The 71,675-nt window shown below is 48.4% G+C and overlaps 1 protein-coding gene across 1 annotated transcript; it reads right to left on the bottom strand.

Moving 5' to 3' along the window:
• Positions 1-40,019: 40,019 nt before the first annotated feature.
• FAM50B (family with sequence similarity 50 member B) lies at positions 40,020-57,978 on the bottom strand. Its single transcript, XM_037519191.2, has 2 exons — positions 57,868-57,978; positions 40,020-41,155 (listed from the first exon to the last, which is right to left on the bottom strand). Exon 2 carries the CDS (start codon positions 41,070-41,072, stop codon positions 40,059-40,061), a length of 1,014 nt encoding a protein of 337 aa, XP_037375088.1. The 5' UTR covers positions 41,073-41,155; positions 57,868-57,978; the 3' UTR covers positions 40,020-40,058.
• Between the last annotated feature and the right edge of the window lie 13,697 nt (positions 57,979-71,675).

Genomic DNA, 71,675 nt, shown 5'->3' with positions numbered 1-71,675 from the left:
AGCAGAGCAGGTAGAAGGACCGAAGTACACTGCTGAGGGGAGCAGCGGGCGGCAGGAGAGGTCTGCGCGCCATGTGGGACCCTCCTCTGGTGGCCGGGGAGCAGCCGGGGATCGAAGCGGCACTGCAGAGGCTGCGGGCAGCTTCGCAACCCAGTGCTCAACCGCTGCGCCACCGGGGAGGCCCAGCTCTAATCCTTCTTGTGGGATCCTGGAGACCCACCATTTCCACAAGGACCCCGGGTGATTTTTACTTAGGTGCTGCGGGAACCAGACATTTGAGAAACGCTACCCTCAAGTCGGGTAACCCCAGTGGCTCCATTTCCCCAACACCCAGCCCAGCCACCTGGTCCAGCCACCCGGTCCGCTGCCCTCTGTGCTCCCCATCAGGGCTGCAAGACTGAGGGCCGCGGGCAGGGCTCACACGCATTCCTCACAGTTCCAGTTCCGGGCACTGGAAGATGGAGATCAAGGTGTCTTCTGGTTTCTTCCGAGGCCTGTCTGTTGGGCTGGTAGCCATGTCCTCCCTTCTGTCCTAATTTCTCTCTCTTCTGAGGACGCCAGTCACACTTCTCACTGTGACCTCATTTCACCTGATCCCCCCGTGAAAGCCCTGTCTCCAAGTGCACTCACATTCTGAGGTCTTGGGGCTTAGGACTTCTGCACACGAATTTGAAGTGACACAGTTCAGCCCCTAGCACCCTTTGGAGATGGTTCAGGTAGAAGTCACTCCAGCTGGCGTCCGGTATGCTGTGACCTGGCCTTCTGGAAATGGTGGCTTAGGGGACTCTCACCTGCTCCCTTAGGAAAGCAAGACAGACATGTTATCTGTTAAAGACATCGGAGAGCCAAGAAGGCTCTGAGGAGTCAGGGAAGAGACTCAGCAAGGCGAGCCTGTTCGGGGGCCTCTGTTGAATCTGCAGAGGGACCCCGGGTTGCTGGGGGCAGTCACAACCTGTTTCTCGGCCTTGCTAAGACTGTTCACCGAGATGGGCGCTTCCGATTTGAGTACTTCTCTCTGCATGTTCTGCCTCAAAAGAAAAAAAAAAGGTTTAAAAAAGACTTTGTCAGTTGACAGACTAGGGCTTGAGGCCCAGCCCTGCTGCTTAGTAATGTGCTCTCAAGAAAGTCCTTTTATTTCTTTCAAAGCCAGACCATCCTTCAGGTGTGCAAGACAGGTGTCAGGGTATTTCCTAGGTCATCCTGAGATGCAAATGAGAAACTGCCAGGTGCCCGGAAGCTTGTAGGTGCTCAGTAAACAGCAGCAGTGACACAGGGCTGCTCCCTGGGACCCTGCTGTGTGCCAGGCACCTCACTGGACTCTCTGTGCCTCAGCCTCTGTGCTCTGCGCCGTCTCATCTATGTGGGCACAGGCTGAGCACGGGGAGAGTCTTGCTCTAGTAGGTACAGCTCGTGAACAGCAGAGCTGGGATTCAGACTCAGGCCTCATCCCAAACCAGGGCTGGCCCAGGGCCCTGTGTCTGCGGCCCTGCTGATGTACTCTCACATTGAGAGTAGCACTCTACTTCCAGACTCTGTCCTCTGTTTTTTATGAAGTGGATACAATTTCAATATTAACTCTTAGAACTCAGCTGCTTTGCAGTATGTCCAGTTTGCCCAGACTAAACTTTCTCGTCCCCTTTATCTCTATGCAAAAGGGAGGCGCTTAAACTTTTCTCATCTCAGCATGAGAACGAGAAACGCGGTAAGGCACCTGCACCCCTATGTTTATAGCAGCACTGTTTACAATAGCTAAGCTCTGGAAACCCAAATGCCCAAAAAAGATGACTGGATCAAGAAGATGTGGTACATATATACCATGGAATATTACTCAGCATTCAAAAAAGATAAACACATGCGGGCCTCCCCGGTGGCGCAGCGGTTGAGCGCTGGGTTGCGAAGCTGCCCGCAGCTCTGCAGCGCCGGTTCGATCCCCGGCTGCTCCCTGGACGCGAAGGGTACATGGCGAGCAGACTCTCCTGCCGCCCGCTGCTCCCCTCAGCATGTACTTCGGTCCTTCTGCTGCTCTGCTCCCCACTCTGGCTCTGGTGAACTCTCTCACCCTCCCGCGCTTCTGACTGTACCCAGTGTTGATAAATAATAAATAAATATTTAAAAAAAAAAAAAAAAAAAAAAAAAAAGATAAACACATGCAATTTGCAGCAACATGGATGGCGCTGGAAGGGATCATGCTCAGCGAAATAAGCCAGAAAGAAAAAGAAAAATACCGGATGGTCTCACTCATAGCAGGATCTAGAAAACCTAAATAAGGGACCAGGAAAAAGAATAACTATAAGAAAAAATATCAAAATCAACAAACAACTATGAACCAGAGACACTCTATGGGGGGTGGGGGGCGGGGAGAGGAGGGCTTGGGGTAAAAATAAGGGGGTTGCAATTGTATGGGGAATATAAAAATAAAATTTATTTAAAAATAAATAAATTAATTTAAAAAATTCTAAGTAAAAACATTAAGATAAATCATATTTTATAAATTACTGCATATGTTAGGGATGTGTGTATTTTCCTAATGGGAGTCATCATTAAATATCTCAAATGAAAAAAAAAAAAAGACAGAGTTTGTTCCAGGGAAGCTGAAATACATCTTTGCAAGCTCAGCTACAAGGCAAATGTTCACTAATAGGGGAAAAGGGAGGAGGAGGAAGGGGAGGAAGAAGAGGAAGAAGGGGGGAGGGGAGAGGAGGGGGGGAGGGTAGAGGGGAGGAAGGGGAGTTTCTGCCTCTGGGGCAGGATGGAGACTGCAGTGAGGCTGGGAATGCATCCTCGAGCGGAGTCTGGGAAGCGGTTTCTGGAATGCACAGCCGATTTCAGCAGGCCTGGGAGCCCTGGGAGCCCCATTCTGCCTCAGCGTGACTTTGCACCCCTGGGGGCCCTGGAGGTGAAGGACGCAAGGTCACCTGCGCTGAGAAGCCGGCGAGCCAGCCTGCCCTGGAGTTGGGTGATGCCCGAGTGAGGCGCCTTTGCCTCGTCCTGCTGTCTTTAGACACCTCTGTGTTTCTTCCTTTGCTTTTGTTTTTCCGTGAGTTGCCTGGTAAACATTACTGGAAAATTCCAAACTTGCCTTAGATGAGCTAAGAGGAAAAGCCATGTGTCCACACCCAGGCCAGGCTGGCCAGGGAGGGCAGAAGGCCCAGAGGACAGGCTTCGACACCCTGGCCACAGCGGCCCTCACCAGCTCCCCTGTAGGCAGGCTCTCAAAGCCAGCAGCTGTTCCTGTCCTTTAGGGGGCCCTCCTGCTGGTTAGCAGTGCTAAAGCAAAGGGGGTGGCATCGAAAGTGGGGGGTGCATGGGGAAAAGACCTGCCACTCCCATCCTCCCAGCTGGGAATCCCACCCCTGGGGACAGAGGTGGGTGGCCCTCGGCCGCAGCGCCTGTGGGCATCTCCACAAGGTGGCGCTCACCTCTCATCCCCTGCTCGGGTCATGGCCTGGGTCCTCCTGGCTGAATTGCTGCGGAAGAGTTAGGGGAGATGACTTCCTGTGTCCAAAATCTGGCTTCACCCCCCACCCCCCAAGCACCTGTTCAGTGATGCTGAGACACCCACAGGCTGTTTTACCTCCCTGGGAACCTGGGACATTGCCACGGTCCCTTCCATCCTGGAATCTGGCTGCGCAGTTAGGGGTTGGAGACCACAGCGACTGGTTTGAGTAGCCAACTTCATTGGACATTGTGGTCTCTGCCGGGGAGACCGTTGTCATCACTCCAGGGCTTTAAGGTGACCACTCCCACTGCCCGGCTCTTCTGCTCAGGGTGTCAATTTATAAGAGAAAGATTCCTGATCTCTGTACGTCCTGAGAGGAAGATTTTCAGATGCAAACTCAACAAACCAATATAAATAAGAGGAATACTTTTACACTCTTTTATTTTTTTTAAAGATTTATTTATTTATGCATACAAGAACTGGGGTACAGGCCAGAGGTGCCAGGGGGTGAGAAGATTCACCAGAGACAGAGTGGGGAGCAGAACAGGCAGATCTGCTGAAATACACTGCTGAGGGGAGCAGCAGGTGAGTCAGGAGAGGTCTGCCGGGCCATGTGGGTCACCTCCCTGGCCGGGGATTGAACTCATGCTCCAGTGGCTGCGGATAGCTTCACAGTGCTGTGCTTAACTCCTTGTGCCACCAGGGAGGCCCTTATACTCTTTTTTACATGTGACTTTGCCGCTGTGACAATAATATCACAATACCATAGTACCTCAAAAACAGCGTGTACCTCCTGTTTATATATTACATGTCAAATTTATCCAATAAATCTTTGTTTCCCCTTATTGAAGTTGACAACACTGAATATGATTTGGAGCAATAGGTTTGTACCCCTCAGATATATGTTGCCACTCCACCTCACCATCAAAGCACCCATAGTCCTGTAACCTAGACCACTGCCCCTACCCTCTGTTCCTCCCTAACCTCCCTCCCTCTTGAGCTGTCACATTTTTAGGGTTTGTTTTGGTTCAGTTTTGTCAATTCCTTTTTTTTTCCTTTCTATATTCCTAATATGAGTGAAATCATCTGGTATTTGTCTTTCTCTTTCTGACTTGTTTCACTGAGCATCATCCCAATGTTGTTGCCAGTGGCAAGAGTTCATCTTTTTTATAGCTGAGTAGTATTCCACTGCTTCTGCACACTTTTAAACTTTTGTACCTTCCCTTTGGGCACAAGGTTGCACTTATTGAATCGTTCTATTATCAGAGAGAAAGTGCTTCATCCAGTTTCTTCCTTTCACCTAATTTCTCAACTCCCTCCCCCCACCCCAAGAGAATGTTGTCCAGGCTTTTCGTTGATCAGTGAGACAAATTCCGAAGATGCTAATCCTGCCTCCTGGACAGATTTACAGAATCTTCAGGTTAACCCCGGTTTCCACTGGTTTTGAGAACCTGTGCAGTGAACCAGCCTTTCTCATGTGGTGCCACTTAGCAGCACTGGGGATGTTGTCATGTGAGATACAACTGTCTTATTTCATAGGAAGGCTGCAGGGGAACAATTTCCAATATGAAACCCTTTCAAACGATGTGCATGCAGGACATCTACAAATGGCTCAAAAAATAATAACAAGCTGTCATGTTTCTGCACTGCCTTACAGAGTGTGCCCTCACACCCCACTATCCTGGAGTGCCCTGGAAAGCACCAGATTACTGTGCCGACATGGACAGGAGGAAATAGAGATTCAGGATGGTCACCTGCTTTGTCCCAGGTCACAAGACAGGTGAGCTCAGGAGTGGGACTGAAACCAACACCCCCACAGGCTGGCCCTGTCCTGGATGGGGCTTGGCAAGGGGCTTTCTTTGCCCATATCATTTTATTCTCTTTGCAATTGGCTGCACGATGGGGTTGCTTCTATGCGCTTTACTGATGAGGTGTCAAGCCTTGGAGAGTTTAGCTGTGATCTGGCTGCAGGTCACAGGCTCAGCAGGGACAGTCCTTAAGCTTGGGCTGACCCCTGTGTCGCCTCTCTTGTGAGAATGAGTTTGTCATCGGTGGACGCCCTGGTCTTTTCAATGGACGAAGCTGTGATACTCACCAAAGTGTCCTGTTACTCATAGTAACAGCTGGTGACTATGTTAATGTTGGCTAATGAACACACTGGCAGTGTCCCTTCCTGCCTTATCCATATCCACCATCCAGCTTGCAAAGCTTAGTTTTTAACAATGAATGGGGCAGTATGTAATTAGTTTTTATTGTGGACTTTTTATTAATCACTGGTCCTATTAACAAAAGTAATATTTAAATAGCATTTATAAATGTAATCTTTTGACTCCGTAGTTGCCTGATTTTTTTTTAAAAAAGATTTATTTATTCATGCATACAAGAACTGGGGTACAGGCCAGAGGTGCAAGGGGTGAGGATTCACCAGAGGCAGCGTGGGGAGCAGAACAGGCAGACTGACTGAAACACACTGCTGAGAGGTGCAGTGAGAGAAACAGTAGAGGTCTGCTGTGCCATGTGGGTTGCTCCCTGGCGGGACAGCTTCACAGTGCTGTGCCCAACCTCTTGCGCCATGAGGGAGTCCCCTTAGTTGCCTGATTAACAAAGAAATCTTCCCCCATGCTTAATTGTTCCTGCAAAGATGACAAACAAAATTTGGATCTATGATGAATTTTACATTCTCTTAAAAGTCAGCATAATATCACAATTGAAACCAACCATTTAACTGTATATTTCAAATTAGAACTACAAGTTTGATCTGACACTCCAGCACACAAAATCCTCTTAAACATTTTCAAATAAGGAAAATACCAAACGTCCACAAATTATTTTTTATTTTTATTTTATTTTTTATTTTTTTTAAAGATTTATTTATTTATACAAGCACTGGTACAGTCAGAAGAATGGGAGGGTGAGAGAATTCACCAGAGCCTGTGCAGGGAACAGAACAGGCAGACCAACAAAGTACACTGCTGAGGGGAGCAGCGGGCGGCAGGAGAGGTCTGCGCGCCATGTGGGACCCTCGCCCGGCGGCCAGGGATTGAACTGGTGCTGCAGAGGCTGCGGGCAGCTTCGCAACCCAGCACTCAACTGCTGTGCCACCGGGGAGGCCCCACAAATTATTTTTAAAATCCAACATTTTTTCAAAAATAAGTTTGTGTTACTTTCATCACTTTTACAATTATTTTCGTGTCTTTCCAGTATTAAAAGTCATGTGTCCACAGTCATATCATAGCAAATAAACTTGGGATTGAATCGCTGAGTGAATCTGGGGGACTCTTTGCTGGCTAAGGTTGCACTGGCTAGCTGAGGTTGCACCGGCTAGCTGAGGTGCACCGGGCACAGGGAAGTTAGGTAGGATGTGGGGCTACAGGTGGAGGCGCAGGACGTGTTCCCGATTGCCGGGTTGAGCCTGGCTCCACACTTGCCATGCCAACATCTGCCCATTGGTTGGTTCGAGTCCTGCCCCCAACACTTGGTCCTGTGTCACCCCTTCAGGTGTCTGTAGCACATGACTGGACTGCACAAGGCTGTTCTGGCTTAATTTTTCTCAAAATTCCTCTCCTGTAATACAGATTGGCTGCAGTCATGACTTAGTTATTTAAAAGATGTTCAGTTGTGTCCCTTCTCTCCAAGGCTGTGTTGGACCCTGGCCAGAGTTTTAAAGTCAGGCTAGTGGTGAGACCTGGACTAAGATGGGTGACAGTGACTGTGAGAATCTGAAAGGCCTATGGCGAGTCAGGGTGCAGGACTTGGAGACTGGATAGTGGTGAAAGAGGAGAGCTGTGAAGTAGTGAGGTGCAGACCCCAGATCTGAGATGAATCCCTTCACTACAGCTGGGGCCAGGGACGCAGAGAGCATGGGTCCAGGGGTCTGAAATGAAACCCAAGTGCAGGAGTCAGTCAAGGATGGATGGGCTGAGCTGCTCTGAGGCCAGCCTCTTTGGTGCTGGGCAGACAAGCACCAGCGCAGTGAACAGTGAACGTCAAAAACAGTGAACGGAAGTGAAGGTCCGAGAATGAGAAGGAGCCTGGACACCAGCTCACAGCCGGGGTGGGGTGGGGAAGGGGGCCTGAAGAGACATCCAAGCAGGTGTGGAACTGCCGAGATGCTGTGTGTGTGTGTGTGAAAGTGTGTGAGTGTGTAGCTGTGAGTGTGTAGCTGTGTGTATGAGAGTTTATGAGTGTGTGTTGTATGAGTGTGAGCGTATGAGTGTGAGTGTATGAGCGCATAAAGCTGTGTGTATGAATGAGTGTGTATATGCGTGTGAAGGGTGAATGCATCTGTGGGGCAGGCTCTGGGTCAGGCACAGCCTGCTGAATGTACCAGGGCCCGTCCCCCTCCTTTGCCTTCGGGATTCGCAAGTGGAAACTATAAGCAGCTCTTGACATCTGAAGCCACTTCCTCAGAGAGATGTGCTAACGCTGTGCATCGTGAAACTGGAACTTCTTTCACTCTGAAGCAGTTGGAAATCGCTGCACATAAATCTTCAGGAGCAGTTGTTAGAATTCTCCATGTTTATGGAGCTTTGTCTCACCTGAAAGTACATTCATATAAAAAATACAGATGTGCAGTATAAGCTGTATTTTTTTTTAAAGCAAGAAATCACTTGAATTGTTTTGCAATTTTAGACCAAGTCCCTGAGGAAAACCAGTGCAAGTCCAGTTTCTTCTGTACCACACACAGGCCTGCGGCCCTTCAACAGGACACCATGGCTTCCATCGAGGGGCCGGTTGTCCACTTATCATCTCTCCTTGGCTCTGCCGAGGAAGGTGGGGAAGTGGTGCTGAGGTTGCTCAGTCGGGCCGAGGTTGCTGAGTCTGCTCTTGGTTGTGTTGTTTGCTCATCTGCTGGGCCCAGCACATGAGTGGGCCCTGAATGTTCTGCCCTGGCTTCTGAACACAGGAAGACCCCCAAATCACTCCCATTCTGTGTGTGGAAGAGCCTGGCTGTCCACACAGAGAGTTACAGTCTCTACACAGGTGGGTTTGGAACAACAAGTAATTTGACTCTGGTAACCCTTTATCATTGCTAACTTGATGGCTTCTTGAGTAGTTACGACTTCTCTTGCCACGTTACCAGGCTGTACAGAAGGCAGTAGGGGGAGGGAAGCTCTGTGCCTGCTGCTTGCGAAACTCAAAGCCACAGCAGGAATGAGGCAGCCATCTGAGCCAGCATCTTGTCTGGAAATAATTACGCCTCTTGAGCAAAGCTGTGGAGACCCGCAGTGCACGGAACACAATCCGTACCCGACCAGGGGAACGAATCTCCCTTGCATTTGGAGACAGCTGTTTCTGAGTCTCCCAGGGTGTAAAGAGCAGGTTTTACCCATGACCCACCACGTCAATTAGAACCAGGAATCAAGGTTCTTGACCCTATTAAATAACAATAGATTTATGAGTAGGGAAGCATCCCCCCAAACTGAAGAATTATCTTTTATGGTGCAGTTTGAGAGTATAATTCTCATGGTATTAAAATCATGACAGATTATTCTAGTATAAGGAGCATGCACGCAAAAAAAAAAAAGCAGGCTCTGCAGACCCCATTCATTGGGAAATGGAAACACAAGCGAGGCATGAGGTTCCCCATTTGGCCTGAACCCCGTTCTTTCCCAAGTCAGACCACAACAAACTCTGATTTTAATGTGTGCAGGGTTTGAGATATGGGGAGTGCGGGGTCAGGCGGTGTGTCCTGATTCCATCATCTGACTCTTCTCTCTCTCTCTTTCTCTGTCAAAGGCACCAGATGGGGTTCACACTCCTGGTCACTGGGCTGAGCCCCCCCAAGTACTTTAGGGAACAAGACCCCAGGTGCACATTTAATTTTGAACTGCACAGAAACTAGCCCCTGATGACACTGCAGGTCCTCGAAGTGATGGGGGAAAGTTTTAGTTCTACCTGATTCTGCTCCTGCCAATCACTTGCATGTGAGAAGGCAAATCTGTAAGGAGCTGGGGCTGGGGGTGACCGAAGGGGAGGGGGAGGGCAGGAAGTTGGTGTCCGCTGGGCACAGTCAGTTTTGTAAGATGCAGAGCTCTGGAGTCTGCACCGCAGTGTGATACTTAGTGTCCCCGAGCTATGCATTTTTATGTGTTTTTACCATGATTTAAAAAGAAGCTAGGGGTGAAGGTCTCAGCACTGTCACTCCTATGGCCTGAGTTCAATCCCTGGCCATGGAGCTGACCTGCATGGTGCAGCAGACCTCTCCTGCCTTCCCTTCTACTCCCCTCAGCAGTGTGTTTCAGTCAGTCTGCGTGTTCTGTTTCCCACTCTGTCTCTGGTGAATCCTCTCACCCCCCGCACCTCTGGTCTACACCCCAGTTCTCTGCAGTTAAAAACAAACAAACAAAAAAATACTGAGAAAAAAGCTTGAGGTGGGGGGGGTCTGGGGGAGTCTGATTCAAGCAGCTAGAGCTCTAATTTGGCCGTGTCCCCTGACCCCACGTGTTCTTATCATCACCCCGAGCGTGGGCAGGACTCGTGACTGATGTTGCACCACTGCTTATGTGGGAAGGATCTGGCAAGTGTGATTAAGGTCTCCAATCAGTGGACGTTGAGTTCATTAACAGGGCCTGGCCTAGCCAGTGAGTCCTTTACAGGAGGCCATCCCGCCTGAGAGCTTCGAAGCAACGGCTCTTGTCAGCCAAGAAGAGGGCCACGTGGGGGCCCACTAGGGGGGCCTCCAGGAGCCCCAGGGCCGCGTTGCTGCAACCACAGGTCGTGAACTCCACCTCCAGTGCGTGAGCTGGGAAGGGTGCCCTGGGGACCCGGTGCCTGGACTCCCCACCCTCGGGTTCAGCAGCTCCTGGGTCTGTGCTGCTGTCAGAGGCTGAGTCTGTGCTACTCTGGTGGCTGCGGTTGGAGACGAGATCGGCCTCACCCTGTGCAGCCCTTTTTCTCTCTTAGAAACCTTTATAATCCAATGACCTCTTGATTTATTACTGAAATAATTACTGATACAAAACTAAATACATCCTGATGTGTAAGTGAGTAATTCTTCTGCCTGATAGAGTCACTTCCTTAAGTGGGGGGCGAGGACGAGATTGCTGGGTGTGGAGCCTCCTCAGGCCTCCCCCTCAGCGAGAGGGAAGCCCTGTCTGGGAACGGAGGTGCAGAAGACCTTGTTTTATTATTTTTTTTGAAGATTTATTTATTTATGCATATGAGAACTGGGGTACAGGCCAGAGGTGTGGGGGGTGAGAGGATTCGCTAGAGACAGAGTGGGGAGCAGAACAGGCAAACAGACTGAAACACACTGCTGAGGGGAGCAGCAGGCAAGACAGGAGAGGTCTGCTGTGCCATGTGGGTAGCTCCCTGGGTAGGGATCAAACTTGTGCTGCAGTAGCTGTGATTGATTCATTATGCTGACACTTAACCTCTTGCACCACCAGGGAGGCCCCTGACCTTAGTTTTTTTTTTTTTTTTTTTAAATTAAATAAATACAAGATGGAGAGAACCCAGAGGGAGTGCCCCAGTGGAATCAGGGCGTGTATTCTCCAGCATGGCCGAGCAGTGGGTTAAGTAAATTTACTCTCATCATCCCACTCCCTCTTCCAAGTGTGGGCCCGCGGGGATAGTGTGAGTTTCCTCGTGTGGCAGGCACGTGGTTTTGATTTCATGTGTACCTCAGGACACGGCTGCTGCCAGGGGTGAGCTGTGCGTGGGAGCCTGGGCTGAGAATCTCAGAGCTGGAAGGGCAAGGCCATGGCAAGAGGGTGGGGGTGATGTCTGTGACCACGAGCAAGTCTCTTGGCTTCTCATTTCTGCACCCGAGGGGTCAGCTGGAGCCTCAGTTCTGGACTTGTGAGGATGGTGGGGGGTGAGCTATGAATAGGCAGCTCTTATCAGCACTTCCAGCCTGGGGACTGTCCCAGATCCAGACTTCCAAGGGCCGTCATCTCTGAGGTGCCCACAATTGTTTGGAGCGTTGAGAGTTTCCTTGTTTTTAGAAGGTGCCTGGTGGAGTATTGACGGGTGATGTAGTGTGACCTCAGAAAGACTCTGTCTCTCCACCCATCCATCCTCCCATTCACTCCTTCTCCCTCCCACCCATCCGTCCATCCATCCATCCATCCAAGCATCCATCCATCATCCATCTACAAAAGAGAAAAAGGAGAGGATGAAGAGAAGAGAGGAGAAAAATAGTGACATTAACAATTGTTAGCCACGGGCCTCCCTGGTGGTGCAAGGGGTTAAGCACCGCACTATGAAGCAATCCACATTCTCTGCAGCACGAGTTCGATCCCTGGCCAGCCAGGAAGAAACCCACAGGGCGCAGCAGACCTCTCCTGTCGCGCCTGCTGCTCCCCTCAGCAGTGTGTTTCAGTCAGTCTGCCTGTTCTGTTCCCCACGCTGTTTCTGGTGGATCCTTTCACCACCAACCCCCCGCCCCCCCCCCACTCATCTCTGGCTTGTGCCCCAGCTCTCGTATGCATAAATAAATAAATCTTTAAAACAAACAAACAAACAAACAAAAAGCAATTGTTAGCCACTTATTTACACAGTTGACAACAATATTAACAATTGGACATTCAGGTGAAGGGGAAAAGTGAAGTCTTTGTACTGTTCTAACAACTTATCTGTCCACTGGGAACTACTTGAAAATAAAATTCAGAAGAATGGATAGTCATCCCTTCTTTAAGCCAGCATTTTTGAAAGAACCAAGTGAAATCATGTCAGATTTCTACTGAAGATGATTCAATACAAAATGATGTCATCACCTCAATGACGTATCTATGTGTTTATGACCCGCCTTCCTAAACAGGACTGGATGCTCTGTGGAGACAGGACCTTGTTCTCTTATTTCCTGCTGTGTACCCCCCCATCCCCCTGCCCGTGCCTAGACCACAATAAATATCTGTCAAATAAGTATGTGAATCACAGATATTAGGTCAATTTTACACTTACCATCACTGTGGTATCATGGCATGTATGTTAATAAAGAGAAATTTAAAGCATTTTTCTCTTAGAAACCTTTGTAATCTAATAATCTGTTGATTTATTCCTGGAATAATTATTGATACATAACTAAGTATATCCTGACACATAAGTACATTCCTCTGCCTGGTACAATGTGGTCACTTCCTTAAGTAGAAGTGAGAGACCTGCCTTCTAAAGAGAGCAGATAAAGCCTGAGGAGTAAATATGCGTGTTTTGTTCTAGAAGCACATTCAGAAGAACTGAGCATGATGTGGGGGGCAGAACTTCCCCCCCAGCCCCCATCTGTCTGTCTCAGAGTAAAATGTAGTTATAAAGACACTTTCTCAGCAGATAGAATTTTCTCATTGTGTAATAGTACCAGAGTTGGTGCAAAGTCACAGCAGGGCGAGTGAAGAAAAAATGAAGAAACATTTGTTGGTTTCGGAGCCAAATCAGTGTGAGTGATTTTCCAGTTTGTCACTCCAACTGCTGAAACAAAACATTTGGGGAAAAGGAATTTGCCCCATTGCTGAGCTGGGAACAGTGTGGGCAGAATGGGAACCTGGCTCTTTAGAAAGTCCAGCTTTAGCCCCCTAAGGGCCTAAGACGTAGTCTGAACCCCGCAGAGCGTGTGTCTGATACAGGCACAAATACCTTTATAGGTCTCTTTTACTCCATCAATAAATGTATACCCTATAGAAATAGCTCTTTTTTCCCCTTTTCATCTTTAAATTACTGTTATAAATGTTCACCACCCACCTTTTCCCTCCCTTCTAACCAGGGGAGGCCCTTCCTCACTACTCTCCACTCCTGCCTTTCACTCCCAAAACGGTTTTAATCTAGAAATATGGATTCAAGATAACCTTAGGGAGAAACTGAGAAAGGATTTAGCAGTATAAGGAGGATAAAATCTGGAGAGCACGCTCCAACTCCTGTGTCCCAAGATTGAATAGAGTCATCGATTCAAGAAGAGACACTCCTAGAGATGAACATTCTAACATGTCAATGAATAACATGATTGAAATATCTTTATCTTGGTATATGGTTTATATGGTTATTTTTTCTTTTCCTTTTCCTTCTTACCTGCCTCTAAATTGTATCTTCCTCCTAAATTTCATCTGCTCCTCTAGGTCAGGAGCAGCCCACAGGTATGTCTTATTTACTGCAGAGTCATTGCTAGATATACCATGATATCAAAATCATAGGCCTGTTCTCAGTATTCTACTCCTCAGAAGTCATGTCTTGTTAAAAGCCCAATTCATACAACCAGATGCCCAAAACTAAGGAAATGGCTTAGTCAATTACAGTGCCTCGATATTGCAGGAGATTATGCCACTGTTAAAGTGATCATTGTGTAGTCTGTTTTGACATATATCACATTTTCTGGAAAAAGAAATAGCGTATGAAAGATACACATACTCTGACTATAATTATGGTAAATATTGGAGAGCGAGTTAAGGGTAACATGCAAAAATGATGGGGTGATACAGGCACACGTTTTACAAAATTATTTAATCCTCATGACACGTTGCCTTTTAAATAAAAAAAGCAATATGATTTGTGGAGCTTTTGAAGGAAAGTGTCACCCATATGGTTGATCCTGAGTCCCGCTGCTCATGCACCGAATGGCATAAATCCTTCATCTCACTGGAGAATGAGCACCAGGGAGTTGTCTTTCTCCCTGTTTATAATATTTAAGTCTGGCAGCGGAGTTCAGTAGATCTCATTTGCCCAGGACTGTCAGGGCGATGCTGATGAATGAAGTAGTGGGAGGTACAGTGAGGAAAAGTGTTCATTCACTTAAATACTTCTCAGGGAGCAGAGTTGGGGTGATGCTGTGACTCTAGGGAAGAACATTACTCTTGGGGAGGATGGCCCTACAGCTTTTTGCATAAGAAAAGGCTTTTAGGGGTCTCCCTGGTGGTCAAGGGGTTAATTACAGCACTGTGAAGCTGTCCGCAGCTGGCCAGGGAGCAACTCACATGCACAGCAGACCTCTCCTGTCTCACTAGCTGCTCCCCTCAGCAGTGTATTTCAGTAGATTCACCTGTTCTGCTCCCCACTATGTCTCTGGTGAGTCCTGTCAGCCCCCACACCTCTGGCCTGTATCCCAGTCTTGTGTGCATTAATAAATCTTTTTTTTTTTTTTTTAAGGCATTTAGGTTTCAAAAGCTTGATGGACATTTGACACGTTTTGCTGTCCAGCATCCATGACCCAGATTCTCCCCTCCATGCGGCTGTCTGGGGGGCACGGTGTCAATTGAGAGGCCCTCCCTGGTGTAGAAGCCCAAGTGGTTACACCATCCATCCTTCCTCCCACTGGGATGTACCCAAACGGGCGAGCCTGCACGCCAGGTTGGCCAGTTAGCTGTGCTCTCTGGGATGCCGGTCCTTGCTGCCTCTCAGGATTCCAGAAATCTCTTGTTTCTGCTGCTTCCCAAGCATGGCCTTCAGTCTCCTATTGACTCTCTGAGCCACACTCCCGTCTTCCCATACCTCTCCCCTCCCCTTTCCCATCCAGTAAGTTCCTCTTTGCTTATGTTTCTTTGCTAGAGCTGGTTTGAAATCAAGCTGGTTTGAAGTCAAGCTCAGTAACGGGTCCCAGGGAGAGAGCGTGGTCCCTTGGTCTGGCGCGGTGGTTGGGAACATGGCAGGCCCGGGGCAACGCCTGCCTCAGTACCCAGAGTCTGGCCAAGTAGCTGAAGCTCTGAATTCCTCAGTCTCCTCATTTGAAATGGGGGAGAATGGTGAACTGAGGAAATACGAATTTGCAGGACTTTGTTCTCAGGTTTCTGGTTTTCTTTCTCATGATAAACGTTCAGGATGATCGCCAGTGCGACATTTTTATTTTCTCCAGCTAGATTTCTCGGCTGGGCTTAGTCCTGCTAAAATCAGCAGATAAATTTGCTAGTGGAATCATGTGCATATTTGTCGACCACATAAAAATTGGAATAATATTTGTTGACAGAAGTACAAAATGGAAAGCTGGTTTTGTGGACCATAGTAAAAACTGGAGTAATATGTTTGTGTTGACAGTATTAAAAACCCTTCCAACCCATTAGAGTCACAAAAGGGAGATTTAGGGAATTTGATGCATTGTTCAATGACACTAGTATTTAGTTTTATATTTTAAAGATTTATTTATTTATGCATACAAGAGCTGGGGTGCAGGCCAGAGTTGTGGGTATGTGTGTGAGAGAGATTCACCAGAGACAGAGTGGGGAGCAGAACAGGCAGATTGACTGAAATACACTGCTGAGGGGAGCAGTGGGGAGACAGGGAGAGGTCTGCTGTGCCATGTGGGTAGCTTCCTGGCCGGGGATCAAACTCGTGCTGCAGTGGCTGGTGTTAGCTTCATAGTGCTGAGACTTAGCCCTTTACACTACCAGGGAGGCCCCTCACTACTACTTAAAACATACAACAGTAGCCCCAAGCTATCTTGCCAAAATCTCAGGGCCTCCAAGCCGGCCCCACAAGTGTCTCAGGTTTGTGGATCTGGGAACGCAGACTTGATTTCCCACCCCCATAACAGTGCATTCATCCTGTTTAGGAAAAGCATCTAGATCTGGGTTTGTAAATGGTAGATCATAGTCATGTTCTCTGTAAGCCTGCAGAAGTGGGTAGGCCCGCATGTCATCAGCCTTGGTTAGCTCAGTCGCTGGGGCTTACTGCTCCTCTGTCCATGTGTGAGCTGTCACTGGCATGGGACTGCATGCATCATGCATCCCCCCCTGGGCCTGGCAGGGAACAAGGGACAGGTTCCTAAAAGTTACTGCCTCGTTGCTTTGGAGGTGTGGTTGCTGGGACTCACAGTGAGACCAGTACCTCTCCCCACTGTACCCCTCAGGGTACTACTGATACTGCTCAAGACATTTTTTTCTATCCACTAGTTGAAAATATTATGAATGATTTATTTTCACAAGATAATTTCATCCAATGAATAAATAATCATGCTGATCTTTATTTTCTGTTCTTTGACTTAGACCCTAGGGAAATGCCCTCAAGAAAAGAAAAAGGATTTGTATATCTAATCCCAAAGCTACTGTTTAATCACACTTCAAGGAAATTGCTAAACAAAGAACTTGACTTTGAGTTTGAGCCACCCTCAAACTTAGTGTCCTTGTTTTTTTTTTAAAGATTTATTTATTTATGCATACAAGAACTGGGGTGCAGACCAGAGGTGTGGGGGGTAAGAGGATCCACCAGAGACAGAGCGGGGAACAGAACAGGCAGATTGACTTAAATACACTGCTGAGGGGAGCAGTGGGCGAGACAAGGAGAGGTCTGCTGTGCCATGTGGGTAGCTCCCTGTCCAGGGATCGAATTCGTGCTGCAGTGGCTGGCGATAGCTCGACGGCACCATCCTTTGTTTTTTTTTATGAAGGTAACATTGGTTTACAACACTGTGTGTAACTCAGAGTTGGAGGATCACACCTCCTCAGATGGGCAATACCACCCACCACCAAGGCACCCAGAATCCCCTGCCATCGCTGCCTCCCACTTCGTTCTCTGTCCCTCCTCCTCCCCCTCTGGTGTTGTCAACTCTGCAGTCAGACTTCTAGTGTTTACTGTTGTACTATTGGTTTGGTTTTGTCTGACCCTTTGTTTGGTTTCTCTATTTTCCACATAAAAGAGACAACATCTCTTTTTTAAAATAATAATTTATATGTATTTTACATCATTGTTCATTTTTATTTATTTATTTATTTTTACAATTTTGCTTTCTGTTCTCAGGTGTAGTCCTCACAGAATTCCCACCACCAGTTCATCCGACACCATCACCATAGTCCCTTGTGCTCTTCTTGCCCTTGTTTAGATCCCTCCTCTTCCCCTCCCCTGCAGAATGTCTCTGATTTATAGTTGTCTGTTTATTTTTGTTTTGTTGGGCCTCCGTGGTGGCACAAGGGGTTAAACTCCGCACGATGAAGCAATCCGCAGCCTCTGAAGCATGAGTTTGATCCCCAGCTGGCCAGGGAGCAACCCGCATGGTGAAGCAGACCTCTCCTGTCTTACCTGCTGTTCCCCTCAGCAGTGTATTTCAGTGTATTTGCCTGTTCTTCTCCCCACTCTGTCTCTGGTGAATCCTCTCACCCCTCCCCGACCCCCACACCTCTGGCCTATACCCAGCTTTTGTATGCATAAATAAATAAATCTTTATTTTTGTTTTGTTTTGCTGTGTTTATTATTTTTTTTTTACCTCTTCCCTTATTTGGTTCCCCTATACTCCTCCTGTAAGTGATACCCTCTGATATTTTTTCCCTTCTGACATTTCACTGAGCATAATCCCTTCTAACTCCGTCCATGTTGCTGCAAATGGCATTAATTTATCTTTTTGATTGCTGAGTAGTATTCCATTGTGTATATGTACCACATTTTCTTGATCCGGTCATCTATTTTTGGGCATTTGTGTTGTTTTTAAGTCTTACCTATTATAAATAATGCTGCAATAAACATAGGGGTACAGATATCCTTTTGCATCAATGTTTATGTGTCCTTTGGGTAGATCCCTAGGAGTGGAATTGGTGGGTCATAAGGCAGCACCATTTTTAGTAGACTGAGGAACCTCCAAACAGCTTTCCATAGTGGTTGGACCAGTTTGCACTCCCACCAGCAATGTAGGAGAGTTCCTTTTTCTCCACATCCTTGCCAACATTTGTTGTTGCTAGTTGGTTTTTTTTTTTAAGATTTATTTATTTATTTATACAAGAACTGGGTACAGGCCAGATGCGCGGGAGGGTGAGAAGATTCACCAGAGACAGAGCGGGGAACAGAACAGGCAGACTGACGAAATACACTGCTGAGGGGAGCAGCAGGCCAGTCAGGAGAGGTCTGCTTCGCCATGTGGGCCCCTCGCCGGCCAGCCGGGATCAAACCAGCTCTGCAGATGCTGTGGACAGCTTCACTGTGCTGCACTCAACCGCCTGTACCACCAGGGGAGGCCCGCTAGTTTTTTTTTAATATGTGCCATTCTTAATGGTGTAAGGTGGTATCTCATTGTGGTTTTTATTTGTATTTCCCTGATTATGAGGGATGTTAAACATTTTTTCTTATATCTGTTGGCCATTTGCATTTCCTCTTTGGAGAAGTATTTTTTAAATTCTTCTGCCCATTTTGTGACTAGATTGTTTTCTTTGTTTTTATTGAGTCATGTGAGTTCTTTGTATATCTTTGTGATCAGTCCCTTACCAGTGGCATGGAATGCAAAAATTTTCTCCCAATCAGTAGGGTGTCTTAAAAGAGACATCTATTTTTTTTGACTTTCTCCTTCTGACTTATTTCACTTAGCATTATCTATTCCATTTCCATGCATGTTGTCACAGACGGCAAGAGTTCATCTTGTTTATGGCTGAGTAGTATTCCATCCTATATACCACACTCATCTCTCCTTAGGTACTTGAGTTGTTTGAAAACAAATGCTCACAAGCATGAGACTGATGGGCCACAGAAAATATGTTCAACCAAACATAGGTCTTCTTAACTGTGGACTAAGCTGGTCAGCAACACAGGATAGGTTTGAGGCAACGAGAGGTCACAGCAGCACGACAAAGCCCTCAAAGGCATGATGCCCTGTAAGTTAACCCTCAAGCCTTCGAAGAAAGAAAAGGTCTCTCAGGAGCATGGGTTCTTAGTTTGCTTGTTGTCCCCCCTTCCCTCCTCCTCATCTTCGTCTTCCTTCCTCTCTACTTCAGAGATGTCAGAGGATCCACAAAGCAGAACGTATCAGATATCTCTCATCCCTTAGTGCTTTCTGAGATTGTCCACTGAAAACCGCTGGCTCATTGGCCTAAAATAGGAGTACGAGGCAGCAGTGTGGGGAGCGGTTAGGATTTCTACTGCACCCTTTTGGTGAGAAGTTAGAATAGATCCTGTGAGCTTCTTGGGATCCAGTACCATCTGGGCTCTGACAACTAGAACTTTCCTTGGTATATATCTTCTCTCCAAGTCCTCTCTCCCTATTCCAGTACTTCAGCAACACCGTGATAGCAACTTTAGATGGCAGCACTCCCACGTTTTCCTCTTATCTCAAAAAGTTATTCTTCAGAATGCCTTCTGACCCCAAGGTTGAGCTCCCATCCTCCTCTGCAAGCTGAGTGGTCTTCACCTGGGGGGATGGGGAGGGGCAATGAGCCTTAGACCTGCTCCCTTCTTCTGGGACCTGGTATCTTTATCTTCACCCTATTCTCTTCAGCCAGCCCCTCACCCATGGGCCTTTCATCCCAGCATATAAAGGCACCTAAAATCTTGCAACTTTGGGCCTTCTTGGTGGCACAGGGGTTAAGTCTCAGCACTATGAAGCTATCATCAGCCACTGCAGTACGAGTTCAATCCCTGGCCAGGGAGGTGACCCACATGGCACAGCAGACCTCTCCTGTCTCACCCAGTGCTCCCCTCAGCAGTATATTACAGTAGATCCACCTGTTCTGCTCCCCATACTGTCTCTGGTGAATCCTCTCACCCTTCATCTCTGGCCTTCACCCCAGCTCTTGTATGCATAAATAAAAAAATTAATTTTTAAAAAGAAATCTTGCAACTTCTTGAAATGTCTAAATAAAAAAGGTACACAGCATCCCCTGTCACCAGCAGTGATCATTTAATTTCTTCTCTGCCCTTTCTAGACTTCTTAAAAGAGACATCTGCACTCCTTGCCTCTGCTGCTTCACCCCGCAGTCCCCTTTCGTCCTCCCCAAGGTCCACAGTCTGCCCAAGGCAAAGATTTCCAGCCCAGTGTTTCTCAAAGTCTAGGCTCCACCCGTTTGCACTGGAATCCTGGGGAGGGCTGCTCCTATGTATCTTGGGGGCGTGTGGGGGGATCTGGCAGGATTTCACGATTTTGAGGAGCTGTGGTGACTCATGTTCACCCAAGTGTAAAAGCCGCCAGCTCATCCTTCCATGTGATACGTGGAGATGAGATGCTCCATCTTTTCACACTGTGAGGGCGCCTCTCTCCGAGATGGGCTGTTCTGACTTGTAAGGGAAATTCTCCCGACGTGACATCATAGGCCATGAAGGGGAAAGAGGGAATGCAAACTCATTTTTGTCCCAGCGAAAATGTTCAAAGTTTGATCTCCTTTTCTTTTCTTTAAAGAATCATCTTCTTAAATAACACTCATTTTCAGGCCTTTTTAGAGATTTATTTATGCATACAAGAGCTGGGTTAGAGGCCAGAGATACGGGGTGTGAGTGTATGTGTGTGAGAGAGAGAGAGAGAGCGAGAGAGAGCGAGAGAGAGAGAGAGAGAAAGAGAGAGAGAGGATCCACCAGAGACAGAGTGGGGAACAGAACAGACAGACTGACTGAAGTACACTGCTGAGGGGAGCAGCGGGCCAGTCAGGAGAGGTCTGCTGCTCCACATGGGTTGCTCCCTGGCTGGCCGGGGATCGAACCCGTGCTGCAGAGGCTGCGGATTGCCTCATAGTGCGGTGCTCAACCCCTTGCACTACCAGGGAGGTCCTCCTTTTCTTTTTCTTTCTCTTTTTGCTAATTACTTCCAACTGAAATCGAGATTAGTCTTGGTTCCTGCAGACTTTTGGTATGAAAGGTGTGGCGGAGGAGCTCTGCCTTCTGCCTTATGACCCAGGATGGCATGACCCTCTCTCTTCTTGGCACAAGAGAGGGCGGCGTGGGAGGGAAGTGGTTGTGTCAAGATGGGTGTGGGTTTAGAAGATCCAAGTGCTGATCTCTGCCCCTGTCACCTCATACCCTCCAGCACCAGATTTTATCAGCCAGGTGAGAGGGCTGATACTATTAGAAAGGTGCTGTCTTGAAAACCAAGGCTGCCTTAAAAAGACAAAGGTATTGTCTCTTTTGCTGTGCAGAAGCTCTTTAATTTGATGTAGTCCCAGCTGTTTATCTTTGCCTTCACTATCACTGCTTTGGGTGATGTGTCTGTAAAGATGTCTTTGATGTGCAAATCCCGTAGTGTTTCGCCTATATTTCCTTCTATATATTTTATGGTTTCAGGTCTTATGTCTAGTTCTTTAATCCATTTTGAGTTGATTTTTGTGTATGGTGTGAGGTAGTGGTCAAGCTTCATTCTTTTGCATGTAGCGACCCAGTATTCCCAGCACCATTTATTGAACAAACTTTCTTTGCTCCAATGCATAGTCTTTGCTCCTTTGTCAAAGATTAGTTGATCATAAATCTGTGGGTTTATTTCTGGATTTTCTATTCTATTCCATTGGTCTGTATGTCTGTTCTTGTTCCAATACCATGCAGTTTTAATGATTATGGCTTTGTAGTATAGTTTGAAGTCTGGGAGTGTGATGCCTCCATTTCCTTCTTTTTTTTTCAGTAGAGCTTTGGCTATTCGGGGTTTTTGGTGATTCCATATGAATTTCATCAATAATTGTTCTATTTCTTTGAAGAATGCCATTGAGATTTTGATTGGAATAGCATTGAATCTGTATATTGCTTTTGGTAGGATGGCCATTTTAATAATGTTTATTCTTCCAATCCATGAGCAGGGGATGTCTTTCCATTTCTTTGTGTCTTCTTCTATTTCTTTTAACAGTGTTTTATAGTTTTCTTTGTATAGGTCCTTTACCTCTTTTGTTAGATTTATTCCCAAATATTTGATTTTTTTTGTTTCGATAATAAAAGGGGTGGTTTTTTTTATTTCTTCTTCTTCAGATTTATTGTTTGTGTATAGGAAGGCTACTGACTTTTGCGTGTTCCAACTGGGAGAATATTTTTGCACCCAACACTAATGATAAAGGACTGATCACAAAAATCTGCAAAGAGCTGATGAGACTCAACAACAACAAAGAAAATAATCCAGTCAAAAAATGGGCAGAAGAGCTAAAAAGAAACTTCTCTGAAGAGGAAATGCAAATGGCCAACAGACATATGAAAAAATGTTCAACATCACTTGTAATCAGGGAAATGCAAATCAAAACTACCATGAGATACCATCTCACACCAGTGAGAATGGCACATATTAAAAAAACTAGCAACAACAAATGTTGGCGAGGGTGTGGAGAAAAAGGAACTCTTCTGCACTGTTGGTGGGAGTGCAAACTGGTCCAACCACTATGGAGAGCTGTGTGGAGATTTCTGGACCTACTAAACATAGAGCTTCCATATGATCCAGCAATTCCACTCCTAGGGATTTACCCAAAGGACACAGAAACATCAATTCCAAAGAGCACCTGCACCCCTATGTTTATAGCAGCACTGTTTACAATAGCTAAGCTTTGGAAACAACCCAAATGCCCAAAAACAGATGACTGGATCAAGAAGATGTGGTACATATACAGCATGGAATATTACTCAGCATTCAAAAAAGATAAACACATGCCATTTGCAGCAACATGGATGGCGCTGGAAGGGATCATGCTCAGCGAAATAAGCCAAAAAGAAAAAGAAAAATACCAGATGGTCTCACTCATAGCAGGAATCTAGAAAACTTAAATAAGGGACCAGGAAAATGAATATAAGAAAGTGAAAATCAAAATCAACAAAAAACTATGAACCAGAGACACTTTTTGGGGGGTGGGGGGCGGGAAGGGAAGGATTGGGGTCAGAATGGGGCGTTTGCAATTGTATGGGGGAATATAAAAATAAAATTTAATATTAAAAAATAAATAAATAAATAAATACTAAATGGAAAAAAAAAAAAAAGACAAAGGTAAACTAGTGCGTCAAACCAATCCATGCCCTTATCTCCTGGTTAAATATTTGCATTTTTAAAAAAGATTTATTTATTTATGCATACAAGAACTGGGGTACAGGCCAGAGATGCGGGGGGGGAGGGGCAAGAAGACTCACCAGAGACAGAGTGGGGAACAGACCAGGCAGATTTACTGAAACACACTGCTGAGGGGAGCAGTGGGCAAGTCAGGAGAGGTCTGCTATGCCATGTGGGTCACCTCTTGGCCAAGGATCAAACTCGTGCTGCACAGGGTGCCGACAGCTGCATAGTGCTGAGACTTAACCCCTTGTGCCACCAGGGAGGCACAGATTTGCATTTCTTGACTGACAGAGCCCTGCCAGGAGTCTTGGGGACACGCAGGTGGAGGGGTGGCTAAAGCTCTTCCACCCTTGCCCGAGGTCAGCTTCTGGAGGAGGCAGACTCTCTAAGGGTATCCATTCTATGGGAAGGCCTGCTTCGTAACCTGCATGAAAAGCTGACATTTGTGGTGCCATTTTTATAAAGGAGCGGTTGAGCCATGACAGAGGAATGGTACTACCTGTCTCTTCTGAACTAGGTCAAAGAACTTTAAACTGGGCCAAAGACCTTTGGACTAGGCCAAGAGCGATTGTTCTCAGAACAATTGTCTGAGAAGTCTTCTGATGCGGAGAACCGACTTCCTGTGGAGAACAGAATCAGTCACTGACTATGTCCAGTCAAGAATAGCTGAGGCTGGTTAACAATAGTTAGCGCTTCTCTAACCATTTTCCTCACCTTCTTTTCCTCCCATAAAACCCCCGACTCTATTTCTTTAAGGGAGGAGGCCGCATTCTGGATCTTCTAGCAGAAAATCTTCTTACCCTGAATTTATAATTCTTTGATTCCAAATAAACACATTTTGCCTCCTGAAGTTTGAGGCTGACTCCTGCTAAGACACCGGCATGTCCTCACCAGAGCCTGGTGAGCTGGGCTGGCAGGCTCCCCCTTGCAGGGTGATGGTGATTCTAGGTTGCTTCTCCTCCCTGCAGACAGCTCTCCCCAGCTCTCCCTTCTCCCCCTCAGGCCCCAGTTGGCCCCACAGCCCTGCCCCTGCTGACAGGCAGGAGAGAGCAGAAGACCTATGGCTTCCTCCGCCCCTGCTTTCTCAGGTGGTCCAGCCCCAGGCTCCTGCACATTCATAGAAACAGTGAAGGGATTTGTCTCATGTGGCCTCATTTCACTTTGGGAAAGCCCCGGAGAAGCCGGTCACTGCCTCGTGCACTGGCCCATTCCAAGCCACGCGAAGGCCTGGTTGGGGCGGCACCGTCGTCTTTCGCGTGTCTTGGCGCCCTCTTTGGAAGGCTGCCTCATGGTGGACAGGTGGGGTTAGGCCGAGAGGCCTGCATGGGTGGCTGGAGGGAGGGCTAGAGTGAGCGGGACATGGAGTGATGTTACGAAGGAGAGCTCTGCAGTGGATGATGTCAGTAGCAGGAAGGAAGGGGGTGATGCAGTTTCGGAGCTGGGAGGTGCCCTTTCCTTTGAGGTGCTCGGGGCTCAAGCTGGGCCAGCACACCAGCCTTCTGATGTGCTCTTGGAAAGAGCTCTGGAGGTGGGCCGGGGCGGGCCGGGTTTTCATCCTCCGAGAAATAAAACTGCCAGAGTGACGTCACAACATGCACGGGGAGAGCTGGGTGGGGTGCAGGCAGCAGGTTTATAAACTTAAGTGGCCTCCCCTCTCCATCTCCCCACCCCTAAGTTGAAATTCAGCCCCCCCACCCCAAAGTAAAATCAGTGGAGTCCAGAAGAAGTCCCATTTCACAGATAGTGGGGGAGGCCCCAGAACCTCTGTCTGTGGGCTTGGGAAGACCAGATGGGCCTTGGGGGACACCTCACCCTAAAAGGCCTCCATGAGAGAAGACATGGCGCCACCTTCCCGCTTCTAAAAACTCCAGTGATTGCTTTAGTAGACCTTCACCTTTCTATCAAGTAGGAGAGGATTCTAGGCCTCCTTCCTGGGACATGCAAAAGCACATGTGACTTACTAGGAGGAGCAGGAGAGGCTGCCTCATGTCAAAGCAGTTGTGGGAAAACGAGCAAGATTTTCTTTACTTTGGCATATTCACTAAGGAGGCTGCTATCTAAGTGAGAACACTGAGAAACTGTATCTTCTAAATCTGTGTAATAATATATTTTGCAGACATAGATGGGTATATGTATTTACTTCTTTAATAGATTGTGTATATTTATGTTATTTCTATACTGTGTAGTATGTATTTATATTTATAGTACGCACTATATGTATTTATATTTACAATGTACATTATACACATTTTAAGAGTGAAAAGGGAGAAGTGGAGATGAAATTATTTCATTGGATAATTTTGAAGACAACATGGGAAATGCTTTAATATAACGGCAAATTTATTTTATTTATTTTTTATTATTTTTTAAAGATTTATTTATTTATTTATACAAGCACTGGGTACAGTCAGAAGCACGGGAGGGTGAGAGAATTCACCAGAGCCAGAGCAGGGAACAGAACAGGCAGACTGACGAAATACACTGCTGAGGGGAGCAGCGGGAGCGGCAGGGGAGGTCTGCGCGCCATGTGGGACCCTTACCGGTGGCTGGGGATTGAACCAGAGCTGCAGAGGCTGCGGGCAGCTTTGCAGCCCAGAGCTCAACCGCTGTGCCACCAGGGGAGGCCCTATAATGGCAAATTTAAAAAGCAGATGGTGATACCACATACACAGCTTAATGATTAAAAATATATATCAAATGTCCACACACACATGCCTGGGAAAAATGACAGGAAAAATGTCAAAATCATAACAGTGATCTTCTCTGAGGAGTATAATTATGAGTGACTTGTTTCTGTTTTGAACATTAAAAACATCAGTGAAAAAATTGACATTTGTAACATAAAAGAGAACACTCAATGAATATCATTTTTAAATGATTTTTTTTTAGCATCTAGAGATGCAAATGAATGCGGGTTATACAACATTCCGGGGCAGTCCGGTTAGGATGCTTTTCCTCATGGATTTACTAATTTCCCTTGCTCTGTAAATTGGCCTAATCCACACCCACAAATTGTCTCCTTCCTGCCTGGGGCAGCAGGTCCCTGGTGGTGTTGAAGTCACTCCAGCCCCATAAACCCACAGACAAGCACACCCCGCTTGTAACTGCACAATTGTCAGACATGGCCCTTTAGGAGAAGGGATAGGATGCTGTGGAGACTTCATCTAGGGGATGATAAAGAAAGCACAAGAAACTGCTCACTTCTGGGGAATAACAAAGAGCTTCTGTCTTCAAACCCACAAGGCTGGGTATGACATCTCTTAAAGCAAAGCCCTTAGCTATCCTTTCTGGAACATGCTTCTTTCTTCTGGCCAGCATCCCTTTTCCAGTGCCGGAACGGGACCCCCTTCCTGTTGCATCCACACCCCTGGGCAGAGGTCCCGGTGGTGATTCCACCTGCTGGCTGCTGGTGTCTGGTGGTGACATCATCAGTCTGAAGATGGCCTTGTGAGGACTAGTCGGGGGCCAGGGCATAGGCGAGGCTGGCAGTGGTGCAGCAGGGACTCAAGTACAAACCTGAGGGTGGGTAAGGGGTGAAGAGGGTCCTGGGGTACTCTTCTGGGTCCCTGAAGCAAGTGGCTGTCTGGGAAGTATGTGTTCAGTAGTTCCATGGGGCTCACCTGTCTGAGTGGATGGACCACCCTCAGGGGCTTTCATCCTGCTCCTTGTCTGGACAGGTGACATGCCCCAAGCGCTGTGTTTATTCTGCGCATTTGCACCCTAATCTGCAAGTCCCAGGGTCTGCTCCCCTTTGCAGAAGGTGTCTTTGTGTCTGACTTTTCCTCAGAAAGTCTCAGAGAGGAGGTATTATGGGTCTGGGTTATTGAGAGCAGAGTGTTTTTCAAACTGTCTTGAGACACATTAGTGGGTGGAGAAATCAATTTCATGGATTGGAGTCAGCATTTAAAAGAGAAAGGATGAAGGAGAAACAGTGGGATAGGAGTGAACTGAGCTGAGTTGAAACTATCAGTGTATTGCATAGAGTTAGGGTCAGCACAACTTTCTGGAATTTGTATGAAACATTCATTTCAGTGTTTTATGTACACATGTCTGTTTGTGTGTGTGTGTGTGTGTGTGTGTGTGGTGTCAGGGTGTAGGATGTATGCAGGTGCCACTGCCAGATGAGTCTGGAAGCCACCGGTTTAGGGACATGCTGCTTGTATGGACTGGATGGAAGAAGAAACAAACATTTGGCCTCTGTCCCTGGTTCTAGCCACAGGACTCCTAACACCCTGGAGTCTCCTGAGGGACAGAGGGCCTGTTCTTCATAATGAGCCCCTCTTGCCGGTACACAAGTTTATGCCAATGAGATGGCTCTTGGGGGGCTCTCGATGGCTTTAGGGTGGAGCTAGTAGCCAGAGGAATCAACCATGTGGTCAGAAGGCTGGACCGTTCAGCCCCTTGAGCTCTGGGGAGAAGCGAGGGGTTGGAAATTTCAGCCACCAACGGCCAGTGACTTAGTCAATTGTGCTTAAGTAAAGAAATCTCCATCAAGTCCCAAAACAATCTGTGGCAGTTTGTGGTGAACGTTGAGTCCCTGGGGGCTGGCATACCCTGAGAGGGCCAGGAAACGCAGCACTGGCACCCCCACCTTGCCCTGTGCATCTCTTCACTTGGTTGCCCTGAGCGTATCCTTTATGATAAACCAATACCCTGAGTTAAGGTGTTTTTACTAAGTTCTCTGAGTCACAGTAGTGAATTATCAAACGGGAGGGGAGAGTGGGCATGGGAACCCCCAGACTCGTTGGTCAGAGGAAAGGGAGAGTGGGCTGGGCACCTTTTTTATGGCAGAGTTGGCAAGGCAGTCCTGGAGTGAAGTCAGCCCGGGGTCTGTGCCAGCTCCAGACAGTCAGTGTCTGAACCGACTGAATTGCAGGACACCCCGTTGGTGCTGCAGAACCGCTGGTGCGTGGGCAGCCCCGTGCATCAGGTGTCAGCGCAGACAACTCAGGGGCCGCGAAGGGGAGCTGGGGTTCCACCGTGACCTGTAAGCGGGTGGCCCGGCCTGGCCTCTCTCCCCCATGCCTTCCCAGCCGGCACAGGTGCACTCCCCTCCAGATATGTTCCCTCCTGGCATGCGAAAGGCTTATGTTGTCTCCCTCACTTACTTGGGAATTAATGAAATACTGTCATAGCATTGGTTATTTCTTTTTTCTTTCTTTTTTTTTTAAAGATTTATTTATTTATTTATACAAGATCCAGGGTACAGATCAGATGCACGGGAGGGTGAGAGAATACACCAGAGACAGAGCGGGGAACAGAACAGGCAGACTGATGAAATACGCTGCTGAGGGGAGCAGTGGGCGTGACGGGAGAGGTCTGCCGCGCCATGTGGGACCCTCGATGGCTGGGATTGAACCGGCGCTGCAGAGACTGTGGACAGCTTCACAGCACGGTGCTCAACCGCCTGCGCCACCAAGGGAGGCCCAGTATTGGTTATTTCGATCTGGGTGTACCCCGGACTCCCTAGTTACGGGGAATGTCAGCAGAGGCCAAAGATGCCTTGTCTAGATTTTGTTCTCTAGCACAGCACTCTCCAACAGAAAGCATGGGCAAAGTTAGATTGTTCTAATTGCCACTACAAAAAGACAAAAAGCAAAAAGAAATGAATGGAATGAATTTTAATATTGTTTCATTTAATCCTATATATCTGAAATGGCATCATTTCAGCATAAAGTGATTCTTTTCTTTTTTTAAAGATTTATTTATTTAGGCATACAAGAACTGGGATACAGGCCAGAGGTGTGGCAGGGGTGTGTGTGTGTGTGTGAGAGGATTCACCAGAGACAATGTGGAGAGCGGAATAGGCAGACTGACTGAAATACATAGCTGAGGGAAGCAGCGGGGAGACAGGAGAGGTCTGCTGCACCATGTGGGTAGCTCTCTGGCCGGGGATCGAACCTGTGCTGCGGATAGCATCGTAGTGCTGCGTCTTAACCCCTTGCACCACTAGGGAGACCCCTTAATATATATATTTTTAATAACCTCAATGTGAAAGGGTGCTCGTGTTGCTAGAGAGGAAATTATTTATGATACATCCTACTATATGACCTCAAAATGATAGCACAAAACTTGTCAACACTCATTATTCTAAAGATATAGTGCATTGGGTTGGTTCTTGGCAGGTTCAGGGGTCACTCTACTCTTGTCCTCAGCCTTACTGGTTTGGGACCCCTTAGTTTCTTTTTTTCATGTAGCAGAGTGTCCTCTCCTTCAGGAGAATGGAGTGCAGAGCGGAGACGTAGCCCTGGCCTGATAGTTATTAGTGTCTCTTTCTGCAAATGGCCAGATTCCATTTTATTTATTACTCTTAGGTTGGCCTATTTAAAAATAATCAAGGGCCTCTCCTGGTGGCGCAGCGATTGAGCTCTGGGCTGCGAAGTTGCCCGCAGGCAGCCTCTGCAGTGCCGATTCAATCCCCGGCCACTGGCAAGGGTCCCACATGGCGTGCAGACCTCTTCTGCCGCGCCCGCTGCTCCCCTCAGCAGTGCATTTCGTCAGTCTGCCTGTTTTGTTCCCTGCTCTGCCTCTGGTGAATTCTCTCACCCTCCCGCGCTTCTGACTGTACCCAGTGCTTGTATAAATAAATAAATCTTAAAAATATATAAAAATAATCAAATAATCAAACTCTGATGATAGATTTTGAAGCCCCTGACCTCCTCCTTGAAAATCAGATTCTTGTCACCTACAGTACTTCTGCAGTTTTGTAAAAATGCACTTAAATTTAATGTTTTATGTATTTAATAGATCATACATTTGCATGTTTCCAAATTCAAATGGTACAACTCTGTGCAGTCTATGAACAATCTTTTTTCCCATTCTTGTCTCCTCACCATGCTGCTCCTGTCCCCAGAGCCAAACCATTGTTTCTAAACCCAGAGATTCTTTCAGTCGAATATCTGTGAGCTAATACGGGTATTATGCTCCCTCTGGCTTCTCTTACACAGATGGTGGCGTGCATTGTGTATTGTTTTCACCTTGGGCTGTTTAGGGTTTTTTTCCCCCTTAAAAACGTATCTTGGAGCAGAAAAGCCGTGTTGAGAAAGCTCTCCCCCAGAGGCACGGCTTTCATCTGACGAATCACTCAGAAACTCTGGAGTCTGATCAAAGCGATTGCAACACTTTGAGAGTCATGTAGCTACAGAAACAGTAAGGACCGTGGTTAGTGCGCTGAGGTTAGTGCTCGGGCTGTGAGGTCCTGGGCTCTGTGCTGCAGACCAGCTGCCCCAACAGGTTTGCAGCTGAGTGTTGCGCACCCCTCCTTCCCCGGCTCCCCCCATTTCCCCAACTCCCTGGGGCAGAATCGGCAGACCCCTCCCCCCACAGCGTGGGCACAGGGGGCAGTGGCAGCCAGGTGGCCGGGCCTGTTTCCCCTCGCCTGCCCTCTTCCCCGAGTGGCATGGAAAGATTGTGGATGGGACTGGTGAAGAGTGCACCCCCTGCTTGTGGAAGAATAGCTCTGGTGGGCTTGGCCACCGAGGGGACACTCCCATGTCCTCCAAATGCCCCAGGTAGAAGAGCTATTCTGGGTAGACTTGGCAGCTGGTGAAGACTGGAGAATCCAGACTCCCGTCATCACCCACTTCCCCAGCCCTGGGCTGTAAAGGATCTGTGTTGGGTGTTAGTTCCCTCATGGCTCCTGTTGGTGAGGGTCCCTGACCTCTCAGCCAACACACAGAGATCCTGTCCAGGCAAGGGTTAGAGCGACCCTCAAGCCCAGCAATCGCAACTATGGCAGCACGAGTTTGATCACTGGCCAGGGAGCTACCCACATGGCGCAGCAGACCTCTCTGTCTCGCCTGCTCCCCTCAGCAGTGTATTTCAGTAGATCCGCCTGTTCTGCTCCCCACTCTGTCTCTGGTGAATCTTCTCACCCCCTGCACCTCTGGCCTACACCCCAGTTCTTGTATGAATAAGTAAAAAAATCTTTTTTTTTTTTAAAGTAAAGTGATAAGACCAGCAGCACCCTTCTACTGCGAAGGGGCTCTACTTTCATTAGATCCAACCACTGAGCAACGTATGCCTGGCATTTTTTTTTTTTTAAGATTTATTTATTTATTATTTATACAGGCACTGGGTACAGTCAGAAGCGCAGGAGGGTGAGAGAATTCACCAGAGCCAGAGCGGGGAGCAGAGCAGGCAGAAGGACCGAAGTACACTGCTGAGGGGAGCAGCGGGCGGCAGGAGAGGTCTGCGCGCCATGTGGGACCCTCCTCTGCTAGCCGGGGAGCAGCTGGGGATCGGGGGATCAAACCAGCACTGCAGAGGCTGCGGGCAGCTACGCAACCCAGCACTCAACCGCTGTGCCACTGGGGAGGCTCATGCCTGGCATTTTTTTTAAGATTTATTTATTTATACAAAAACTGGGGTACAGGCCAGAGGCATGGGAGGGTGAGAGGATTCACCAGAGACAGCGCGGGGAGCAGAACAGGCAGATGGACCAAAAACACTGCTGAGAGGAGGAACGGGCGAGACAGGAGAGGTCTGCTGCGCCATGGGGGTATCTTCCTGGTTGGCGGAGGATCGAACCTGCACTGCAGAGGCTACGGACAGCTTCACAGCTCCGCTCCCAACCCGCTGCGCCCCCGGGGAGGCCCATGCCCTGCATTGTTATTGAAAACAAAATCAACTAGCAACTCTTGGAGGCTGATCAGCGGATGTGACACCAACAGAGGCAGACTAGCCAGAGGCATGTTAGGAGGCCAGAGAAAGAGACTATCAGAGAGCCCAGCCAAACCCGGCCGAACTCCCTGGTGGTTAGGAGCTCCGTGTGCCGTCCAGCCCGGGTGACCCCGCCAGGGAGCGGGATGGGAACCCTGACTCAACATGGGATCAGACTGTAAACTCCCGGTGTGGGTAAACAGCCTCCAGGCACACAGATCCAGTGGGCCAGGGCAAAAACCTGACTGGACTGGGGTGTGAACATAGCCTCTGACTAGCCAGGGACTGACCCAGGTGGCCTGCAGGACACCAGGCTTGGAGAGAAAATTGAGGGTAAAAGTTTGAGGTGAGGTAGCAGAGTCTGCACAGGGCAGGGCAGATGCCTCACAGAACTTGCCGCATCACTAATCAAGGAGACAGCAGTGATCCCCGGAGGGGGAGAGTGGTATGTAGCATGTAGCGTTACTACAATGTATTATCTAGTTTTCAACCCAAATTATGAGACATACAAAGAAACGGGGAAAAAGCAGGCAACAGAAACTACCTTTACAGCACCCGGATGTTGGAACTAACAGAAATCTTCAAAGCATGGTGAGGCCTCCCTGGTGGCGTAAGGGGTTGAGCACAGCCCTGTGAGGCTGTCTGCAGCCACTGCAGCACAAGTTCGATCCCCAGCCAGGTAGCTGAGGGGAGCAGCGGGTGAGACAGGAGACATGTTGCAGCAGATCTCTCCTGTCTTACCCGCTGGCTGTTCCCCTCGGCAGTATATTTCATTAGATCTGCCTATTCTGCTCCCCACTCTGTTTCTGGTGGATCCTCTCACACTCCCCCCGCCCCCCCCCATAGCTCTGGCCTGTACTCCAGCTCTTGTATGCATAAATAAATAAATCTTTAAAAAAAAAAAGAAGTAAATGGCTAACGAAGTAAAGAAAGGCAGGGTGATGATGTCTCATCAGTGGGAACTATACAGAGACAGAAAGTATGAAGTAGAATTGAATGGAAATTCTAGAATTGAAAGTATAATAACTGAAATGAGAAGTTGACTCAAGGACCTCCACTGCCTCTCTCAGCTGGCAGAAGGAGGAATAAGCAAACTGGGAGAGAGACGTATGGGGATTAGGCAATGCTAGAACAAAGAGAAAAGAAAATGGAAAAAATTCTTTGAGTCTCAGAGAAATGTGGGGCACTGTTAAGCACCTTATATCTGCCTCATGGGGTATACCAGAAGGAGAGGAGAGCAGGAAAGGAACAGAAAAACTATTCAAAGCAACAGTGGCTGAAAACTACCCAACTTTGCTGAAAATGGTCAATCTATATACCCAAGGAGCTAAGTAAGGTTGAAGCAGAGTCACACCTCGCACACCCTTGTCCAGGAAGACAGCAAAGCAGGTTGCTAGTCCCAGGGATGAGGTAGCCATGCCTGAACCACACAGAGTAAGCAAAGGGGTGATGCAGTGGCCCCCTGAAAGGAAAATGGGGGAACGTATGCCTGCCAGAAAAAATAGCATGCCCACTCCTGAGAGTTACCTTCAGTCACTAAAACAATTGACCTGCAACCTGAATCCAGGGCTTTGTCTAGAAATGGAGGCTCTGATGTGTAATGCTTGAATCCCGGCTCTGCCCTCACTAACCGTATAACTGAGGATTTGCTTAAACCTCTGTCCCACATCTCTAAGATGGGACTTATAGGATCTGTCTCGTAGGATCCTCATGAGGATTAGGCAAGTTAAAATAGCTGAGGTGCTTACCACAGTTGCTGGGATATACTTAATATTAGGTCTTATTATGGAGACACTTTCATAAGGCTTTGCAAGCTGAATAACAGGCAGCTGGCTTGTAACACACAGACCAATCAAAAGTGGGTGCTGGGCCTCCCTGGTGGTGCAAGGGGTTAAGTCTCAGCACTATGAAGCTGTCAGCAGCCACTGCAGCATGAATTTGATCCCTGGTCAGGGAGGTAACCACGTGGTGCAGCAGACCTCCCTTGTCTCGCCCGCTGCTCCCCTCAGCAGTGTATTTCAGTTAGTCTGCCTGTTCTGTTGCCCGCTCTGTCTCTGGTGAATCCTCTCACCCCCCATACCTCTGGCCTACACCCCAGTTCTTGTATGCATAAATAAATAAATCTTAAAAAAAAACCCCATAAAACAAAAGTGGCTGCTGAAGTGCAGGGCTGCAGGCGGAAGTCAGATGTCTTCTCTGAGAGAGGGTGTGATGACGAGTGTGGCCATGGTGTTGGCTTGGGGCAGGAGCAGGGTAAAAGGGAAATGGACTGTGTCTTGTGGAGCCAGTAGACTATCTGAGGAGGTAATGACTTTCCCCTGAATTCATCTGCGCGGGAGCACCCCAAAACCAGGGCCTGTGCATCCTATATATGTCTATTTTCAATTCCGCCCAGAAAGATCTGGGGTGGACCGAGGTGTGGGCACGTGCACTTGTTATGGTCAGGGATCCTGGAGGAAATGTCCTCTTCATCCAAGACCATGAAGCGCACAGTCTCTGTGGCCCAGGTGTTCCACAGAGACAGGAATCCCAAAGCTTGACCTCTGGGCTAAAGAAGCATGTGGTAGTGCATGCAAAGGCACAGTACGAGACAGAACAATACAGAACATACGACATGTCCAAAGCGCTGTGGCAAATTAGTGGGGAAGTATGGAGGCAGTATGGAGCACATACATCTAGGTGAAGACTTCATGGGAGAGGTCCACGAAATCGGATGACGGAGGGGTCTCCCCCTGTAGAAGCCCCTTCTGATGGGATGCTGGGCAGGCAGAGCCGTCAGCTGGAACAGGCACTGAAGCGGGGGATAAGAAGAGGAGGGAAGCTCTGTGGAGCATCAGGGATGGTTTTCCTGAGTTTGACGTGACCTCTCTTCTGCTAAATGCATTAAGGGGACTAGTCAGGAAAGGGAACTATGGAGCCATGGCTGAACATTTTGACAGAAATGATGTGCATTTGCCAACTTTCAGTCGCATCGGAGGGCAAAGCGATGAAGATTTTAGAGGTTTAAGCTCTGAGAGTAAATACTTCCCAAATATCTTTGATCATAAAGCAAGGGAGGATGTGCTCCATCAAAGGAGGAAGTTAATCAAGAAAGAAGAAGACAAGAAGAACCACAACGCGGGAGACATGGGATTCAACATACAAGGGAGATGGAGGGGCTTCCCAGGACAGCAGCCAGGGGAGATTCCAGAACGTGACCCACGACCACGGAGAGAAAATACCCCAGGTCGGGGCAGCTTGCAAAGCTGAGAAGATATGCTTTCACAAGGCCTGAAATTATTAGAATTCTCAGTGCTTCTAAATATTGAGGAGGGGAGACTTCTGGCTTCTAGTTAGGCACGTAAGGGACTTAGAAGTCACCAGTGCATCCTAACAACAAATGAAAAATAAACTGAAAAACCAACTGCAATTCTTCTTGGAGCTGTCAGAGAAGTTAGGTCACAGGATAAATTGCTGCCTCCAAAATTGGAAAGACAGCTGGTTGGATACAGAAAATCACAACTTGCCACACCAGGAGCCCGTGAGCCAGAGCCTCCACAGGAACCGGAGATGTGTATGGAAAACTAAAACGGTAATGGATCCATTGCTAGAGGCGCAGTGTGGACAGCCTGTGAGGGATAAAAACCCCAGCAGGACCCAGCCACAGGGGGAGAGGGTCATCCTTTTGTGAGTTTTACCTCCAGGAGTTTCACCAGTTCCCACAGTAAATACATAGCAGAGAAAGGTCCCTTCTTGTTTCTGGCTGGGAGAGGGTGAAAGGGCCATTTTGCTATACACCAGAGCATTCTGCTTCTCTTAAAAGGGTCTGCCCTAGGAGAAACCTGCTAACTAGAGCCTGTCCTACAGGGTATTATAAGAACCCAACTGACCTGGGGGGAGAACACTCACCTCTAGCCCATGGTAGCATTCCTTCCTTCCTGAGGGGGGGGAGGTAAGAAATATTCTGAAGTGGGGGCCTCCCTGGTGGTACAAGGGGTTAAGACTCAGCCTTTGGAGCTACCCGCAGCCACTGCAGCACGAATTTGATCCCCGGCCGGGGAGGTGACCCACATGGCGCAGCGGACCTCTCCTGTCTGGCCCGCTGTTCCCCTCCTCAGTGTATTTCAGTCAGTTTGCCTGTTCTGCTCCCCGCTCTGTCTCTGGTGACTCCTCTCACCCATCCCCCCACACCTCTGGCCTGTACCCCAGCTCTTGTATGCATAAATAAATAAAAAAAAAAAACTAAAAAAAAGAGAAATATTCTAAAGTGCATGGTCCAGGACACAGGCTCACTAAGACTGATATATAGTCATAGGATTGTATAAAACTTCTACTTCTGCCATTTCTACCTCATTAATAAGGGCTATTTTTATTAGTTTCTTTTATCTGGTGTATCATGTCCAGCTATTGAGGAAAAAAATCTATAAGGCATACTAAAAGGCGAAAAAAAAAATTTCAAGAGATGGAGAAAGCGTCAGAATCAGACATGGCAGTGATGTTAAATTACCAGGCTGTGGCTTTAAATCTTCCAAGGCCTCTGGTGGAAAGTAGGTGGCACAGATGGGCAATGTAAGCAGAGAGATGGAAATCCTAAGACAGAAGCAAAAGAGACGCTAAAGATCAAAAATGCTGTAACGGAAATGAAGAATGTCTTTGATGGGCTTATTGGTAGTCTGGACTCGGTGGAGGAAACAACATCTAAATATGAGGCTGTAGCAATGGAAACCTCCCAAACTGAAAAAGAGAACAAAGACTAAAAAGATACAGGATGTGGTTCCATGGCCTGTGGGACAACTACAGATTCTACAGCACATGCATAGTGCGAACACCAGAAGAGGAAAGAGTGAGGAAATGTTTGGAACAAAAATGATTGAAAATTTCCCTAATGTCAGACACCAAACCATAGATACAGGAAGCTCAGAGAACAGCGGGCAGGCCTAATGCAAACAAAACAAAACAAACAAACAAAAACTTTCCTCTTAGGCACATTCTTTTCAAACTATAGAAAATCAAAACTAAAGAAGAAATCCTGAAACAAGCCAGAGGGAAAAAACCACCCAACCTATTAAGCTCCAATGATGCAAGTGACGCCTGACTTCTCAGAAAGCATGCAATCAGGAAGAGAGTGGAGTGAGAGATTTCAAATATCGAGAGCATACAACCAGCAACCTAGAATTATCTACTACCCTGCAAAAGTATCTCTCAAAAATGATGGAGAAATGAAGACACTGACAAAATTGAGGGAATTTGTTGCCAATAGATCTGCCTTGCAGAAAGTGTTAAAAGAAGTTCTTTAGAGAAAAGAAAAATTATATAGGACTGAAATCTGGATTTACACAAAGGCAAAAAAATGTGTTAAAGAAGGAATAAGGGAAGTAAAATAAAATAAAAAAAATTAATTGTTCTATCAGATACATTTTTCAAAATAATAGCAACCATGTATATGATAATGTCAATGTGTAATACGTATACAATGTATACATACAGATTTGACAGTACTCATGTATATATCATATATAAGTGAAATGAGGAACAACAGTGAGTTAAGGGACAAGAAGGAGAAATTGGGATTATTTTGTTATAAGATTATTGTTGTTATGCTACCTAGGAAGTTATATAGTGTAATTTGAAGGTAGACTTGTATTCATTGTAACTGTATATTGCAAACACTGGGACAGCAAAACTGATATGCTAAGAGAAGAAGAGAGAGTTGAACCCACAAAATGCTCAGTTAAAACTACATAAGAGAAGAAGTGGAAAACAAAAACAAGAACAAAGAACAAGCAATACACAGAAAACAGTAACCAATGTGGTAACATCATTATTCATTTTGAATGTCAATGGCCTAAATGCACTAATTAAAAGAGATTGTTAGAAAACATAAATTAAAAAGCACAATCCAAACTACATGTTCTCTTCAAGAAAACCACTTAAATATAAAGCCACCTAGATTAAAAATAAACAGAGAAACATATGCCATACTAACATCAAAGGAATGCAGGAATAGCTACATTAATTTCAGGCAGTGCAACTTCAAGAAAAAAGAAAGTCATGGGGGATAGGAAGGGCATTACATAATGATAGGGTCAATTCTTCAAAAGCCAACAATCCTTAACATATATGCAACTAACAACAGAGAATCAAAATACAAGGGTCAAATCAGAACTACAAGAGGAAAAAGATAATCCACTTTCAAAGTTGGAATTACATTTCTCAAAGTTGTTACTGCATTTGCCTATCACAGTTGTAGACTTTAGCACTCCTCTATCATAAATGGACAGATTTGGAAGTCAAGAAATCACTATGGACCAAGTTGAAGTGTATCTCCCAGGTTCCTTTGCAGTAAGGTGTGACCAAGTAACCAAGTTCTGACAAGAAGGATCTAATCTGAACTATGGTTTGCCAGTTTGCAGGATCCTTAAGAGATACTGAGTTCATGCCTTCTGGACTTTCTATTCCCTTTTATTTTCTTTCTGTTTTCTGGGATGTAGATGTGGTAGTTGAAGCTGAAGCTGCCATTTTAGGATTATGAGGTAACTGGATGTGGAGACTACATAAGATGAAAGAATAAAGTGCAAGTAGCCTGGGTCTTTGGTGCTACGTAAGTTTATCTCTAAATTTTTATGAAGGAGAGAAATAGGCTTGCTTTAAACATTCTTGCTTTGGGGTTTTTGTCATGCTCAGCAGAACTGAAGTCAATTAAGAAATCGATACAGGAGTTAGATTGCATTCATTATATCATTTTTAAATTAAATCTGGATTAGAGATTAGTGACGATGGCTTCGACCTGTAGCCAATGATGTGGAGTTCCGTTATTAATACTTAGGTCTTGAGCTTTAAGAACAGGCTAAAGAATACATATCTAGCTGGCCAGAGGATCCCTAAATCTTAGGGTGCACACAAATCATCTGGGGATCTTACTGGGACACACATCTGACTCGCTTGGTCAGGAATGGGACCTGAGTTTCTGCTTTTGTAATGAGCTCCCCAGTGTGGAGGCTGCTGTTCCACACTAGTAAAGAGCTATTTTCTATCCCACTGAAGTAAGTTGGAGTCCAGAGAGAAGGCCTCTGAGCCTGTCCTGGGTCCTGCCTCGGGGCGTACTTACTGCTTGGGTTCTTGGGGAGAAGTTAGTGAGAACACCTGGGTAACTCAAAACATGCCTATGTCTGTGACCCCTCCCCCCCTTCAGGATTCAGGGTCTGGGTGTGGCCTGAGAACTGGGAGGTTCCAAAGCTTCCCAGATGATCCTAAGCGGCAGCCAAGGTGAGGACCCACTGGCCTGGAGGGCCACTGTTCCAGGGCAAATTCTTATGCTAGAGCACTGGGAAGTGTGCTTCCTGCACTTGGGGCTGTACTGGGATAGGGTGGTGCTGCACCCCCTGGGGTGTTAAGTCTAAATGGGAGGGGTGTAAATATTTTAAAAATCAAAACACAAATTCATGATGAACAAAACATCAAACTTTACATAAAGATGGGATCTGTGACAATGCTGTGGGGCGCCCTGAGGCAAAAGGAAGAACAGGAATGTCACGCCCTGGACCCTCACTCACCAGCCTTCTGTCTGTCCCCTGGGCTAAACAACCCACATAAGGAACACCCAAGGCTGAGCTGCTCCCCGGCTGCTCCCCAAGTTGGGGACACCCCTCTCTGCTTGCCTAATCCTGAGAAAAGTGGTCGGCAGGTCAGTCTTTGCTCTTGGATGGTTCTGAGGGCAAAGTCCTTTAAATAAATTAACCAAGACTGCAACAACAACAACAACAACAACAACAACAACAACAACAACAACAACAACAGACATTGATTGAGTTCTAAGCGCTTAACAGGTATTAACTCACTTAGTCCTCACTGCATCTTACGAGCAAGTGCTATTGGTATCCCTGTTTATAGGAGAAGAAACGGAGGCACAGGGGTTCAACTATCTCACCCCAAATGACACAGCAGATAGAAAGCTGATTTGGGAATCAAACCCAGACCTTCTGGCTCCAAAGCCCGTGCTCACCAGCATTAGCTTCACACGTGACCGGCGCCACAGCTGCCCCCCCTGCTTGCCATGTCTGCCCCCAGCGCGCCGGGGCGGTGGCTTCAGTGCAGCTCAGCGCGCCGTGTCACGCTCACCCAGAGCCGAACAGCAGCGTAAAAGATGCTCCCCACGAACCCACAGCGATCCAGAAAGAACGTCCGCAGCCCAACGCGCCAATGTGGATAACGACCCTCAGTCTTTATTCAATTTCTGGGAAGAAAAGAAGGTCACCAAGCGAAGGGGCAGGATTCGGGGCACAACCACCCGGGTGCAGGTGAGCGCTGCGCGGGCGCGGGCCGGGCCGGGCCGGGCCGGGGCCGGGCACACCGGGGCGGCGCGGGGCGAGCTCAGCGGATGGTGTACTTGTCCCACTTCTTCTCGGGGTCGTAGGGCTCCCAGCGGCTGGCGGGGAAGATGTGCTTGTTCTTCTCGTACCAGCTCCTCAGCACCACCTTGCCCGCGTGCGACTCGTCCTTCTCCAGGGTGGCGTCGCTCAGCAGGCGCACGTCGTCGTGCACGTCGAAGGTGAAGAGCGGCCCGCTCTTGCCCCGCGCCTTGGCGACGATGAAGTCGTAGAAGGTGTGGTAGTGCGGCAGGATCAGGTCCTCCTTGACGTACATGAGCTGCTCCACGCCCGCCGCGCGCAGCTCGCGGAAGTCCTTGCGCAGCCCCTGCAGCGCCTTCTTGAGGAACTGCTGCACCGTGCCGCCCTTGTGGATGCGCGCCGCGCGCCGGTGGCCCGAGCCGTCCCAGTAGCTGAAGGTCACCTCCATCTCCTCGCGCTTCACCCTCTCGCGCTGCGCCTCCCACTCCTGCCGCAGCTCCTCGCGCAGCCGGTTCTCCTCCTCCTCGCGGTCTCGGTCGGGCAGGAAGCTCGTGTCCACGTCGGGGTTCTTCCCCAGGTGCTTCCTCCGCTTGCGCGCCCCGGGCCCCGGCTCGGGCCCCGGCTCAGGTGCCTCCGCGGGCCCCGCGCCCTCGTCACCCTCATCCAGCGTGAAGGACAAACTGCAGATCTGGCGCTTCTGCTCCCGCTTGCGCGCCTGCTCGCGCTGCGCCTCCAGCTGCAGCCGCCGCTCCTCCAGCCGCTCCCTCTTGGCCAGCTGCATCTCGCGCTCCTTCAGCAGGGCCTCCTGCTTGGCCTTCATGTCGTTCAGGGTCACCAGCCCCACCGTGCTCGACTTCAGTTCGGCCTCCACGGCGTCGTAGTGAGCCGAGAACTTCTTGTCCACCTTGGACTTGGTGATGGTCTCCTCGGCGATGCGCTGCTTCAGCACCGCCATCTGCTCCTTCTGCTGCTCGCGCTTCTTGATCAGGTGCATGGCCCGGCCGGCCTCGCGCATGGTGCCCTTGTACTGAGCCATGGCGGCCGCCCAGCGCGCCCGCAGCCACACCGGCTTCCAGCTCCTGTCCCACGCCCGGCACTGGCGGGGCTAACGCCTGGATTCTGCATCAGGGAAGAAAAACGTGCGCGTTAGGATGGGGCCAATCGAACAGCCGGATCAAAGTCCAGCTCCGCGTGGTCTACGAGAACTTCCGGTGACGGGCGCGCTCTGCACCTGCGCCTACCTGAGCGTAGCCATAGGAGACTGTTGGGGAGTTAACACGTGCCTGGTGCCCACTTGTTTTACTTCCACTCATTGAAATTCAAATAGCCGCCGTAGCTAAGGCTCTGCACTGGGCAGAGCAAGACTGGGTGTGGGCGGCGCAAGGAGAGAGGTGGGTGCATGGAGCACGCCCTTACCTGTCGCGGTAACCTAATCTGTCTCGGCTCTTGGTTAGGCAGACATGCAAGAGTCGGTGCCTACAATGACCTGGGCCTGTATTTGGGTGTGTTTACTACTGCAGCCAGAGGGATGCCCCTCCAGTGCGCCCCAAGGCTGACCCCGGAGGCCCGAGCACCTATTTCATCAGAGACTTGGTGCCTCCTGGGGACATGAGGAGGTGGGTCAGACACACCATCTTCCAGGACTTCCCTAGGGCGTCGCACTCTTGGCCAAGTGCTCAGATGTTACGGGTGAGGCACGACTATGTTAGTTGCTGTCCCCATGTCTTCCTTAACAATCATCCTGCAGGTGTGTTTCTTTGCCCGACCTGTGAGCAGCGCAGATGTGCCCAGAAGCAAGTGTGGCAGCCCTGCCTCGCAGAGACCAAAGCATCTGGGGACCTGTAGGAATCAGAGGAATCTAGCTACAAACCTTCCTGCCCGGTGTTCCAGGCACAACAGTGAGGTCCCTTCTAATTCCACCAGACTCAGCTTGAGCCATCTTGCCTCAAGCACCCCATCTCCATCATTTGCTGGACCCGGATCCCATGAGCAGCCACATGGCTTCCACCTGCCAGACTCTCCCACCGGGCCCTCTGGAGTACAGCCCCTTGTCAGATAGCTGAACAGCTGCCCCTCTCTTGGAGTCTTCCCTTGCCTTCTTGCATGACTAGGACCTGGCTGATCCCAGAGGCCACTTCTCCCTGCGGCTCCCTGAAGCAGAGGCTGTTCCTCTGCTGTTACACGTCATCTCAAGTCCAAATGTGCTATGAGTCTTCGCTGTTGCAAAAACATTTCTGCTATTTCATTTAAAACTCCCAGCTCCCTTGAAGTTTGCCAAATCCATTGGTGACGGCCTCGCCATTGCTCTCATCTCTGGAATTCCCTTCTCTCCTGGAATCAAGCGCTGGCTGGCTGCCTTTCTTCCCACACCATCCATCACTAGCCTGGGTGTTATGAGCGTGACCTCAACACCTTGACCTCACTTCCCATAATCTCTTCCCTTGCCGCACCCTGGGGCTTATCATTGCCAGTAAGTGCCCCAGCTCTGGAATCTTAATGATCATCCCTTCTCCATTGCATGTGCTTATTCGAGAACCCCAACTCCAGCTGTCTTTGGAGAACCCGGGCCCTCCAGGTCCTGAGCCTCCATCCGCTCTCCGGCATCATCACATCTCTTGTGTGTCCTCCCTGCTCACCCTGCAGAGCTGGCGCGGATTCCTCGCCCAATCTCCTTTCCTTCCTATGAGTCTCTCCTGGAAATAAAACCCCTAATCTCGACTAAACCCAGCTCCGGTCTTCTTAACTCTGAAACCCAGGCAGCTGAGTACTGCTGGCAGGAAAGTATGGTAGCTGGCAGTCACTTTAAATGCATGACCTCATGTTACGGGGCAGCCCCGATACAAAACGGGGTGCCTGGCTGTGGGTCCTCACCCGCGCGCTTAAAAGGACTTATCAATACTCCACTGCAGGCGCACATGAAAGGATAATAAAAGGTTTATTTACAAGGGAAGGGCAAAGGAGGAAATGAACAACTCAGGGAGAAAAGTGGGAGACAAAGTTTTAAATGTGTCCTACCTGATCCACCGATCTGGAATCCCAAATGGCACTCTGAGAGCTGGCCGCGAGCCAGGAGTCATGAAGCCATAAGGCCGAGAGAGACACCCAAGGCCCACCTGTCTGGTTTTATACCCAACCTGGCTGCTTGACTCCACCCTCAGGTCTTAGCCACCTTCCCTTTGGTGGTGATGGGATTTGTCTTTCCCAATGTCTTGATGACTTTGGTCTGGAGTGGGGATGGAGTCCACAAAGCCTGCGTGGAATTAACTCAGGACATCCTTTCCCCCTAATAATTAGACATCCAAAAGGGTCCCAAAGCACCTAGAAATTCTGTCTTGCTGCCCCCAGTGAGCCTGCTTGTCCAGCTCTCATCACTGTTATGTCATTTCTTCCTTCTCATGCCTCTAACTCTCCGACCTTCCCCCACATCTCTCCCTCCTGCCCTCCCTCCCTCACCAGGTTGGCTGGCAGAAAGTTCTTTTCTCTGATCCAAACACACAGGCATGCTTAGATAATGGAACCCTCCTCCCTCCCAAGTTTCATAACACAAAAGCTGCATTCTTTCTAGTAGAGCTCTTCTCCCCCAAATATCTGTTCTGGGGAGGGGGAAGGTTCAAACCCAGCTAACTCTGGGCAACTCTGAGTTAAAGAAGAGTGACAGCTTCTTCCGGTGAGTCTTCCATGTGCTCGTTTTCATTGTGACCCTCGAAGAGGGGCTTATGCTGTTTCATGTTTCCCCGAAGTCTGGAAGTCTCTTAACTGTCTCTGCTTCTAGAGTATCTGCTGATCTGCTCACAGCTAGTCTTTCATGGGGCCACCCTTGGAAGAACCGGCTGTGAAATATACCGGGTCTCTCGGCCCAGCCCCTTCCCACAGCAGTGATGCCCGAGAGCACAAGAACCCCGGCCCCGGACAGTCAAACATGGCATTGGCCTGTGAGAAGGAAATAATATTGCGTGACCACGGCGCCAGCCGGCCAACAAGAAACCCAGGAGCTTCTGGGGCCGCCGCTCCCGCTCTATCATCAGTTACACCACAAACTGGCTCCTTCCTTACACTCTCCTTTGCTCCCCTTCCCCACCTCTTGCCTTTGTGGGGGCGCAGAAGACTCGCCCACACTCCTCTGCGTTCGTTAGACGGGCAAATAATCAGATAAACCCCAGACAGACTGACAAGGGGAAAAACCCGAAACAAAGCCCAATAGTGTGATACACGCCTCCAGCATGCGCGGGGGAGGCCGGGGAAACTGAGTCGCTCAACAAAAATGACTTCGGTCACCACCTGAAATGTCTTCATCTAGAGACGAAGGTCATGGGGTTGTTAGGGGGAAAGGATGTCCTAAGCTACTTCCATGCAGGCTTTGTGGACGCCACCCCCACTCCAGACCAAAGCCATCAGGACATTGGGAAAGACAAATCCCGTCACCACCGAAGGGAAGGTGGCTGGGACCTGAGGGTGGAGTCAAGCAGCCAGGGTGGGTATAAAGCCAGTCACGTGGGCCTTGGGGGGCTCTCTCGCCCTCTTCTTGGCTTCACGGCTGGTGGCTCACGGCCAGCTCTGAGTGCCATTTGGGATTCCAGATCGTCGGATCAGGTAGGACGCATTTAAGACTTTATCTCCCCCTTTTCTCCCTGAGTTGGACATTTCCTCATTCCCCCTTCCCTTGTGAATAAACCTTTTATTAACCTTTTGTGTGCACCTGCAGTGGAGTATTCATAAGTCCCTTGTAAGCGCACGGGTGAGGACCCACAGCCAGGCACCCCGTTTTGTATCGGGGCTGCCCTGTAACAGGGTGCGGGAGGCCAGGGGAGGCCAGTGGAACACACACCGTGCAGATGTAGCCTGGAGCTGCTCCACTGACGAGCATGAGAGAGAGGCCTTCCCTGCTGGGCAGGGAGACGCCCTTGCACAGGGAGAACTTCCTTTCTCTCTCTCACATGGGGCAGCCTTCACCAAGCCTGGGGTCCCCTCCCACGAATATCCCTGTCTCCACTACACCTTGATCAGGAATTGCGCGCTTTCCCCCACCTGCAGTCTCCTGGGGGGTGCCGGTCCTTTTTCCTTCCAGATCTCTGACAGTCACATGCGGCCCCCTCCCCCAGGCAGCAGCCACCTTGGGGTCCTTCCCTGTTCCTGACTCCGAGGAGCCCCGCGATCATCATCTTTGGACAAACTCTTCCCATCAAGTCCCGCTCCCCAGGGGGCCAGCCCCCCATCACAGGCGCCCAGGTCCATCACAGGTGCCTCCAGCAGAAACCCTCGCCACTGACCACCGTCCACTGCCACCTCCAGACAATCAGGGTCGCCCCCTTCTCTCCAGGCTCCCCCTCTGCTCACCTTTATTAAACATAACATTGATCGATTCAATAACCCAACCAGTCAACCCGTAATCCCGCCCTATAGTATGGCCATATCCGCTGAGGCCGCCCTTTCTCCATTTTAATCACACACTGAGCATCAGGTACAGTCCCAGACCGCGTCATCTCGTCATTGCCCTCCCTGTCATCCAGCATCCCTCCCCTTAACCCAATCGCAGCCTCCAAATACGATAGCCAGCCCCCAGAATTAAAAGGATTAGTCTGAAACTCTGGGAAGAGGTTAATAAGAAAAACAAACAACAGAAGGAAGCAGATTTATCCTAAGAATATGAAAGCCTGATTTTAAGAATTTTCCCAAGATGGTGAATGCATTTGGCCTCAATTCTTAATGCAAAGTACCCAATCTGAGCCCAAAGCCGCTGCTTTAATCTCTTTTAAACTTTATCAACAATAACAACAGCATCAGAGGGGGGAGGGAGAGAGCAGCCATCTGCTCCAAGGAATTGAAATGCTGGTGAAATAGGCAAATTTTAATTTAGAGAAAATGTAACCTCCTCCAGACTGAGTACAAGGTAAAACCAATAATATGTCAACAAACTGCAACAACTAAAAAAAAAAAAAAAAATCCCACAAAACTAAAGCTACTGCTTTAACTATTTTAGCAGGGGGAAAAAAAAAAAGACTTAGATTGCAATCAACAGCAAAACAAAAAAGAACCCCATTTTTCATGTTGGTTTTCGACTTACTTTCTTTTTTCTTTTAAGATTTATTTATTTAGGCCTCGCTGGTGGCGCGCGGGATGAGTGCAGCGCTGTGTAGCTGTCTGCAGCCTCTGCAGCGCAGGTTCGATTCCCAGTTGACCAGGGAGATACCCACATGGCATGGCAGTCCTCTCCTGCCTCGCCTATTGCTCCCCTCAGCAGTATTTCCCCTCAGAGTGCCTGTTCTGCTCCCTGCTGTGTCCCTGGTGAATCCTCTCACCCTCTCTGGCCTGTTCCCCAGTTCTTGTATGCATAAATAAATAAATCTTTTTTTTTTTAAAGATCTGTATGTGATGCCGTCACCCCCTTAGCAAATGCACTGTGATATCACTCTCTGACTTGGGACTCTCCTCCCACTCTCCCTCTTCCAATCCAACTGTAATCCTTCAGTTTTCCTTTGAAAAAGATTTATTTATTTATGCATACAAGAACTGGGGTACAGGCCAGAGGTGTGGGAGGGGAGGAGTTGAGAGGTTCACCAGAGACAGAGTGGGGAACAGAACAGGCAGATCGACTGAAATCCACTGCTGAGGGGAGCAGCGGGCAAGACAGGAGAGGTCTGCTGTGCCATGTGGGTCAGCTCCCTGGTGTGGCATCAAACTCGTGCTGCAGTGGCTGCAGACAGCTTCATAGATTGTGTCTTAACTCCTTGCACCACCAGGGAGGCTCTGGTTTTCAACTTATTTTCCACCAGTCTGAATTCTGGTTTAAGACGATCATCCTGTAAGTGGCAATGACTCTCCCTTTCAGTCTCAGCCCTGAGAGCTCTGGCCACCCCGCTCAGCCCAGATTGGTTGTAGGGGGTCTCCCCCCCCCCTCAGAACACCACCACTGAAGGTGCCTGCCTCTGTGTTCCCATCTCCGTGTCCAACCACAGAAGCCACAGCGCCCCAACTGACCAGTGTAAACCCTCTTCTGAGCCCCTCACCACACCAGAGGCCTCCCCAGGACAGTCTCCAAATGAGCACATCGGTTTCATTGCTTGTGTCTAGTGAGTGGTTAAAACAATGTCTTCCAGCGCTTGCTTGGAAGGAATCCAGCCTTGGGTCAGGCTGCATGGTGGGGGAGGGGGCAACCCCATGTGTTCTGAGACAGGGAAGTACAGAATGGACTGGAAGGAAACAGCTTGGACAAGCAACCCATGACTTCTATCTGCATATACTGGGAAAAAAGAAAAGAGAAGCCACGGATTTCAAAATAGCTTTGCATCACAAATGTCTTGAGTTTTGTGAGCGCAAAATCTTTTCTGTCGTTTTTTTTTTTTTTTTTTTGTGAAAGTGATACATATGCATGGTTTTAAAAGAAAAGTACTAAGGAGATATCAAAGGATTAGCAAAACAAAAACCCAGCACTTCCCTGCTCTAGCTGGCCAGCTAGGGGCCACCTCTTCTAATCCTCAGATGTTTCCCCCCATAATTATCTTCTTTTTCAATAATTATTATATTGCAACTTATCAATTTTACTTTACCTATTGACTTCTGATAGCAGATGAAGATTTAATTTTTCCTTAAAATATACAGAAACATCTGGCTAACTCACATGAAGAAGAGGCAATTAAGGAGGTTAATATTTAAACCAGATAAAACAAATGCAAGGATTTAAATGCTGCACCACTGTTAATGATTAATATATGGGCCAAAATCTCAAATAAAATATTAGCAAATCGGACCCCAGCAGTTTATGAATCTACACGTGTGAACTGACAAAGGCAGCTTCCAGGGAGCCGGCCCTGTCTGTCATTTACCACATCAACAACCTCTCAGTGCCTGCAGATAAAAGCAAAATACATTAGCAGACTAGACTACAGGGGGACTGCCTTCACTTGATGAAAGGTGTTTTTGAGAAGCTCTGGGCAAACGCCATAGGTAATAGTTTACTTTTATATCCTTTATGTTTTCTTGATAATAAAGTGATGGTGCTTCTTAGGTGCACGGAGGTGGCTCCTGCTGGGTGGAGGAACACAGCCTTCCAGGACCACTGGGAGGGGAAGGGCAGGAAGACGCTGCCTTTCAAAAGGCAGCGCAGGCTTTGCGGGAAACACCACTTTGACAAGTATCTCCAGAGAAGGAGAAACGCGACCGAAACCGGGTGGCAAGGAGCAGTGTCTGCAGATAGTCAGAGAGTAACAAGTCTGATGTCTGCCTGGGGAAGGAAATTCTGTAAACAAACCAGGATTGTCCCTCCTCCCGCATACACTTCGAGGGAAAATAGAAGAGGCTACTTTATGTAAAACATGGTATTGTAGCGCTTTGCAAGGAAGCTTTGAAAGCTGTGGTTGAATGTGGCTGGTACCGCACCTCAGCCAACGACCTCCCATCAGGGAGCCACTCCCCATCAGGCGCCAATCCCACCCATGCGGGCATTCAAGTCCTTGGCCTCTGCCAGTGCACCTGTTGTTTCTGATATCGAAGCCAATGGAGATTATGGGTATCTGAACACCACCCTGCTTTTCTTGCTTTGCTGCAAATAGATGCAGTTTCGGATTATGGGAAACAATAGTGGAACTGAGGAATTATTGCAAAACCTTTATATTCTCCCAACTGGGAGGGGTCAGGTGCATATCACCTAGAGCAGTGGCCAGTGTCTCGCTGACCTCCAGGGCTGGGTGGTGTGGGGCTTACAGCAGGAGCACCTGTCCCTGGGGGTGCTTCAAAGATGGTTCCCGTAGGATTCACAGGCAGTGAGACCGGCAGAGGGGAGGACCCCGTGGGAAAATCAACTTCTTGGCACTTGAGGTGGGTGGGGAACAATCCTACAGTAAATTCAGGAAATCATGTTCTGGGATTAGGAAATAACTAGTCAACCTAGTGTTGATCCTGGGTGATTTTCACCATTCTTGGGGAACCCTGAAGGTGAAGCAAACCAGAAAGCTGCTGGTCATTGACTCCTGTTAACAAGACTCACAAATGTGGCATCTCACTGGCTATGTGACTGGTTGTGAGGCTGCTTCCGTGAGAGACACAGAATGGAGGGTTGTCCAGACCAGAAGAGGGTGGGACAGGGTTGTTAGCAAAAGAAAAGATTGTTTCAGGAGAAGGCAGGAGACTTGTCATGCAGATGACCTCAGGGGTGCTGATTAGGAAACTCCAGATGGATGGGTTTAGGGCCCTGCTTTTGGGGTGAAGAGGCAATAGGTAGGTATTAAGTCAGGGTGAGGGGTCTGGCATAAAGGATTCCACTTTGGGCCTCTTTCTATCCTGCCAGTGGTGAGCCCATGTCCCATGGGTTAGCATGTGACATCACATCAGATGGTGCAGGCGGAAACTTGCGTGACATCCTTGAACTTGTTCCTTCTTAGCCATTTTCTGGTAACCCCCTCATGCCAGTCAGAGCTCTCGGGGGCCCAACCTGTGATGGCCTGCCTGAGGAACTGTTACAGAGCAGGGTGAGGCCACGCCTGGACCCCCAAACCTGCCTGCTTTAAATAGGTTCTGCCATCTGCTTCATCAAGACAAAACATACTCTAGTGTGTAAGACCTTTAATGGAAAGGGACTTTAATATAATTAGTGTGCAATACAGAAAAGACAAAGAATATAGTTTCCAAATCAAGCACCCGAAGTTACCCACCAAATGGGATTGGCCCAGAGCAAGGCCTGAAAGCTGCTGCAAGTCTAAAGCACCTTCCAGCGGGGACCCACAGAAAAGGGCCAGAAACAGCCAGACAAGTCTGGGAGGAAAAGAGCAAAAATCAAAACCAAGATAAAAGCTGCCATTGTTAACCTCCCTGCGGGTCTCTCACCCACATGTGTTCCAACCAGTCCAGGACCAAGAAGCAAGTGCATTTTCTTCACATGTCTCTGCTCCTCGTGCCTCTGCCAGGTCTCCTTCTGGCTCTCCATCCTACTTCCTTCCTTCTCCAGTCTCCTCTCCAGCCACTTCTCTTTCCTGCTCAAGTCTACCCTATGCTGGGTGGGACAGGGAACCTGGAACCTCCCCCTTTCCTAGGGACCACCCTGTACAGAACCACCACCTTGGATGCTTTGATGAAGCCCACCCACTCAGCAAGGCTGCAATGGCTTGGGCCTGCAGCTCCTGGAAAGCTAGACCACTGAACACCTCCCCTAATGCTGCCACTGCCCTCCCAGGGGTTTGCCAGTCCCAGGGCATGGTGATAGAACTGTGGGTCTGTATTTTCACATGGCCCATCACTATTAGGGTTTTATTCCTAAAACACACAGACACTACCCAGGAAAGAATAGTTGTGCAAGATAGAAACAGAACAATTAATGCTGTAGCTCCTGGTGGGTCAGAGCCCCCATACAGCCCTCTGGCTTTGATCTCTGCCAACTTGTATTTTCTGCCACTGTTTTTGGTAAAAAACCAAATCACAACTGAAGAAACAACCTCTTGGTCTATATCCTTGCCATCCATCACTTTAATTTGGGCCCAAATAAATAGAAAGGCATGAGCTGACTGCTTAAAATTTATCTGGTGTTACTACTTGAGATTGGCTTTTCCTAATGCTTTTACAAATTATTTTAAAATTCACATATAGCACCATACCTTCTTTTTCCCCTTCTTTTTGGTATACAGTCATCTGGTTTTGACAAATGCCTAAACGTCTATGCTTTTAAAAATTTTTTTAATTAATTTTTTTATTTTTTACACCATTGTTCATTTTTAAACAATATTTGCTTCCCCCCACCCCTTCAGGTATAGTCCCCATAGAGTTTCCTTTACTAATGCACCTGTGCATCATCACCTCAGTCCCCTGTGTTCCTCCCTCCCTCCCTCTGATCCCTCTCCCTCCTCCTCCCGTGCAGGATGTCTCTGATTTATAATTGTCTGTTTTTGCTTTGTTGTGTTTTGTACTGTATTGACAATAGGTAAAACCTGGAAACAACCCAAATGCCCAAAAATAGATGACTGGATCAAGAAGATGTGGTATATATACACAATGGAATATTATTCAGCAATCAAAAAAGCTAAACTCATGTCATTTGCAGCAACGTGGATGGAGCTAGAAGGAATTATGCTCAGTGAAATAGGCCAGAAGGAAAAAGAAAAATATCGCATGGTTTCACTTATAGCAGGAATATAAGGGAACCAAATAAGATACCAGTGTAAACATCTATGCTTTTTGAGAAATTCTAAGTCGTGTTCTTTTCCAGGTAGCATGTGCTGGGAAATTCCTCTTATTAACCCCACTGAAGAAGTCCCCACTGGGGCTCAAGCTTGTGTGCCAATGATTAAATGTGGGACTCACTCCACATCCCCCCTGCCACCTGCTGAGGGCCACAGAAGATGGTCCAGGCTTGGGCAGTGCTTGGCTCTGCCCCTTGAAGGCAGGGGCAAGTGTGCCTGTGAGCTGATTGGACCCTGGGCTCCGGGTCATTCTTCACTGTGCCTCCGCTGATTCTGGGTTCTGTGGCCTTTCTGTACCGCGACCCCAAAGCCCCGACCATGTTTCGCTGTGTCTACACTCATTTAGAAGTTTTAAAATTTAAGTACAGTAAAGTGAACTCCTTTTCTGGTTACCCAGTTCTGTGTGTTTTTAAACACAATTACACAATCCTAAAGCCACTATAATCAGCGACAGAACAGTTCTGGTCCCCCAGAACACTGTCTGAACTACCTCTCCTCACTACCTCTTCCCAGGGGTATCCACTGATCTTTTGTCCATCCCTGTGTTTTCGCCTTTTCTAGAACGATGCATGCATGGACTCATACGATAGCCAGCCTTGAGTCAGAGTTCTTGCATTCACTATAATGCTTTTGAGTTTCACCCATCTTGTTGCCTGTACCCCAGTTTATTCATTGCATGGACACTGCTGTTTATGTGTTAAGTTGTTGAAATAGTTGAGGTTGTTTCCAACTGTTGATTATGAGCAGAGCTGCTATAAATACTCATGGGGAAGGGTTGCTTGGCTAGGTAGTAAATCTTTTTTTGACTCTATAAAATCTGCCCAATTCCTTTTTTTTTCCTTGCAGAGTTTGCATCATGTTCTCAGCAACATCTGTGAGTTCCAGTTGCTCTGTATACTCATCAGCACTTGGTTTTGTGAATTTTTATTTATCTTTAAATTTTAGCATTCTAAAAGGTGTCTTATTGGGTGTGGGGTATTGTTTTGACTAATGGTAGCTTGTTGGGTTTTAATATTCATTTCACTAAGGGACAGATAACGTTAAAAGCATCCTTTCATGGGCTTATTTGCCATTATATAGCTCCTTGAGTCAAGGATCTGTTTTAATTTTTTGCTCATTTTGTAATTGAGATGTTTTCTTACTGTTGAGTTTTGAGGGTTTTATTGGGTTCTGCGTACAAATCCTTTATGGGAATGTGATTTGCAATAGTTTCTACCAGTATGGATTCTTTTGTTCATTCTCTTAAGTGTCATTTGCAGACCCAAAGTTTTTAATTTTGATGAATTCAATTCATTAGTGATTGTATCATGCCTTTGATGTCTTATTTAGGAGTTATTTGCCCCACCTAAGGTCACAAAGATTTTCTTCTATTAAAGGCATTGCAAATGGTATTGAAAAATTGCATTGCATTGCAAATGGTATTGGTTTTTAATTGCCAGTATTTAATAATACAGTTGACTTTTGCCTGTTGACCTTGTATCTTTCCATTTTGCTGAACTCATGTATTAGTGCTCTGAGCTTTTGGTTGGTTCCTTGGACTTTCCTATATAAACATGCTTCCCGAGACAATAACTACTGTCTGAGAACAGTCTGTTTAATTTCTTCCCAGTCAGTCTGCACTCCCTATGTTTCTGATTTCTCTTTTTTCCCCATCTTCATTCTTTTATTTTTCCTTTCCTGCCTTGAATTATTTGATTTTTTTAATATTCAATTTTAATTTATCGATTAAGATCTTACATCTTATGGATGTTAGTGGTTGCTCTAGAGGTTACAGCTTATAATCTTAATATTTTCAGCTTGGATTAATATTCTCCTACTTTAAGAGTAAAATATCTTCTTACCCTATCAGTTCTCTACCCCTCCCTACATATTGTAGTTTCTGTGTTACATCAACATGCATTGGAAACGCCTATATACCACATTATAATTTTTGATTTCAATTATCACACAGTTTAAAGAACTTAAAAATATCAGTTGCCTATATTTCCCCAGATGTGTGCCATTTCCTTTTTTTTTTTTTTCCATTTCTGAAGTTACAGGTTTCTCTCTGGTTTCATTTCCTTGTCATCTAAAGAACGTCTGTCAACATTCTTGGTTTTAAGTTACCCATTTAGTACCTGATTTTCAAAAAGTCAGTCTGGACCGTCTCTCTAGAAATGTGGCTCTATGGTGGAGACAGGATTTTTACCATTTTGGTGTGTGGAAGGTGATTTCAGGGACCCCAGAAAACAAGAACCCCAGAAAACAGGTGTGTCCTCTGCTGTTGACTTCGAGCAGTTTCTTTCAGACACAGGCTCCTGGGCACACACTGGGACACTTGCAGCCCATGCTGGGATGCTTGCAGCACAGCTGGTGGTCGGTGGCATCAATGTCAGGATACCAGGGGCAGCCTGCTGTAGGGGCTCCCCATACATCCCTCTCTGGTCACACGCAGGTGGCCTTCTGACACAAGGAAAGCTCGTTCACTCACATACTGTTTTATAAGATGTGTTTTTTGAGTCTGACCTGTGGCCACGCTTCCTTTATAGTCAAAATTAACTAGCTGGGATCTTTGCCGAACCAGTAGAATTATCCATTGTTCCAGGGGTTAGGAGTGGGTCTGGTACTATCAATGATGCAGCTTGTCCTACCTGGCAGGACTTTCAAGTGCTCTAGAGGATGCTGAGATTCCCCTGGTATGTGAGATATGGAGGTGACAGCATCTTCAGTTCCTGGCTCTAAGGTTCCCATCAGACCACCATCCTCTGGGACTGCAGCCAAGAGGTGATCACAAGTGAATGTTGCTGGCAGGTGTTCAGTAAACAGAGTGTTTTGCACTGGTACAGTCAGCCATTCTCTCTTCCAGGGATGCCAAGACCAAATGGCCAGGAATCAAATGGGTGGCGCCATATTGACTAGAGAAGGGTATGTTGCTTATAATTATTGCTAGTTCCAGGGCCCCCTTCCTACTGCCCCATGTATTCATTTTTCCCTGCCTCAGGGTCTGGCATGTTGTCTATGCTCAGTGTTTCATGAATGAATGAATGAACAGATGTCACACTGTTTGAATATGTGATACTGAGGCTACTGATTAGCAACACTAGGCGTCACCTTCAGTATTCAGTGCTCAGTCTCCACTTCAATTGCCTCACTAGCATGAAGGTGTAAAAGGCCACTCCTTACACACCCTTGAAACTCTGATACCCCACAGCTGGAAGTGGGGCAGCCGAAGACAGAGTGGCAGAGGGGAACCATGCCATGGGTGACTGGGTGAACCTTGGTTTCCTTGCAAACTGGAGCCTTCTGATCCTTTCGAGTTGCACCACTCTGGGATTCAATCGAGAGAACTTTCTCATAACTCCTCCAAGTGGATCACATGACATGGATCAGGGAGTTGCAAGCCCATTTGTTTTCGTAATTTTTCCTCATGCTTGTTTTCTGAAACTCCAAACTGCAGTCTCTGGAAGTGGGGTGGGGAGATGTCAATTCTGCCAAAGGCTTTACCTCATAGGATCATATCAGCCCTTGCCTTGCCATAACAGGGCTGCTATCAAATCAGTACAAAGGCAAAGCCAAAGGGCAGGGGAGCGACAAGAGGAGGAACAAGGAACTTCTGGCTTGGAGGCTGAGGGTTGGGGGTGACCTCTTCACTGTACATCCAGGATCTGGCACTGCTTCTTCTCCTTCTTCTCTATTTTTAAAAATTATTTTTATTTATTTATGCATTCAAGAACTGGGGTCTAGACCAGAGGTATAGGGGGCTGAGAGGATTCACTAGAGACAGAATGGGGAACAGAACAGGCAGACTGAAATACACTGCTGAGGGGAGCAGTGGGCAAGACAGGTGAGGTCTGCTTCACCATGTGGGTAGCTCCCTGGCCGGGATTGAACTCATGCTACAGAGGCTGCGGACAGCTTGATAGCACTGAGACCTTAACCCCTGTGCCATTAGGGAGGCCCCTCTTTAGCCTATTTTTCTACTGTGACTTGTTCTTATTGATTTATGAGAATTCTGTAAATATTGAGAATACCAGAACTTTATCTGTTATACAAGCTCTAAACATCCCACCAGTTTGTGACTTGCATTTTAATTCTGTTTGTGGTAATTTGTTTCCACAACACAGTTTGTATTTTGGTATTTATGTGGCCAAATCAGACAATCTTTTCTTTTATGACTTGTGAGTTTATTATGTGTATTAAAACTCAGTTTTGTTGGTTTTCTGTGTTTGTTTCTTTTCATATATGTGTAGTGACTCTAACTGGGATCTATTTCTAAACATAATATAAGGCAGTCATTAAATTTTTTTCAAAGAAAGGTACTAAATGAAAATATTAGGAATTTTTCTCAGCTTGCACAATGAAGTAGTTTTGATAACTGGCAGTAAAACTAGTAAAGAGTAAAAGGTAAAATGTAATATTTTTAGGGTCATCTGTAAGTTACAAATCATCTTTACAGACGGTGCCAGTTGGCAGTCCTTCTGTTCCAGGTAAGAGAAATCCTGACTCAAACAGTCTTAAACAAAATATTTATGACTCACTTATCTGAAAACACAGGGAATCTGGCAGACCTTGGACATGGCTTGATTCAGAAGTTCAGGTATCTCACCTGACACTCATCAGGGTCACAGGGTGACAGTCTGGCCTAGCAGTTTCCAGGAGTTACGTGCTGTCTCATTCATATCCAGGCCAAAAAGAACTTATTCTTTTGATTCTTCTCTCAGAAACATGAGGGAGTTTCCCAGATCTCCCAACAAATTTCTCCTTGCTTTTTCCAATCACAAGAAAATGGTAAGTGGTCTCTTTAGATTTATCAGTCAGAGTCTATCCTGGAGCAGAGATCTGAGGGGGTGGCTTGGCATGACTCACAGGAAATAGGAAGCCTTTGGGGAAAGATATTCACCTTACAAACCAAACAAACCAACAGCCCTCCAACGCCCCCACAAAAAAATCTAAACTAAAAATTCAGGTGGTGTAACCAAGAGGAAGGGAGATGGAAGCTGAGAACTCAAAATAGCAAAAATCCACCAGACATACATTGTCCTCTTTGATACTTACAAGAACCCATTGCAGGTTGTTAGTTACCAACTTCCCATTTCACAGATGGGGATATAGAAACTGGAAAAGTTGTGTGATCCGCCTTAGTTATTCAACTGGTCGCGTGCAAAGCTCAAAGCTAGATCTTATGGCTCTTAATTCTCTGCTCTTTCTAATCTAGTATATAGGCCTATATCCATTCCACAAAGTCATTTTTAAAAATTAAAGGTGAAGAAGAGATATGTTAGTCACCGACCATAAAGGCAAGTCACAGGGATTTGACTCTCTTATGGGGACAGAACTTCAGACGAGTTTCCAGCATGTTGGCCTCAAAAGAGCCAGAAGTGGGTCCTGTTCTTGCTTGGTCTGTGCTCCCCCAAAGAAGGGCAGGGGACAGAGACTTATGCAGAGGTGGTTTATTTGGGAATTTGGTCATCAGGAGCAGGAGGGATTCCCAGGGAAGTGAGGGGGAGGCTGAGAAAGGGGATGGATTCAGTCAGGGCAGCCATCTCGATGAGTCACTGAGCCCAGAGGACATTTTGGAGGCTCTGAAATGTGTGGAGTGGGGAGACATCCCTGGAGGCTGGCAGAGAAGGCAGATACCAAGTGAGAAGACACACTCAAAAAGTGCCTGGCACGAAACGGGTTAAGTAGAACTTGCTACAGCAGTGGCTGGAAGGAGATGGGATCAGAGCATTTCAGGTGGGACAGTAGGTCCTCAAACATGTCCATTATAAGCGAGTGATACAGAAGTTGAGTTAAGAAAATGGTACAGGGCCTCCCTGGCGGTGCAAGGGGTTAAGATGCAGCCTGTGGGTCTGTCTGCAGCCTCTGCAGCTTGAGTTTGATCCCCGGCTGGCCAGGGAGCAATCCACATGGTGCAGCAGACCTCTCCAGTCTTTCCTGCTGCTCCCCTCAGCAGTATACTTTGGTCAATCTGCCTGTTCTGTTCCCCACTCTGTCTCTGGTGAATCCTCTCACCCCCTGCACCTCTGGCCTGACCCCAGTTCTTGTATGCATAAATAAATAATCTTTAAAAAAAAAAAAAGAAAATCGTACAAGGACTCCCTGGTGGCACAGGGGTTAAAGATAGCACCATCAAGCTATCTCCAGCCACTGCAGCACGAGTTCGATCCCTAGCCAGGGATCTACCCACATGGCGCAGCAGACCTCTCCTGCTTCACCCGCTCCTTCCCTCAGCAGTGTGTTTCAGTGGATCTGCCTGTTCTGCTCCCCACTCTCTCTGGTGAGTCCTCTCACCCCCTGTACCTCTGGCTTGCACCCCAGTTCTTGTATGCATAAATGAATGAATCCTTAAAAAAAAAAAAAGAAAATGGTACACAAATAAGCCCCAATTTCTATTTCCCTAATAACATCACAAAGTTCATGCCCAGGTTATTCTTACAGCCCCCTTCTGAACGGTCTTCCTACTTTGCCCCATTCACGACTGCAGTGATCTTCCTAAAATACAATCAGGCATCTCCTGCATGTCATTATTTTACCCAAAGGGTTCATTACTCCCCCACTGCTTGCAGAATTATGTACAAATTCTTCAGCTTGATACTCAGTATGCTGCACAATTAGTTTTACTATAATTACACAGCGGTACCACCGGTAACTGCCCCCGCTGGACTCAAGCCAGTCTTATTCCCTTACCGTTTGATCTAAGGGCCCAGGTTGTTCCTGCTCTGTGCCTTGGTTAATATTGTTCCTTCTAACTGACAGGGATGATATGCAAAGCATTTGCCAACTGCTGTGGCAGGCACTGACCAATCAGCATGGAGCCTGAGCCGACGAGAGATGATGTCAGGGGTAACTGACAACATGAGTCGACCAGTTGGTTCAGCTCTGCCTTCAACCTCCATTCCCCTGCCCAGTGAAATGCCATCTCTCCCTCCTCCTCTGGGAAGTTTTCCCCATTGTTCTTGCTCATGTTGGTCTTTTCTCTTTGGGATTCATTGCTACTTTCATGTCCTAGATAATCTTAGAGATGTTCATTTGTACATTTTATTACCTCTCCCTATGGTAACAATTTTGTACTATTTTCTGTAGAAAGAATACAGGAATATAATCCAGGCTTTCCTCTAATGTGGTTGATCAAAAACAATTTTTTATAGTTGACATTTTAGAAAAGTTTGTCATGGCTGGTAAAGACAAAACATGTTTCAGTTTCTCTTAGATGTGAGAAAGCCTCTCCTGAGTTTCTTCCATGTGTGAATTATAAAATTTCAGGAGGGTTCAGGTTTCTTTAGAATGTGCTTTGAATTAACTGCCGTTATATGTATTCCTGGAAACTATCGCAACAGGGATGGCTAATGACACTTTAACTGAGTAGTTTCAAAACATGGCCCCCAAATTCTTTGACACATGATACATCCATGAGAGGTGGGGGTCTCTGCTCTCCTCCCAGTGAATCAGGACGGACACATGACGCGGTTGTAACAAACAGAAACATCAGATTTGGCTACTGCTTATTTTCTGGGGGCCTTTGGGGCCCCCACCCATGTAAGAACTCCCTCCCTCTGTGAATCCGTTCTTTGAGGAAAGCCGAGCCACACTGAGGTAGTACAGTCCCCAGCCCAGACGAGGCCCCAGCTGACAGTAGCACCACCCACCACACTTGACGCAGCCACACCCATAGAAACCCCCCTTGCTGGGGTCTTCCCAGCGGAGGCACCACATGTTGTGAAGTAGAGACAAGCTGTGACCTGCCCCGAGTGCTGCCCCACAGAAGCCATGACCCTGTGAGGTGGTTCTGAGTTTTGGAGCAGTAGTTCCTCAGCAGTGAGCGAAATAACCACGGACAGAAGTACCCCTGTTCTCTCCCAATACTGGGGGTCCCGGGCTCGAGTACGGATGGAGGTGTCATGCCACATGTCTAAACAGTTCAAGTTGAAGTTTATAAATCACTCTAACAAACTATCCAACATGTTCTCTCATCTTCCCTTGAGAGCTCTGAAAGTTTGGGGTTGGGTTTAGAAGTCCCTCCAAAGGGCAGCCCCGCCCTCCGTGACCTCCCCAGGCTCCATCTTGTACCATACTGGGCCTCACCCCTGCCTGCTCATGTTCCATCCTCCAAACAGCCACCTCCCAGCCATCCCTGGGTCCTAGAGTGCACACTCAGCAGGGTTTGCTTTCAGAAGGGGGCAGACTCAGGTGAGAGGCCCAGTTAGGCCCCAGGTGTTGGGGAGGCAGGTGGGGCATCCCAGGTGTGGTGCAGGACATGGGACAGGGCCCCTGGGATGGGTCCGGTAACTGGGTGCCCCAGACCTAAGCTATGCCAGTCAGTGGTCAGGGCAGGGTGGTCTTGCTGTGGTCAAAGGGCATTACTTGAGCTAACCACAAAATAAATCCCTTTCAACTCAAACTAAATGTCTCTTCAACTCAGCTTCCCCTTGGATATTCCCCAAGAATATCCTTGGCCCGTTCAGTGTCACCTGAGATGAGGGGAAGTAAGGCAGAGGGAAGTCAGAATGGAAAGAGGCAGCAGTCCTAGTTGGTCATGGTCGGAGTTTCTTACACTGGAAGACTCTTCCTCAATATGTGGTCCCCACAGAGGAATCCAGAACAGGAAGGTGTCCAGAGTGTATGGATTCATTAGCTTCATGGAAATCACCTTGGTTTCTATGTCTCTGTTCATTCATTTCCTCTTGCTAGACACCCTGGAGAAACAAGGTATTCTTCACCTGTGGCCTTTGTGGTCTAGGAAACAGTTTTAGCTGGAGCAGAATCAAAGTCACTGAGTGGATAAATAAAATGTGGCATATACATGTAATGGAATAGCATGCAGCCCTAAAAAGGAAGGGAATTTTGACATCTGTTACAACATGTTATAATGATGAACCTTAAAGACATTATGTGCAATAAAATAAGCCAAGCACAGGGAGGCTCATCATTTCCAGGTAGCCAAGACCACTCTGCCTTGGACTCATTCTCCACCTTCTTCATACTTGCAAATTATTGGTGATTTGGTCTGGAAATCATGAGCTGGTATCCTATTAAATCTTTTTAAAAAAAAAGATTTTATTTTTACATAGAAATACTGGGGTACAGGCCAGAGGTGTGGGGGGTGAGAGGATTTACCAGAGACAGTAGGGAACAGAACAGGCAGATTGACTGAGATACACTGCTGAGGGGAGCAGCGGGGAGACAGGAGAGGTCTGCTGCACCATGTGGGTCACCTTCCGAGCTGGGGATTGAACTCCTGCTGCAGTGGCTGCTGATAGCTTGATAGTGCTGATACTTAACCCCTGCGCCACCAGGGAGGCCCTATTAAACTTTTCCTTTCCTATCAGTATGGCCACCCAAAGGCAGTGATGTTGAGGTGCAGGAGAGACAGAGGAGCCGTGTGTGCGGGGAGAATGACTAGACGTGACCAGAGCTTGCCTCTGCATTCTCACCCATGCCCTGTACCGACTGGCATCCTTTCATGAAAACCCTGCCTGTGATGCTGGTGCTCCGGGGAGGCCGGAGCGCCCTGCACAAGGGCTGGGCCACCTTGACCCGACCTGGCCTGCCTCCAGCACAATGAGAATGAAGGTCCAGTTCTGCAGATGAGCTCACCGCTGTCTGGCCCAGGGAGCAGAGAATGGAGCCAGAAAACTCCAGTGAAGCCAGATGGTGCGCGTTCCTCGGAGACGGGAGAACATGTGTTCCATTTTTTGCAAGAAAAAAAAGCAGCTTGGGACTTCATGTTTTGATTACACTTGGCTCCCACCTCCTGTAACTCCAAACATTTGTGGAACAGGGAAATGAGCTCGGAGTCAAATGATAAAGCTGATATGATTCATGAGTCTGTCAGGACGAAAGAAACAGGAAATGGAGGGGCTGGTGGCTGGGCTGTGACATCATCACTTTGGCATCCCGTCCAGTCCTGGAAAAATGCCGCCTGCACCGCCTGAGGGTTCTGAGACCTAGGAGACAGAAACGATTCAGTGTCTGGGGGCTGGGCTAACCCCGAGTGCAGTGAACTTCATCTTGGACTTGGAACCCACCGGCGGGCACGGGGTGGAATGTCGGTATGTGGACTCTGTTGCCAGGACCTGCTCAGAGAAGGGAGAAACCGCAAAGCCCAGTGGAAAAACACATCTTGAAAACAAACCCTGAGCAGTACAATGCACTCTTAGGGTGCCTGGGATTTTCTTTTTAAAATGAATGTGAGAAAAATGATCTTGATGTTTATAAAGTTCCTCCTGGATAAAGGGCTGCCACTGAGTGGTTGGGAATTTGGCCTCAGGGCCTGGGTATTAGCATCTCTAGGACCAGCGAGGTGGGGAGGCCCGGTGGAGGGTTGTGGGAGGTGTTGGGGTAGGGAGGGGGATGAAGAAGGCCCTTGTGAGTCTTCACCCAGAGGCTGGGAGGAGATGGTGTTTTTCTTCCCTTTCTTGGAGGAGGCTCCTGACTTGCCAGTAGTTCGATGCTTAGTAGGAGCTGAGGTCAGGATTGACGCCCAGACTCCAGAGGGCTCCTGAGATACATGCAATGCGCAGAGATCTGGGAGGTGGATGCATGGATGCAGGAAATCCTGCTTTTCTTCCTCCATGAGCCTGTGCTGCCAAGTGGGCTCTGTATCAGCAAAAAACAGGCCTGGGACAGTGGACAGTGAAGCAACTCGGCAGCTCTTGGAGGGAGCAGTCCACAGCCCACCCCGCAGGCCGTGGGCTCTGCAGCTTCTGTGGCTGCGTCTGTGGGAACACAGCCAGCCTAAGGGTGACTCCAGCCTGGAGCTGCTTGCCGGCCACAGCACTGAGTCCTTGCAACAGGCTGCATGATCCGCCTGTTCCGGGTCATGCATTTGCTGACCCTGTTCCACAAATGTTTGGAGTTACAGCATTTGCTCCCTGGCCCGCTGCAAAACACACCAGCCCTGGTCTTTAGCTAGAATGTGTTCAGAAGTGGGGTGTCCCCTTGGGTCTCAGTGGCCACACGAGTGTCTTCTACCCTCTGCTGTGTGGCTGCTACTGTGGCTTCTGTCCCCAGCAGAACATGACGCTCGACTGATGGCAGGGACGGGGCAGGTGCCTAAATAATGCATCAAGTGCGCAGCCTCCGTTCTCAGTTTCCCGCAGCCATTGCTGGGTGCAGCTGGGCTGGATTTTAACTTGGTCCTGGAGACCCCATTCCCGTGTGGCTCGTTCCTCTATGGTCTTGAGCTCAGGTGAAGTGAGGGAGGCTGAGTCACTCTTGCATTCCTGGTACTTACTATGTGATGAGTTGTAATTTTACTTTAACCTATAATAAGCGTACCAACGGTGGGTTAAATTTTTAAAATTAATATGTGAGCGAGGGCCTTAACCCTATTTGTCGAGACCTTTATTGTATGCAGAGTGCCCAGAACTTCAGTCCATGAGTCTGGACCCAGACATTAGGGTTTCTGGGCAGCTTTACATCTAACCCCACTTCAAGCCAATGTTCTTTTAATATCTATTCTACATTTATTTAACGAGAAGAAACAGACTTTCTTTTTGGTAAAAATTGGGGATAGCGTGCCTCCCATCAGGAGGCTTATTCAATACTTGGGCTGTAACACAGAACCCCAACTTTCTGAACTTGGAATTGCCATGGCTTGCAGTTTTTCCATCACTTGTAGCAGGATCTCCATTAGTCACTCGCACACAGAGAACCAGGACAGCACAGGGCTGGACCTTACATGGATGGAGCTGGAAGGGATCATGCTCAGCAAAATAAGCCAGAAAGAAAAAGAAAAATACCGGATGGTCTCACTCATAGCAGGAATCTAGAAAACTTAAATAAGGGACCAGGAAAATGAATAACTATAAGAAAGTAAAAATCAAAATCAACAAACAACTATGAACCAGAGACACTCTCTGGGGCCTGGGGGACGGGGAAAGGAGGGATTGGGGTCAAAATAAGGGGGTTGCAATTGTATGGGGAATATAAAAATAAAATTTAAATTTAAAAAAAAATAAAGTCCCTTTCTCGACTTTCAGCATCTCAGGAGCATTTTCCACTTTTCTGGAGTCTTTGTTATCTCTTGGGTTTTCTTCTGCAATTTTCTGCACACAGCTTCTGGGGTACACCCTCCACTGTTTAAACCGCTCCAATCCCCAAATCAGTGAAGTCAGAATTTGGGGGGTGGGGACAAGGCACCCACATTTGGTGGGGCTGCTGGTCCTGAGCTGGCGTGGCCCTGCTGGACCCTGGCCTCCCGGCGCTGGCGGTGGACCCGTCGCTGGTGTGTGGCCGGTGAGAAGGGGGGACTCGCAGCCCCGCCCCAGGCTCAGCTGGCAAGTGCGTCTTAACCCGGTCCCAGTGCCTGGCCTGTGCGCGGCCTCAGACAGCGGCATCTCGCACACCCCGAAGTGTGAGAATCACTGCGCACCTACGGCCACCAGACCTGGGGGTGGCCCTGCCTCAGGTCCCTGCACGCAGTGCCTTGGGAATCCCGGGGAGCACAATGAAGGGGCTGCTTCCCTCCGAGGCCCCCCAGCCCAGCCTCCAGCTTCCCTGGGGCGGGAGGGAGCCCCGGTGCAGTCACACCCAGGCCAGACGCCGTCATCCCGGGTTCTGCAAGTGTCACTTTCTTCTGCACCAACGATCCTTCCTCCTGAAACAAAGCGTCCCATAAGTTGGCGGCTTAAAATAACAGCTCTTTATTTGCTCAAATACCAGCTACTTGTTGCTCAAATCACTATTTATTTGCTCAAATTCAACTATTTATTTGAATCCTGTGGTTGGGCAATTTGGACTGAGATCAGCTGGGAGGTTCTTCCCTGGTCTGTCCTGCGGCTGTGGCCATCTGGCAGGTCAGCTAGGGCTGTGTCGCCCCACTTCCACCACCCTGCCCCCCAGCACCCCGGCCATAGCTTCTCAGCGCCGGGGAGTGAGGCACGATCCTTGAGCACAGGGGCTCGGACTTGGTTGGTGTCTGCCCAACCCCCCCCCCCCACCACAGTCTGGGCAGTGGGCGAGGGGGAGGGGGGGAGTAGGGTGGAGGTTGGGGGTGTGTGAACGGCCCCTATCTTATACCGACTCTGGCATTGTGTCCCACCAGACGGAGGATCTCCTCAGAGGCAGCAGCCCTGAGCTCACAATCTCTGGCAGGTCAGACATGGTCAAGGGACTGATTCATATTTTGTGAAGACAGGCACATGTCTCGGGTGCAGAGAACGCAGGAGAAACGCTTGAGTGTGTGTGTGTGTGTTAGAATCCACCCTGACGGCGGCCTGCACCTCCTTTATCCCTTAAAAAGATGTCCTGGAGAGTTTCCTCTGGCTGTTTGCGTAGAAATCCACATCACCCTTCTATGAGAAAGTTTGCCTTTGGTTTTGTTTCAGTAACAATAAAAAACATCTCGCCAGCTTCATATCCCCGTATGGAATAATAATTAGCAGTTGAGGGATATTTTTATAGGATAAGGCTTTAAAATAGACCACAAGTTGATAGTGACTGGAGAATAAGGCATATTCTTGGGGACCAGGACGGTGACTTTTTTCCTTTTGAAAATGACTCATTATTGCTCAAATCCAAGGTTGACTCACTCGGGGACGTTCCCCTGGGCAGAGGCGTGGATGGGGGCGGGATGGCAGGGCTGGGCGCCTTTTCCCTCCCCATCCTTGGGGGACAGCCCACCAGGGCAGACACCCCCAGAGTTTGTGAGAAATGCAGACTCTCAGGCTGTCTTGGACTTACCGAGGCAGAACTGCGCCTTATGGAGATCCAGGGGGATTCCAGGACAGTTGGAGCCTGAGCAGCCCCATCTAGGTGATTTCTTTTTTAAAAAAGATTTATTTATATGCATACAAGAGCTGGGGTACAGGCCAGAGGTGTGGAGGGTGAGAGGATTCACCAGAGACAGAATGGGGAACAGAACAGGCAGACTGACTGACATACACTGCTGAGGGGAGCAGTGGGGAACACAGGATAGGTCTGCTGCGCTGTGTAGGTCAGCTCCCTGGCCAGGGATTGAACTCGTGCTGCAGAGTCTGCGGACAGCTTCATAGTGCTGGGATTTAACCCATTGCACGACCAGGGAGACCCCATCTAGGTGATTTCTCAGCCCTTTCCAAAGGAAGCGGGATGTCCTAAAACACGAGCTTAGCAGGTCCAACCAGCCATAAGCTGAACAAGCCTTTTGTGCGCAATACCCATGAGGCACTCCCACTTGGTGAACCCCTACACTGGGACTTCCGCATCTTCACCCCCAGGTTGCCGTCTCTGGACCCCGTATTCTGCTGTGTGCCCAGAGGACATGGGACCTGGGAGGAGGCACCACATCCTGCGGGGCACTGGCAATTGGAGAGGGCAGGCGACAACCAGAGAAGTTGGAAAGACAGCCAGACAGCCAGACAGCGGGACCTCGCGCTCCACCAGGCAAAGGGGCCTCATCACCCCCGGGGTGGGATCTGTTCAGCAGGAAAGAATCTGCCTTGCCTGTTCCCATACATCTGGCTTCTGGAAATGGCCAAGTGACGAGAGATGAGAGGGATTTTTCGCTTTCTCTCTGCTCCCTCCAGGGGTGCCCTGGAGTAAATCCAGAGGTTCCCTTACCCCAGGGAAAGGTGTGAGGGGAGAGGCCCTGCCGTTGGAGCCCACCTGCCGCCCAAGGCCACCGGGTCTGGCCTGGACCCCGGCTCAGGTCCAGCGTTTGTAGGGTCTGAACGTCCCGAGGCTGCTGGAGGCCATGGAGACAGACAAATCTTTTACTCACTCATCTGTTGTCGTTTACATTTTTGAGTACAGTCATGTCTCCTGGTACGGAGCTATGACTCATCAGGTGATTTCTCCCCTGGGAGAACGTCACTGTGTGATATACAGAGAGGGCACCACCCACTGCACACCCTGGGGTGACCCTGGTGTGAGGTCACCGCTGACCGGAGCAATACAGGCACGTACGTGCTTCAAAAGCCCAAGCGTCAAATGGGGCGGATTATGTCTCCTCTCCCCGTGTGTATCCTCCTATCGAAGCAAAACAAACACAAACTCAAACATGTGTTGCTATTTCCCCTCCCTCTGCCCCAGAGTCGCTCACTAGGTGCCCTGCTCTGTGCCTTTACGTGTCCACTCAGTGCCAACACCGCAGGCCACTCGGGTCAGTACGTGGCCAGGACACAGTCGCCCCCGGCCTGGCTGAGGATGGAGGATGAAGGACGAATCCAGTGGTGTCTGCACATCTGGATCCCAGGGCCCAAACAGGGAAAATCATCTGGGGTCACGCTGGCTCCCAGGAGACTGACTGAGCCAAGGAATTAGCAGAAACAAACATTCCACAGCAAATTGTGATGGGCAAACAGGCACAGGCACGTGCACATATCTCACATGCACACATAGAATGCACACACACACCCAATGCACACACACACACCCAATGCACACACACACACCCAAGGCACACACACAAACCTATACAGTGCAAAAGCAAATGCAAACACAAGACACAACCCACACACAAACACGATACATGCACAAATCCACAAACACAGGCACACACGGACACCCATCCAGACACACGCAAGGCACATAACCTCCCAAACACACAAATCGATCTCCCAGAAGCAGACGGCATCACTGCCCCTGCAGAAGCTAGCATACGGCCCCAACATGGCCACCCTTACCAGGTCCCATTGCTTTCTCAGGCCCCCGCTAAACGCCATGTCCTTTGGAATTGTGCTTTGACTTCGCAGCCATAACAGGCCAGTGGTGTCTTCTCAAAATACTGTTAAAATGCATCAGACCTGGGCCTCCCTGATGGCACAGGGGTTAAAGTCTCAGCACTATCAAGCTATCGCCAGCCACTGCAGCATGAGTTCAGTTCCTTGCCAGCCAGGGAGCTACCTACATGGCGCAGCAGACCTCTCCTGTCTGGCCTGCTGCTCCCCTCAGCAGTGTATTTCAGTAGATCTGCCTGTTCTGCTCCCCACTCTCTCTGGTGAATCCTCTCACTCCCACACCTCTGGCTTACACCCAGCTCTTGCATGCATGCATAAATAAATCTTTAAAAACAAAACAAAACTGGGGTACTCCCCTCTGCTCCCTGTGGGGGTCTCTTTGGGGGTCTTTCTGGAAATCCCTGGGCTAGGTTGTGCTCCCTTCCCTGGTCCACTGGACACATTTACCATCTTTTTCTTCCCTCTCTGAACTTCCTGTCTCCTGGACTCACCGGGGCCCCCTTCTGTGAAGGGAAGCCTTCCTTTTACTGATGATTCCCTGTGAGGTGCTGTTATTCCAGACTTTCTTCTTATTATTTTTGTAAAAGAAAAATGGAATGATTACTTCATCATTTTGGCAAACTCTGGGATATTCTTTTTTTTTATTTTATGTTTTTTTAAAAGATTTATTTATTTATGCATTTGTATGCTGGGGTACAGGCCAGAGATGCAGGGGTGAGAGGATTCACCAGAGACAGAGTGGGGAACAGAACAGGCAGATTGACTGAAATACACTGCTGAGGGGAGCAGCAGACCACACAAGAGAGGTCTGCTGCGCCATGTGGGTAGCTCCCTGGCCGGGAATTGAACTCCTGCGGTGGTGGCTGCGGATAGCTTCATAGTGCTGTGCTAAATCCCTTGCGCCACCAGGGAGCCCCGGGACAAACCCTTTAGAACATGATGCCCCACAACTGGCAATGTGAGGACTGGTGTTTGGCAGGCATGAGCAAGGGGTGCTTCTGGGGGTGGCTGCGGGGCACCTGAACAGGGACGGGTGAGGCTTGTCTCCTGTGCATTTCCCGGGGAAGACGCTGCCTCTGCTTTGTCAAGCCCTGAGGCTAAAGGTCTTGTCCAGCATGGCAGTGGAAATCTCTGTCGAGGCGGGGCTGGACTTTGTTGCAGAGAGGAGGCCCCAGGGCCAGCTGAGAATTACCGCAAGCACAGGTGGGAGCTTCTGGGTTCTCAGAGCTTCTGCCTGGAGGGACTCATGGATCAGAACTCGGACCAGAGGGGACCGTGTGTGGGCAGGGGCTCCACGCTGGCCGGGGAAGGAGGGGTAGGGTAGAAGGTGCCGGCTGGAGGCATGGCCATGGGTGCTGCCAGCCAGAACTGGGCACTGTCTCAGCCATCAGCTCAGGTCCCTGCTTTATTTATTCATTTATTTATTTATTTAAATTTATTTTTTATTTATTTATTTTTATTTATTTATTTTTTTTTTAGGTCCCCACTTTAAGCTCATGTTCCCTCCACTGTTCTCATTGGTGACTTTCATAGGTGAGCATCCTGTCATTATTGTGTTTATTTATATGCGCAGTGAGATGCTTTATATTCTTACACACACACACTTCTGCTCTATAATCTGCACGCACAGCAAAGCACCCTCATAAACTCGGCTTCCACGCCGTTGACAGACGGAATTGGAGTCATTTTAAAGGGCTTTGAGTAACAAAGGATGAGGCCTCTGGGGTAAGGATTTTCTTTGAAATTCCTCCCTGCCACACTACTTATTTCACCCACAAACATCCACTGAACATTGGTGACACCAATTACCATCCCGAGTGCAGGCGACACTCATGCGTGACGAGACGCTGTCCCCAATTTCAGGGACTTGGCATTATTCCAAATCAAGAGGCATTTCCAAAATCACACTGCCTGCTCGTGTACATTTTCCTCCATCTGCCCAGGGCTGTTAGTACCTGCTCGCTGCGGGATTTCAGAGCTCAGCAGTTCATACTCACCATGTAAAGTAGATGTTTCTCATTTCCTGTTTGGGCTGGTTCTCGCCTGTTTTCCAAAGCAAAACTGACTATGGGTTTGAGCAACACCCATGGTCATGATAATGATTCAGACGTCTGACTTGGGGTGAGAGCAAAATGAAATTGTGTGGGAGAGCTGCTAGGGGTGGGACCACATCTCCCTAAAACATATTTCTGAAGTTCTCTTCCGTGGGGAGTTGGTATTAGATCATGGTTGTTCAGCTTTGGCAAAGTGATATTTTGGATGTGATACGTCCTCACTGTGGGGCTGCCCTGTGCATGGGGTGGGGGTGTATGTAGAGACACCCTGGGCCCCCACCCGCTGGGTGCCAGTAGTACCCTCACTGGTCATGACAACCAGGAGCCTCTCCAGATGTTGCTAACTGCCCCTGGAGGGAAAAATTGCCCCCCTCTCCCAAGTTGAACCAGGAGGTTGGTACCAGCCATGGGTTTAGAACAAGCTTTGGACTGCGAGCAGATACTGGGAAAAGTTAACTTTACAAGGAAGAAGATAGCAAAGTCATAATGTTGCCCTCCAAAAAAAGATAGGCTTGATGTCTTCATTCAGGTACCTGTGAATTTATTTGGAAATAGTCTTCTCAGATAGAATGAAGACGGGGACTGAGATGAGGTCAGGCGGGAGTGGGGTGGGTCGGGCGTCTAGTAGGCCTGAAGCCCTTACAGATGGACACATCAGCAGGGCGCCCGCCCCGAGGGGAGCAGTGTACCGGGACTGACACTCCCGCCTGGGAGCTCCCAGGTTACTCATCCTAGGCGGCGGCCACATAGGCCCAAGACCCGACGATTCATGGCGTGAGCGAGCAGCTCCTGCAGGCTCGGGTCTCACCCAATGCTGTAATGAGAGCGGGGCTGCGACTCCAGCACACTCTGCTTATTCTTCCCACCAAGCCACCAAGGGATTATCGTGGTTATGTGACCAGGCAAAGCGTCTGAAAACTGTCCCCAGGTCAGAACCCCTTCTCACTAGTTCTGGGTCCTGTCACTGCCACAAATGCAAACAGAAGAGCAAGAGGTATAGAAAAAAAAAAAATTGATTTTGTCCACAGGGTAGACTGGTGGAGTCTACCACCAGTAGAATAACCGCCAGTGCATCCCTAACACGTTTTATATGAGATAATCAGATATTTTTAACAGTGAAGTGGCTGTTGATGGGGTGTCCATCCCTTGTAACTGGCAATGCTCCTAACTCATACAATAACGGACATCACCTTTGACATCCTATCCATTCTTTTAGATCCTCCTTGTCTGCTTTCCTTCAGGGAGGCTTTCATGGTCATTCTGAAACGGAGCCATCCCAGGGGACTGGGGATGACCTGGCTTGTGGGTCCTCACCTGTGTGCGTCCAAATACAGGACACAGAGAAACAATAACAGGATTTATTTCCATGGGGAGTGAGAAAAGAGAGACAGGCTGGCACACGGCCAGATGCGGTCTGTCCTACCCCAGAGAGTGACCGTGGGCCAAGCAGGAGTCAGCCAAGCAAGAGGGTGGCCGCGCTCACCAGAGCCAGGCGCAGCCAGCGGTGCTGTCCACTGGGCCCTCCAGGCAGGCGAGCGTGGGTCTTTTTAAGTCCTAGCGGCAGCTCTGCTGTGCAAGTCCCCAGCTGCCCTGTCCAGGACATTGTGGAGGGGAGTGGCGAGCAGGAAATTCCACCCTCCTCCACCAAGTGCCCGAGCAGCTTGGCCAGAGGGGCCAGAGAACCCACCAACTCGGAGGAGGTGCCCGAAACAGTTCCTCCTCCAAATGATTAGGATTTCTGCTTTGAATTTTAAAAAAATATTTATTTATATATACATACAAGAACTGGGGCACAGGCCAGAGGTACAAGAGGTGAGAGGATTCACCAGAGACAGAGTGGGGAGCAGAACAGGCAGATCTACTGAATTACACTGCTGAGGGGAGCAGCAGGGAGACAGGAGAGGTCTGCTGCGCCGTATGGGTATCTCTCTCTGGCTGGGGATCAAACTCTGCAGAGGCTGCAGATAGATTCATAGTGCTGAGACTTAACCCCTTGCATCACCAGGAGGCCCCCCTATTTTGAATTTTTGTGGTATGGCATGACCCCAATAAAGCAGTCGTATTCTTTTTTTAATAACGGATTGCATCATGTGCCTCCAATTTTTAGGCTACTGTATTCTCCCCCAGCACCTCATTGTCTGTCCACCCGGGGTTCGTCCATCTGCTTTGTGTTCCCATCAGTTTTTCCAGAGTGTTTTTCATCCTGCTCTGGTCACTCTGTTCTCCTCACTGCCCCACACACATCCATGCTCAAACCCATTTATGTCTTCACAGGGTGTGGGGGTTCATAGTTTTTTCAGGCTTCACAGATGGTGTATTGGTAATGGGCAGTGTTTAAAGATTTATTTATTTTTTTATTTATACAAGAGCTGGGGTACAGGCCAGAGATGTGGGAGGGTGACAGAAAGCACCAGAGACAGAGCCTGGAGCAGAACAGGCAGGCTGACCAAAATACACTGCTGAGGGGAGCAGCGGGTGAGACAGGAGAGGTCTGCCACGCCATGTGGGCATCTCCGTAGCTGGCCGAGAATCGAACCCACGCTGCAGAGGCTGCGGACAGGGTCACAGCTCTGCGCTCAACCTGCTGCGCCACCAGGGGGGCCCAATAGGCAGTGTTTAAAAAAGGAAACAACAGTTTAAAATGGAGTCGTTTATGCCAAGTCTCACCGTGACTTAACACATCTAACCTAACTGCGCTGTCATTTGCAGTTTCCCGAAAGTGCATTCTAGACTAATTGACCTGGAGTTTCTTGGTCACTAGTAAGGTCATCTTCATGATAAG

This window comes from Talpa occidentalis, unplaced genomic scaffold, assembly GCF_014898055.3.
Source record: "Talpa occidentalis isolate TD23 unplaced genomic scaffold, MPIMG_talOcc4v2.1 talOcc4.2, whole genome shotgun sequence".
Taxonomy (NCBI): domain Eukaryota; kingdom Metazoa; phylum Chordata; class Mammalia; order Eulipotyphla; family Talpidae; genus Talpa; species Talpa occidentalis.
Note: the sequence above shows the minus strand (reverse complement) of the source record. Positions and strands in the feature narration are given on the sequence as shown.

Bases quoted from the DNA above. Each gene is read 5' to 3' on its own strand.
- FAM50B (XM_037519191.2), bottom strand. From the start codon at position 41,072: ATGGCTCAGTACAAGGGCACCATGCGCGAGGCCGGCCGGGCCATGCAC.